Below are 72,089 nucleotides of genomic sequence, written 5' to 3'. Positions count from 1 at the left end.
TTTCCAATCTATGGTTTTGGGAACCAACAGGTTCTTTGAGTGAATTTTGAGTAATTGCCCAAAAACCAATTGGAAGCAACTATTGAGCACAAATTGATAGGGAGCACTCCAAGAGAGTTTGAGTGTTTTGACTTGTTAAAGGACAAGTGAAGAGTGATAGGAGCCCACTAAAACATTATCCAACTACCTTTTGAGTAGCGTTTTTCTCTCTTTGAGAACCTCTCCCCACCACCCATGAGGAGCTACAAGATATTGTTTATTATTATTCTCTAAAATTATATGAGATGTTGCAATGGCATTGAATAAGGGAGGTTATAAAAGGAAGTTAAAAACAAGTTATGTATCATCTTTTTCAAAATAGGCAATGAAAATATGAATACAATTATATAGCTTGTGGAACTCATAGCAAAAAGAAAGTAGGCTTGAAAAACAAGTTATGTATCATCTTTTTTCTGAACTCCACAAAGAAATGTTGGATAATTTATTAATGAAATTCACCATTGCATTATCATAGGATTGTTGGGAGTGGATGCGTAAAAGGTTGAGCTTGATTGACAATTATTTGGATTCATAGTTTGTAATCAGAGTAAATCATCAGATGTAGAAGTCAACAAAGATAGTAAATCATCCAATGATCAACACACATAAAGAACAATCATAACACAAGTAAATGGACCAGCAACAACATCATTATTGTTTGAGTTTCTCCATCTAGATGTGAGCTTGTTGTAGCTAACCATTCAACACTTCTAACTCAAGCGAACTCTACGAGTGATATCCCATCTTGGGAATTGTATATAGAAACATTGGAATTGATATCCAGAATATAGAATATAGAATATGAGATAGGGAACAATTTCATGCACATAGAATCAAAAGACAGTTTTTGTTTTTTTCCACCATATATTTTGAAAGCCTCCAATTTCTTACCGAGCCAGAATAGAAACTCAATTGTGCTATAAGAATTTAATTATTTGTAGTCATATATATTGAAATGCTTGAGTTTGATGTTATAGAACAATTTCATGCACATACAATCAAAAACATATGTTTTTTCACCATATATAATGAAATGCTAACAACAATTTCAAAACAAGGAAGATAAGAGTATCAGTTGGTGTCAACAATTTTTATTTTTGTCCGGTAAATATATATTTTATATTAATTCTGAAAATGTTTGCATTCTAAAATAAAAATCTCCATGGCTAGCCAACTAGACTATCGAAGTTGGTATACATAACGGTCCATACATAACACATTCAAAAACATTTTAAAAAAAAATATAGTCCTTGCTTCAAAAAAGGTTGTATGTTCCATCTTGCTACTCCATGTGAACAATGGCTGTGCCCTCTTCCACATCCATCACTTCCATGTTCCTAACTTGGTTCATTTTTGTCTCCCTGCTGGAGCCTTCACTGAACTGCAGCACACGACCCTTCTTAGTTGTTCCTCTTCCACAAGGTCAACCCCATCATTTTGTGCGTGCAGGAACCATTTGTTGTACAAGTGCTCTATATTCTGACCAAGGTCCCCATTTTTCCATCTCCACATGCGCTTGCTAGACATAGACTGTCTCAAGGTATTGCACAATACAATACATTTCATCATGTGCTACACTTCTTCTCACCTCTTTATCGAATGTGGTGCTCCAGAGAAAGAACGATTGCAAGGGAGGAATGAATTCACTCATGTGAATCCATGCTCCATCCACACTTTCAAAGTCATCCATGTCTCATGCCAAACCTAATAAAGCTTCCATTCCCCCTAGCCATTCCTTCTTGACACACTTGTTCATGATTTCCCTGACTTTCACAACAGGTCGAAGCTCCAGACACCATACCTTAAAGAGAGACACTATGTCTACATTCATTTTGTACTTCCATCCACGGTCTACATACTCAGGTCCAAGGATCAAATTCACCATGGAAAGGAATGTGGTGTCTTCATAGATAAATAGGTTCATCAACCTATCATCACTTATTCGTCCCCAAAATGCAACCTGTGTTTTTCTTGTCTCTAAAGAAAAGTTGGCCTCCATATTTGAAATCGAGATACCTGTCATTCCAAAATGGACATGCAAATCTGTTAGACTAACAACGACATCTATAAATTATTTGAATTTTTATCAACCTATGCGTTAATTTTTTAGTACTTTCTAATAACTAAATTCATCTACCACATGTTCCATGTTATTCTAGAATCTAAGTACTTATATTTTGCATCATAGTCTGTGGACATTTTTGTACACTTACACATATCCATATCATGCTATTCTACGAAGACCTTGGATTCATATGACGCACACAACAAATAGAAAGTTTCATTCTGATATCGACTAACAAGGTGCGTTATGTGCTTTCGTGCATGACCGCTCCAAAATGGTAGTACATAATGACTAACACACCTATTAGTCACATGTTTCATACCATCAATTTTACAATCAACGGGCAGCAATTAACTAACACAACACTAACACGTTGTACAATAAGTGCTCCCGCTCCAAAGCAGACCTTTCGTACAGCATGTTAGCGACAGGTTAGTCAATCACAACCATTAATTGCAAAATCGACGGTGTAAAATGCTCTACTAACATGCATGTTAGTAAATCCGTACTATCATTTTTGAGCCGGAATAGACACCTCTGATGCGGACTCCGCTCCTAGGCCGTGGATATTCTAGTTCCAAAACAGACCTTTCGTACAACATGATAACGACGTGTTAGTCAATCGCAACCATTTATTGCAAAATTGACGGTGTAAAATGTGCGACTAACATGCGTGTTAGTCAATTTGTACCACTCCCAAGAGGGCCAAAGCCTTTAATATGCAGAGTTAATATTGCATGTTAAAGCTGCAAAGAAGTCAATCTTTTTAATGTATTTGATTAAGTATATTAAATTTTGTATTTATTTTATTTTTTAATAAATATATTTATGTAAATATATTTTGATTGAGATAGTGTGTATTAGTTTATAAGTTTTATTTTCTGGCTCCAAAATGGACCTTTCATACAGTGTGTTAGCGACAGGTTAGTGAATCACAGTCATTAATTGCAAAATCGACGGTGTAAAACAAGCGACTAACACACGTGTTAGTCAATCCGTACTGTCGTTTTCGAGCCAGAATAGACACATCCGCATCTCAGGAAGAATAATGAGAAAAGGCACCCTTATGGATGGAAGAAGTTCTTATTTGATTATTAATCTTTTGTAGCCTGAAGAGAAAGTAAAAATTACAAATAATGGAAAGTTACACTATCGGGCTAAGTCACCCCAATAAAAACACTTAGACAACAAATACTAGCTTTTGATCGGTGTATTATATACCGATAAGCATGCATGGAAATCCAAGGTTAGACCTATCAGCATCAGCCTCACCAATTATAGTATGGAGTCAACGATGGCTATATCGGAGAAGCATATACCGATAAGGCTCATCGGTATAGTGAACATAAGTGGCAAAAGCATAAAATTGTCTTGCCGATAACCGATGAGGCTATCGGTAAGACTTATAGTGAAAATGTCCTTCAGTGAAGGTAGTACCGAAAAGAAATTCATCAGGGAAATAATGTTAGTCAATTTCACCGTTTCATGGGACAAAAGGAAATGGCGGCTAGGCAGTCCATGAATCAGCGAAATTGACTAACATGGCATGTTAGTCAATTTTGTTGTTTCACGGGGCAAAAAGAAATGGCAGCTAAGCAATCCACGAATCAACAAAATCGAGTAAGACGTTGTGCTTGTTGATTTCATTGATTCGTGGACTGTGTGGGCACCACTTCCTTTTGTCCTGCGAAACGAAAAAAGTGACTAACACGTCATGCTAGTCGATTTCACTTATTCGCGGACTACTTGGCCGCCATTTCCTTTTGCCCCGCGAAACGGCAAAATTGGCATAAGTAGCAAAAGCAGAAAACTGTCTTGCCGATAATTGATGAGGCTATCGATAAGACCTATAATGAAAAGCACAATAGTGAAAATGTCTATCAGTGAAGGTTGTAGCAAAAAGAAAGTCATCAGGGAAATAATGTTAGTCGCTCGTTTTGCACTGTCAAACCTTTCATACAGCGCGATAACAATGTGTTAGTCAATCGCAACCATTTATTCCAAAATCGACGATAAATCCATTTTGTCGTTTTGGAGCTAGAACAAATGCATCCGTTTTGGAGCCAAAAGTGCATCTGAATAGCGTCGCCCAGACCAAACTGACCAAAAACCTAACACCAATTCTAACCCTAACATGGCTAACCCTAACCCGCCTCCTAACCCTAATGTCGCTAACCCTAACCTGCCTTCTAACCCTAACCCGCTTACTAACCCTACCGTCACTAACCCTAACCTACCTTCTAACCTAACACCACTAACCCTAACCCGCCTTCTAACCCTGATGTTGCTTGTAACCCTAACACGGCTAACCCTAACGCCAAAAACCTAATGCGCATTCTAACCCAATCCCACTCATCCAATCCAAAATCTATAGTCACAAAGATAAAAGGTTGACCCACTACCAGACTACCATGGATTTTTAGTTGGGAGTCGCGATGTAAGGCTTTTTGGAGCTAGCAAACATGCGGTATCTAACCCTTACGCGACGGTTAGACAAGAAAATTTTCTCCCTATTCTGCCTCCAAAACAAGCAAATTTTTGTACTACATATAAACCAAAACAAGAAATGAAAACAAACAATGCAAACACAAAATATACATGTCCATCATTTTTAATAAAATCCAAACATAAACAGGAAAAAGATGACTTGTAGAGGCTGATTTCCACATACCTCACGCCCTTCAAAATGCAGCCTGCTTCAATAATCAGATGCCCTTCAACAACGTAGCCTTCTCTACAACAAGAGCCCTTCAACAATGAGTCGCAACCTGCTTCTTCAAAAATAGCACTTCAACAATGACTCACAACCTGCCCTTATGTTTTAATTGTGCATTAATCTTCTTTTTTCCACGTTAGGCACAAAATGGTGCCACATTTTCTGAACTGAAGTTACATATTTTGGAAGTAGTGCCCTCTTTTTCCCACCGATATGCTTTCTTAATGCGGTTTTTTTATTTTATGGCTTTTTTTAAGCCTGCGCCCTCTTTTTCCTATCAATCTGTCGTCCGAACGTAGTTTATACACTCGTCGCTGGTTGTTTCTTTTTCCTGGCTTTTAATGTGTGTGCTATGCATAATACACCGTCGCTAACCAATAAGCGAGTTGCGATCGTCCTCCGGCCTGTCCACGTAGTTTCGCATGGGCCCCGACGACTGAAACCGATGAGTCCACATCACATACTGTGGGTCCGGCCACTATGCCAAATTGGCATGGTATGCATGTCTCAGACATGTATGTCGATGTATGTCCTTGGTACAACAGGTCACTTTTGGAGCCAGAATAGACGTATCCCTTGTTATGGGCTAACCAAGGAAGGGTGATTTTCTTCACCTCCTCAATAGGGTAATGATGGCCATTGTAGACATATAAAAATGACCACTTTCCTAAGTGAATATTTAATATTCATTTTAACCTTTCTCCCCTATTTAATTAAATTCATTCACATTCATCTATTTAATTAAATAAATTACTCAATTTATTTAATTAAGTTCACCTAAGCCTTCCATAGCCTCTAATTAAATATATCACTTTATTTAATTAATTCTCCTTTCTCCCCTTTTAATTATATTTACTTTTAATTAAATTGTTCATTAAAAATAAATAAATCTAATTTATTTATTCAAATCCCCCACTTGTATTTATGCAAGTTGCTTCTATTTTGTTGAAATAAAGTAATTTATTTTAATTAAAATCACCCTCCATCCACTTGCATTCTCCTGCATATCCCACTTGCCTTTCTAAACCCCCTTCTAAATTCTTCTAATCACTTCTAAATTAGCCTGACCCATCTCCTAAATATTGTCACATCCCTAAGAAAAGGGAAGTCACTTCTCAAACCCTCAAAGTCTTTGAAAACCATTAAAGGCTTTATGCCTCCAACAAGTTAACCTTGAAAGTTTTCCAAACCATTAACGATTAACTCAACCCTCTTGCATGATTGGAGACTTTCTCTCTAACGCAAGCCTCATCTAACCCAAGGGTCTCATCAAGCATTGATGGCCTTTACCCTTGGTTATCTTCTTAACCCTTGCACAAGAGTTTATCCTTTGGGTAAAAGCTTTATCCAATGGATAACCTTAGCCTAACCTTAAACCTTACCTTATAAGGTAACCATGAGGTCTTCTCAAGCATTTAATGCTTCTTACATCTCCTCTCAAGTAGTCTTATGTTGACAATTATCACCATTTCATTGGTGAGAATTGTAAACATGGATTGATAACTTTCAATCCTAACCCTTGATAAGATCATCCAATCTTGACCATTCATTGCCATGTTTTTCCTATAAATAGAGCCCTCATTCCTCCATTATCATATCCAAGTCTTTAGTATCAAAATTATAGACATTTTTCTAAGCATCTAATCTAAATCATTTTAATCAAGCATTTAGCCTCTCTTTGAATAGAAATCATCTAAATAAGCATTTTTAGAAGCATTTCTAATTATCATAGAATTATCATATTAGACTAGTATAGCATGTTAGGATAGTTTTTACTAATCATTTTATCTTATCATCATATCCATGCTAGTTTAAATCATGTTAGATTTAGTATCATGCATAATTAGGAATGCATTCATACTAGATTGATCAATATCCCTTGTTCTCATAGTTGTCATCCCTAAGTCACTTTGCTCAGCGATTTGAGAGAAAAGGCATTGGCTTGAAGGGTCATGTGAGATAGAGAACAATGGAACATCCCTTGGGAAGTTGAGTTATTCAATATAACTCCATAACTTGCACCAAGAGTCCCATTGGTGTGTGGACTTGTCCAAAAACTGAAATATTTGTTTCTTTGCACCACTTTTCTCGCACACATTTTTGGCGCCCACTGTGGGGCAATACCCCATAAATAACATCATTTTTAATGCAAAACTAATATTGTAGGTACGCAGAAAAGCTGAGTTAGCACGTTGGTACCTTCTTTTAGCGCATCTGGGTCATTTGTCAGCTTATCTTGCCTACTGTTTAGCACATCAAACCAAAACCTTAGTGCATCCAGTAGTCAGACTAGTGCAAAACACTTCCTCTAGTAACTAATAAACCTCAGTGCATTGAAACATCAGTTTAGCGCATCCAAGCAACAACTTAGCACATCAAGCCTACTTATTAGCACACAGGTTCTGTAGTGTAGCACATAGTTGTAACATATAGAAAAACATAGTTTGTAACTGAGACAAAACATTAGGCTTGTATAAGCTCACGTTAAGATCTAAATCTTTCACTAACTGATATTTGGCTGCAGGTTACTAATCTCTATTTTTGCAGGTTGGAGGAGTTCAATTTTTTTTAAGCATTTGATTATTTTTGTTTCTAACTTTTTATAAGTTAGTTATTAAAAATATTTCATTCTCTTGTTAGTAAAAAGAACAACCTCATTTTCATTTGGTGTTACTTAAAAAGAACAACAACAGTCATTTTTTTTTGCTTTCTTAGGAAGAACACACTTCAATTTTTGGGCTATAAAAAAGAACAAGGCAAAATTTACTTTCTTGCAAGAATTTAAAATGAACCTCGCCATCCTTTGGTGTTTAAAAGGATCCACTTTACTTTACAAAAGTAAAAGAACCTCATTTTTAAATTTTGGGCAAAGCAAAGAGGGAAAATTTTCCCCTATCAAATTTACATTTTGTTGACCAGGTTTGATTCAAAGAATTTATACACACTTTGCTATGAGGATTTAAAAAGAACACCATGTTTTTTGGAGCAAAATCTCCAAGTAGAAGTTAAAAAATCATTACCTTGAGGGATAAAGAGAATCTTGTTTGCTTTGCCTCGAAAGTGGAAGGTATATGCTCTCCCCTTAGCTGGGTGATCAAAAAACCAAACCACTCTTATGCTTTATTCATTTCAAGTACTTAATTCCTTTAGCAGCCATGCCATCCCAAGTTGCTCTTAGAGTGCCATTTAAATGGTTGGTGAGAGGGGAACGACCTAAGTGGGAAATGACTTTATCGCCAAGTGTTCCAACCCACTATAATCAAAAGTGGAGGTTGACGAAAGTCCCTTTAGTGGTTTTTCTCAGTGATTAGCCTTCCCCAGTATCTTTATGATACATAAAGTCTTTGTTCTAAAGGTTGGGAAGCCCTCCAAGGGAGTTAATCACTGAAGACCGAACAAGATGCCTAATTACGAATCTTAGCAATAGAAACCTTGAACCAAGTCAGTATCCAAACATCTTCAATATCATAGTGCAAGGGTGGGGAAGAATTCGCCCCCAAGATTACTCACCATATATCTCCCAAGATAAATACTCAATTATGAAGCGATTTAGTTTGGGTTAATTTCTAGCAAAAGGCAAAAAAATGGGCACCCCCTAGGGGGTGACATGGTTGTTTGACCTAACAGAGTATCAAGACTAGTGGGCTATGGTATTGTTGATGACCCTTGAATAAAGAGTTTGTCTGATTTGTCTTCTTTGTATCCAAACCTATGAAAACATTGGGGATGTGAACACATCCCCACAGAACATACACTATCTGTTTAGCATAGGCAAAATTGGTTGTCTCTTTCATGTTGTTTTTTCAATTTATATTTTTAGAAAATCATTCATCAAAATCAAACAAATGTTGAAATTTCCAAAAAAAAATTAGAAACAAAGCAATCAAGGTAGTTTAGCGCATATGAAACATTCTCTAGTGTGTATCAACCAAATCTTAGTGCTTTTATCGATTAGGCTAGCACATAACAGTTGTCTTCCTGGTAAACATTTCAGTTAGAGCATTAGCCTAGCGCATTGGGGGCAAAATTTAGCGCTTCTAGTCTAAACCTTAGCGCTTATTCAGGACATATCAACACATAATCATCCCAGTCAAAACAAATTTCAAAACTTTGATTTAGTGCATAACATAGGCAACTTAGCGCATAGGGAACTTTGGGTAGCGCATCTAGATCATACCGTAGCGCATCCGGTCTCTGTTTTAGTGCATCGTTAAAACACAGAAAAATAGAGAGTAAACCAAGCAATTTTGGAAAATTTTATCATCAGTCCTAGATACCCTTTTGGACCTTTTGTCGAACTCACCAATCAAAATTTGAACCAAATCATGAGAGCAAATATTCCAAAAATCAAGCAAGCATCCTTAGAGCAAAATTGTCAAATCAAATACTAGCTAGAGATAAAACTTTATCCAAATAAAATCAGGTAGTACCATCACATTGATCAAAAGGTTTGCCTAAATGGATTCTATCAAACAAACAACATACTGAGTTTAAACCTTAAGTTGTCAAATCGAGTTTCCATATCGGGAGACTCTTATCCATATCATTTGACACACTTCGTTGTGGGGGCGCATCTAAACTTCCACTTGATAAATTAAGCTTAATTTTTTCAAACAAAGTATCTCAATCCAAACATCGAATCGTGTATGATCACTCATATTTTGAGAAGAACAAGTATTCATTACAAAAATGAGTTGAAGAAAAGACAACCTAGTTCTAAAACACTTGCCAAATGGAATAAATTTCTCTATATAAATCGCCAACTTTTTAAATCACATCGTGCATTCTTGTGCCATATGCGATTATATCTTCAAGGGAAATCAAATGAGTTTGACAAAGAGCCCTTGAGAAGCAGAGCTTACATTCAAAAAGTGGTATTCAGTCAACATCTAAATCGAGGAGGAATAATCAACCCTGCTTTCTTCCCACAAGTTTACATCACTTATAATGTAGCTTGACCCAAACCACCAATTCCTGAACAATTAGAAGAATCGTTTGTCCCTTTTTTCATAGAAAACTTCTACTAGATGCCTACTATCACTTTGTCTCAACGCAACAAGCAAAGCGAACCGCAACCAGAATCAAGTATGGGTCGAAGATTATCAAACCCTTTTGATTATACTGATCTGGGAGAAATAGAGATCACTAAGGAACTTCTCCAAGAATGTCAAGAAAACCCCTCATTCCAAAAGCTTATGGAGAGACTAATAGAAGTTGACAAAGAAATATATATGCTCATGTTAACAAGTAAAGGAGTTAGGATTCCTAAAGACTTTGATACTGAAATATTTAGGACAAGGTCTCAAAATTATGCTTATCAAGAACAACAAAGAGAAGAGGAAACACGTGACCCTAAAAACATACCTGAACAAAACATACCTGAATAACATAACATACCTAAAAACAACCATGCTCGAACTAGGGATAATGAAAGGGAAGAACCTTTCCCTTGGCGAACGAATGCACCTATGGTCGCTCTTACACAACAAATCCAAATGTTTCAAAGACAAATGCAATACATGCAACAAGGGACCACTATACGATACTCCTTGGATGAAATTTGTCCTTACCCCTTTGACAGGAGATTAAACATGATACCTTTTCCCTCGAATTGAGATAACCCAAATATGATAAATATGATGGTAAGAGTGATCCCTGTGATCATGTTCGGGAATTTTGTACCATAAGCCTTGATTTTTCTCACGATGATACTTATTTGATGAGGCTATTCCCAAGAAGTTTGGGAGGGAAAACAATGGAGTGGTTGTCCAAACTTATACCTCCCATCAAATCCTTTGATGAGTTGGTAAATAAATTTATCACACAATACTCCTATAATATTCAACACGCGATCACCATGTTGGATGTATGTAATACCAAATAGAAAAACAATGAAATATTCATGGTATTTCTTCAACATTGGAGATGTATGGTCTTGAGATATCCTCAAGATGTGCCTAAAAAGGAAAAGACGAATATCTTTATCGACAATATAAATAGTGAGATGAGTTATCTACTCAAGCTCCAATACATACCATCTTTTGCCAAGTTGATCGAAAATGGAATCTAAGTAGAGGAAGAATGCATCAAAAAAGGGACATTGAAGTTCTTTAAAGAAGGAACTAATTCATCCAACACTCACTTTAACAACCAAAACAACATCAACATTTTAGACAAATCCAGGTTCTGGACCAGAAACAAAAATGTTGTTAATGAGGGAGGAACTGATGCTAATGATATGAAGTCCAAACAACCAGTATTGGCTTTATCAGGTAATCTGCGAGCTAACAAGAATCAAAAGGGTGTTTGTTGGCATATGCACACTCCAATGAGACATTGTATGTGATTGAAGGTTTTGTCATTGATGGCAACCTTGCAATCCTATGGCACCGACAAAGGCATTATACCGGCATCAGCAGATCACACTCTACACCGGCACTCAAGACACCGACACCAACACAAAGAAAAGAAGTATACCGGCACAAAGGCCGATAGGATTTTGTTATATTATATTTTGTTTATTATTTTGTAAGTTGACTTGGCATATTGTAAAATGACTCTTATATATAAAAGAGATCATTGTAGACATTTTGGAATGAGGGAGTAAGCGATAAGGAAAAATGTTAGGCAGACCTATTATGTGAAATATAGGCTAAGGGTTTATATAAGAAGCAGAGCAGCAACCGGTACTGGATTAGGCATTATAGATGCTATTGTAAAGTAGTACAAGATATGGGATTTGTATAATCCTCATTGTAAGTTAGTGAGACTTCCCATTGACTAGTGAGCTCTAGGCAGCTGGCCTTCCTGCATGTGTAGGCCCCTATTGTAAGTAATATTCTCTAATTGGCTAGTGAGTGAATATTGTGGGTCACAAATCCCACCAAGGTTTTTCCCACACTGGGTTTCCTCGTTAAATCCTTATGTTATGGTGTACTTTTCATGTGGATGCTCTTAATTCTATTTATTGCATTATTTCTTACATACCGGTACACTGTTATAATATGTTCTACATGTTTTAATTCAAGAAATTCTATTCACCGGTTAGATACTGATTCACCACCCCCTCTCAGTATCTGTGGGATCCCTAACAATTGGTATCAGAGCTTGGTCCTCTATTTTCAGAAGCCTAATAGCTTGAGGAAGATCTTGACACTGGTAAAGATGGAAAATCTGATGAAGCAACTTGAAGGAGCTCTTTCAGACTATGATGCAGAGAAATTGAAAAATATTGAACTAGAAGATGATTTAAGGGCAGCTCAAGATATCATTCAGGCACTTCAAGAAAATTTTATTGTTGCAAGAAATAAGAGAAGAGAACTTTGTGAAAAATTGCAAAATGAGAATGATTAAAAGGAATCACTTAATGATATGATAAGCAAGTTGAAACAAGAAAACATGACAACAAAGAATGAGATGCAGGATATGACTATGAGATTTTGTAAAGAGATTGAGGATAGGAAGAAGAATGAAGAAGAATTGACCAAAAGACTAAGTGATGCAGCAAATGAGAACACAAGACTTAGCTATGAAAATGACATGTTGAAGATAGATCTGATGCATACTCAGAATGACTCAAATGAATTGATGAGACAAAAAGAAGTCTTAGAAAGAGAACTAGAAACTGCAAATCAACACAAAGAAAAATTCAAGAAAAGCTCAAAGGAACTTGGCACCCTGCTAAAGAATCAAAAACCTAAAGGTGACACTTCTAGAATTGGCTTTGAAGTTGGTGAAAGCTCTGGTACTGCAAATACTTAGGATCATAGCAAACCGGTAAGATAGCCTAATGCTTATAAATTCAATGGAAAATGATTTAACTATAATAAGTATGGTCATAGAGCAAATGAATGTAGATCTAGAAATCATTAGAATATCAACACACCCACTGGTCAATGTTCTAAATGCAACAAAGTTGGTCACAACTCTAAAAACTGCTGAATGAATGTGAGATGTTATGTTTGTGGAAGATTTGGACATTTATCTAATCAATGCAGAACACAAACCGGCATAGGTTATGGGAAAGCTATTTAGAAGAATAATGTAACTTGTTATGCATGTAACAAGATTGGGCATATTGCTAAATTCTGTAGAAGTAAAGGAACACCAGTAGACAATAAAAGTTCTAGCTTGAAAGGTAAAGAAAAAGTTGAAGAGGTTAAGCAAGAATTCTCAAAACAATGGATTAGTAAAGTTGATCTAAATATTGGGAATACTCCTCCACCGGTAGAACCAGTCAATACTCCACCGGCAGGACAGAGTGATGCTTCACCGGCAAGACAGAGCAATGCTCCACCAGCAGGAAGTTCTTCATCTAACTAAAGAAAGTTTCCTTGAGGGTTTGGCAATCTAATGACACATATGCTATTATTCCCTCGGTTAGAGATAAGAAGTTGGGAATTACTTCTTATCGGCAAACAATGTTAAGTGAACACTTAACCGACATGCATTTAATGTGGTAGATGGCGAAAAGACACTATAAAATTGAGGTTTTTGGATCCATTTCATTTCACCAAGATTCCAAACCTGCAAAGAGCATGAAGATTCTGAGCTAAGGCATTTCAAGCAAGAAGCAAGAACACTCCAAGCAATCATCCATCCTAAAGGTAGTAAAAGGTATTTTATCATGGCATCCACCTCTACAATTGAATATATAGCAAACCCTACTATTGTCGAAGTGATAAAAAGACCTAGGCCCATATTTCAGTTAGTTCCTAAGGTAGCTAAGAAAAATGATACCTGAGGTGCTTTTTCTCAAATTCCCAAGGGAGTTGTTTATGCTAAAATCCCCAGAATGTACATCCACTGCAACATTGAGGAACTAGGAGATGAAGAAATTAAGACTATGTTTAAGACTATGATATGTGATAAAACCAGGAATGTAAAAGATGAACACAAGATCATTGAAACCTTAGGATTTATAGAGATCCTTAGCATCCCTGAATTCCCCAAGGATGTGATTAGGATAGTCTTAAGAAGGGTACATGGTGAATTTTTCTGGTTAGATGCGGTCCACAAAATCACAAAGGAAGCTGTGAAAGTTGTCTTAGGGTTACCGACCACCGGTAAAAGGCCAGATAAAACCAAGAAAGTATCCAATGACCTAGTTACAAACCTAACTGGTGCAACATTCGACAAAAGGTCCCTAAGAGTTAATGATGTAATAGACATTAATGTGAGATTTATCAGCATGATATTAGGGTATAAAGCTACTCATGCAAATAGACTCAATTTAGTTTCAAGTTTATGCATTAAGAGTGCTTATGATATGGTCACAGACAATGCAAAGATTGATATATGTGAGTGGTTAAAAGATGAATTAATTGACAACCTTGGAAAGATTGAAAAGGACAAGAAAGGAACTTTCAGGTTTGGAAATCTGTTAGTATGTCTGATGCTACACATAACCAAACAGGTTTCCAATATAGGCTACAAAGAACTTGGATATGATATACCGGTAGGCAAACAGTTAACTGAACTATTCAATAACATGGGAGAAAACAAGGAAAATAATATTCATGACTTCTTTCAAGCATTAAAAGCCAAAATGAAGAAAAGAATCAGGTTATCACAAAAGATTGTCGACAAATACAAAGATGAAATATGCTTTGTAATCAAGAAGGATGAAATCTGGATGGAAGCAGTCATCCCTAGGACAGTTTGGGTAACTGAGATGGGCTATGAAACAGATGATCATATAATTGAAACATATGCTAAAGCACTTCTAGAAGCCCCCAGAGAACCTAAGGAAGAAATATTTGGTAGTGCAGAAACTATTGAAAGCCAAATACAATCAAAGAAAAGAGTGAAAAAGTTTGAGGTAGTTGTAAGGAAAGGTTCCAGACAAGAAAAGGCCATCAAAGAAGATGTGTTAAAGACAACCAGTATAATAGAGGATGAGTTAGCAGCTCCACAACCTGAAACTCACCTATCACTGGTAGGTACTTCTTCGAGGAGTGACATGCCTACAACTTTCAAAAGAGTTGTAAGGAAAAGAGATCCCTCGCCGGCAACCACACCCTCACCTAGGAGGACAAGACAAAAACAACAAGCAGTGAGATCTCTGGTAAGATATACTACTAAATGAAATTACAGAGGAAGATAAATTGAAAAATATAGAGAAAATATATGACACTTTAAGAGCTGATGAAAAAGAACAAGTTGAAAATAGTGTTATATTGCATATGGATATGTATAAGAAGTTTTTGATGGAAGTAGTAAATGAAATTCCAGATGAACTATTTAATAGACTGGAAGCAAGAAGACAAGCAGTAGTAGAACTGGACAAGAAAATAAAGATTGAAAAGCTACTTTCTATATATCCAGTAAACTCACCCAAAGAAATTGATGACCTAATTGCTCAAGCCAATCGGTCAGTATTTTCTACTGCACACCAGTACATTGCTTTAATGGTTGGAAGAGTTAATGAGGTGACTAAGGAGACAGAAAATGGATGGGATATATTCCTAGTTGAAAAAGAAAAACAAGAAGAATACATGAGTCCCAAACCCATAAAAGTTTATCAGAAAGATAGAGACAAGGGTAAAGGTAAAGTTGGTGGACCACCTAGTATCAAGGTTAGAGACAACTTACCCACACCTCCTTTGATTACTCCACTGGTAAAAACAATAACTACAGAAGATCAACCGACAGTTGAGAGTATGGATGTAGAGGATGGTAATCCTAATCCTGAAGTCTTATATACTGTGGATGTTGATACTCAAAAGATCAACATTGTGGTAGACAAAGATACAACTGATAAGACTGACATGGCTAGTGAGCCTCCGGTAGCTGAGCAAACTGAAAACACACAGGAGAAACTGACAGAAGACAAAGAGCAAAAGGTAGAGACTCAGACTAAGTCAATGCAACAAACAGAGCAAAAGGCACCAGAATAGGAACAACAACAACAGGAATAGGAACATAAGGAAACAACGCCACCAACAACTGGAGAAATAGAAAAACCATTGCTTAAAGAAATGCAGACACAAACAGACCTACCAAAGGTCAATACAAGCTTGGTTATTTCCACCGGTACTCAGAATGTTGGTTCATTATCAGGCTACAAATCAACTAATGTGACTGAGGTACTATTAGATTCCATAAAAAAGATAACAGACTGCAACTCACAAGCTTACAAAGCAATTGATGATACCATATCAATTTTGAAGGTAATTTCTCCTAACTATAATATAGACAATAAAGATTCTTTAGGATAACTTGATACACTGTGTAAATATATCACAGAAAACATTGAGAAAATAAAGGAAGAGTCATTGAAGGATAAAGTAGAAATTGAAAAACAGAAATTCTTTGATGAGCAAATAAAGAAGTGTAATAGAGATTTTGACACACTTCTACCGAAATTGTGTAATTTATTGAAAGAGTACAAAACTCTGTACAAAGACACCTGTAAAACAAACTTTTTGACTGTAGATATCGACAAAAATATGAGAAAGGTACAGGATGAGATCAATAAACTTGCAGATAATTTTGTCAACTCACCTGATACACTATCAGTTTTTGAAGAGAAGATAACAAATTTTGAAGAAGAATTGCTTAAATTAGGAAGAGAGAGAGAAAGAATAGTGAATAAGGCAAAACGTTTGAGATTAAAACTAAGTCCAATATTGGACTATCTAGCATCACTACGGAAGGAAGTATTTGAGGCACTAATATAGAGATAGAAAACATCGGCAGAGCATTTGTAGCATCTCACCGGTGCAGTGAAGAGAACAGAGACAGCAATAAAGGATAGCAAGAAGTTTATGGATAGTATAAACTTGATTTTGGGAGATATTTTTCAAATTGTAACCACCCAGTTACAAGGTTGAAACTACAAACTCTACTGACATCTTGATAACCTTTGTCATTGATGCCAAAGGGGGAGTAGTGGGATGAGAAAATTTCATAGGAATCATATGCTTAGCGGGAGCACACACATTTTTGGTAACATTTTTTGACTTCACATTTTTGGATACATTTTTAAAATTTCTCATGAGTGTTGCCATCAATGCCAAAGGGGCACACTCCAATGAGACATTGTATGTGATTGAAGGCTTTGTCATTGATGGCAACCTTGCAATCCTATGGCACCGGCAAAGGCATTATACTGGCATCAGTAGATCACACTCTACACCGGCATAAAAAAAAGAAGTATACCAGCACAGAGGCCGACAGGATTTTGTTATATTATATTTTGTTTATTATTTTGTAAACCGACTTGGCATATTGTAAAATGACTCTTATATATAAAAGAGATCATTGTAGACATTTTGGAATGAGGGAGTAAGCGATAAGGAAAAATGTTAGGCAGACCTATTATGCAAAATATAGGCTAAGGGTTTATATAAAAGCAGAGCAGCAACCGATACTAGATCAGGCATTATAGATGCTATTGTAAAGTAGTACAAGATATTGGATTTGTATAATCCTCATTATAAGTCAGTGAGACTTCCCATTGAGCAGTGAGCTCTAGGCAGTTGGCCTTCCTGCATGTGCAAGCCCCTATTGTAAGTAATATTCTCTTATTGGCCAGTGAGTGAATATTGTGGGTCACAAATCCCACCAAGTTTTTCCCACACCGGGCTTCCTCGTTAAATCCTTGTGTTATGGTGTACTTTTCATGTGGATGCTCTTAATTCTATTTATTGCATTATTTCTTGCATACCGGTACATTGTTATAATATGCTCTGCATGTTTTAATTCAAGAAATTCTATTCATCGGTTAGATATTGATTCACCCCCCCCCCTCTCAGTATCTGTGGGATTCCTAACAGTGTTAACCAAGGCACTAACACTTATCTGTAAAATACCAATTAGGGACCTTCAATTGCAAACACCAACAATAATACCCAAACCAATAACAATACCCAAGGCAACAACACTAATCAAGGAACTAATCCAAGTCAAAGGGGTAACACCAACAATTTCCCAAATAGACCCATCTACACACCATTGGAGCAATTCATAGAATCGGCATTTCGTGAACTCCTGGTAAACAAGATTATCACATTGCCAGCCATAAACAATTTCAAAACCCAGATCAAACCACCTTGGTGGAATGACTCACATTTCTGTGATTTTCATCGAAACAAAGGACATCACACAAATGATTTCATGAGGCTCAAAAACATTGTTCAAGACATGAATGATAGAGGTGGTTTAACAGTTGATGGTCTCAAAAAAAATGGTGATCATGATGCTTTTAAAAATCCTTTTCCAAATTAAAACAAGGAAGGAGCTTCATCATCAAATGATACACGGGGAGCTCGCATAAATCATCTATACAACAACACTATCAATCACATATCAACAAAGGATAATCAGATAAATGTCATAAAGATCAAAGACATACAAGATCATACATCAATCAATGTGACAACCAGAGCTCAAAAATATGTCTTGAAAGGGCATACATCAACATCAAACACTATCCCCAAGACTCAATATGATTTGGTAAGTCAACTGCGGAGAACTCCTACTCAGATATCCATACTTGAGTTACTCAAACTTTTGCCAAAACATAAGGACATCTTGTAACAAGCACTAGTTGAAACAAATGTGCCTCAAGATCTAGATATTGACAAATTTCAAGCCATGGTGGCATATATGACAAGGCCTCATAATCTCACCTTTTCTGAACATGATAATATCTCTTTGAGTCATCCACATTTCCAAATTAAAACAAGGAAGGAGCTTCATCATCAAATGATACATGGGGAGCTCGCATAAATCATCTATACAACAACACTATCAATCACATATCAACAAAGGATAATCAAATAAATATCATAAAGATCAAAGACATACAAGATCATACATCAATAAAAGTGACAACCAGAGCTAAAAAATATGTCTTGAAAGGGCATACATCAACATCAACCACTATCCCCAAGACTCAATATGATTTGGTAAGTCAACTGCAGGGAACTCCTACTCAGATATCCATACTTGAGTTACTCAAACTTTTGCCAAAACATAAGGACATCTTGTAACAAGCACTAATTGAAACAAATGTGCCTCAAGATTTGGATATTGACAAATTTCAAGCCATGGTAGCTCATATGACAAGGCCTCATAATCCCACCTTTTCCAAACATGATAAAATCTCTTTGAGTCATCCACATTTCCAAATTAAAACAAGGAAGGAGCTTCAACATCAAATGATACATGGGGAGCTCACATAAATCATCTATACAACAACACTATCAATCACATATCAACAAAGGATAATCAGATAAATGTCATAAAGATCAAAGACATACAAGATCATACATCAATCAATGTGACAACCAGAGCTCAAAAATATGTCTTGAAAGGGCATACATCAACATCAACCACTATCCCCAAGACTCAATATGATTTGGTAAGTCAACTGTGGAGAACTCCTACTCAGATATCCATACTTGAGTTACTCAAACTTTTGCTGAAACATAAGGACATCTTGTAACAAGCACTAGTTGAAACAAATGTGCCTCAAGATCTGGATATTGACAATTTCAAGCCATGGTGGCTCATATGATAGGGCCTCATAATATCACCTTTTCCGAACATGATAATATCTCTTTGAGTCATCCACATAATACTTCCCTTCATATTGAAGTCTTAGTCTACAAACATCAAGTTAAAAGAGTATTAATAGATGGAGGAGTTGGTCTCAATATCTATACTTTAAAACTTATATATGCATTAGGCTTCTCTAAATAGTCTATTGATCCACACAAAAAGATCACCATCAAGGCATATGATGATGAAGAAATTTCATCCAAGGGAATAGTGCTACTACCTATTTAGGTAGGACCGATACAAGGGGACACTATGTGCCAAGTCTTAGACATAGACTTAACATACAATATTTTATTGGGTCATCCTTGGATACATGAAATGCAAGCAGTACCTTCAACCTACCATCAGTGTATCAAATTCCCTTATAATGGACAAGAGATTTCCATCTCAGCTGACAATAACCCCTTTCAACATTACAATGCTATGGGGGTAGCTCAAGATAGCTTGGTTCCACATAACAGGGAAGCTCAAACTTCCTCAGCATTAGATCATCATCAAGAAAAGCTCAAATCTATATCAATGGATTTCAAACAAAAGATGAAAATTAAAGAGCAAGGCATGGGGGAATACTCTTTCAAACCCATGTGTCTATCTAAATTACCGGCATCACCAAAATATCATGGACAACCTTCTGCATCAACACATCAAGCAACACAGCCCATCACCAAGTTTGATGGCAAGTTTATTCAATTGGGTACACTAGCACATGAATCAAAAGAGAAAGACATCCTTAGTTGGCTATACAAAGATGAGGGAGAAGACAAAGCTACTACTATGGAGGTAGCCATACCATCACAACAGTGTGGAAAAGGATTCCTAATCATGCAACAAATGGGATACAATGGAAAGGGACCTATAGGCAAGTGACAAGAAGGCATTACAAAACCACTAGACCCTCCTTCACAGTTTTCTCGAGACAAAACAGGGCTAGGATATGGACACAACATACCCCCGAGGCAAAAACAAAATAAAAATAAAAAATCTTAGTGGAAATTAAAGAAGAAATAAAACAAGGATTCATGGCAAGAGGCATTACACTAAGCAGTAGAAACAATAAGGAAAGAGCGAGAACACCGAGAAAAAGAGAAACGACAAGAGGAGCTAATCATTCAAAAAGAAGAAACATCTTATGAGGAAGTACACCATGTTCAGGAACCTATTCAAAACAAGGTAGAATCACCTCCTAAAGAAATCACTACTCCCCAAGGAGAAACAATGTATGAACAAATGAAAAGAGTACAAGCAGGCTCTGATTCATAATCTGAAAAAGACTACAAGACTGGTATCAATTATTAGAGATCTCTTTTTACCCTGCAGCATACCTGTCCAAAGCACTGAAAGGCTCTAGAACATTACTTCTGAAAATGATTCTAATAACTATGAATGGGAAATTTGTTCAAATGTTACCGAAGATATCCCTGAAGGTGTTATACATACACCCCTTTCTCAAAAAGGACAAGGCACAGAGTCTAGATTACTTGAATTTGGTCCACAACATATCTACGAAGCTAAGGAAAATGAGCAGTGACACTACGAGCAAGTCTACATGGAAGATGATACCATCGAAGACCTTGACAATATCATTAACTTAACCAATATCCCAAACAACCTTAATGATACCTCTATCATGACACTTACTACAGCCGACCTCGACCCACCGAATGACTCTTTACCACTTGTATTTTCTAATTTGATAGACTGTGATGAACCTGAACACCATGACATACCTATTTTCCTAGATGATGAATCCATTGTCCATTACCTATGTACTGTCAACCACAGACTCTACCAGTGAACAAAATAATGATTTCTACAATCAGGAGGGTGCCAAGTCTCTCAATCGCAAAAATAAAAGAAATAAAGGATCTAATGCTGAAAACCAATCAATGGCAACACTAGATCACAAAAAAGTCAAAATAAAGGACGCATCTAAGGGTGAAAACCTTTTTAAGGTGCCTAAGGATGGGAGACTTGACACTCTTCCTGAACACTATTAGGAGCGATCACCCATATTGATTGAGCCCACTCAATCAATCAATATTGGTACAGAAGAAGCAACTAAAAACATACACCTAGCAGAATCATTGACAGAAGAAGAAAGACCAGAGTTTATCAAAATTCTTCAAAGAAAAGCAAATCAATTTTGCTTGGTCCTATGCTGATATGCCCATAATAGATCCAAACTTAATCTTGCATCATTTATCTATTGCTCTAGGAGCTAAGCCAGTCAAACAAAAGTTAAGAAAGATGAATCCGCATGTAGCATTAATGGTCAAAGTTGAACTAAAGAAGTTATTAGACGTCAGATTCATTCGACCTATAGAATACATTGAATGGATTTCAAATATTGTACCAGTTTCAAAACCAGATGGAAGTATCAGAATATGCACAAATTATAGAGATGTCAATAAAGTCTGTCCAAAGGATGACTTTCCTTTGCCCAGCATCGAAATAATTGTAGACCTCACAACAGGTCATGCAATGCTATCATTAATGGATGGTTTCTCTGGATATAATCAAATCAAGATAGCTCTAGAGGATCAAGATAAAATGATGTTCACCTATCCTTGGGGAACGTATTGTTGGAATGTCATGCCTTTTGGCTTGAAGAATGCTAGAGCAACTTATCAAAGAGCAATGGCGACAAACTTTCATGATATGATGCATACCTTCATGGAGGATTATGTGGATGATTTACTGGCTAAGTCATTCACCCGAGCAGAAAATCTAGGTATATTAGATAAAATATTTCAAAGATTAGAGATTTTCCAAGTCAGGCTAAATCCTAAGAAGTATGTCTTCGGGGTGACATCAGGAAAATTATTAGGCTACATTGTGTCAGCAAAGGGAATTGAAGTAGATCCAGTGAAGGTACAGGCCATCATGGAGATGCCACCTCCCAAGAACATTAGTCAACTTAGATCTCTATAGGGACGGCTACAGTCAATCAAGTGATTCATAATCCAACTAGCAAATAAAAGTCTACCATTCAATCATCTGCTACATAAGAACATACCATTCAGATGGGAAGCCAAGTGTAGAGAATCATTCTATCAAATCAAGCAATATCTAATGAACCCACCAGTTCTAGTACCACCAATAGAAGGGAAGCCACTCATTCTCTACATATCAACAACAAACATATCATTAGGGGCACTATTATCACAAGAAGATCAAGAAGGCAAGGAACGAGCTATATATTATATTAGCAGAACATTAAATGGATATGAGCTAAATTACACATTCATTGAGAAGGCTTGTTTAGCTATAGTCTTCACCTCTCAAAAGTTTCAACATTACATGCTAGCTCACACAATCAAGCTGGTAGCAAAAATTGATCCTCTCAAGTATTTACTCAGCAAAGCAGCTCTCATCGGCCAACTGGCTAAATGGGTCATGATTCTCAATGAGTTTGATATCTAATACACAGAGTGTCGGGCTATCAAAGGACAAGTAATTGTAGATCAATTAGTTGAAGCACCATTACCAGATAAGCAACCAATGCAGGTAGAATTTCCAGACAGGGATGTCCTTACTGTTACACCCAAACAATGGACCCTTTACTTTGACGGTTCCTATACACAACATGGCTCAGGTGTCGAAATCTTGTTCATCACCCCCGAAGGACACACCATTCCAAGATCATATAGACTTATGTTTCCATGCACCAATAACATCGTTGAGTATGAAGCCCTAGTCACAAGAATCAAAATGGTTGTAGAATGGAGAACTACAAAACTGAAAGTCTATGGAGATTCCCAACTAGTTATAAATCAGATCAACAATGAATATCAGACAAAAGATGACAAGCTACTACCATACAAAAGAATGGTGGATGACTTCAAATAGTACTTTGTACATATCACCTTCGAGCAAATACCAAGGTTGGACAACAAAGCATTCGATGCAATGGCTACTATCGCTTCACTGCTACAAATTCCAGAGCAACAGTTTCCTGGTAGAGCAATTATTTTCCCCAGCCTATGACAATTCTACATCCCACGTCATCTATGCCTTAACTGGCTCAGACTCTCCTTTATACGGGACAATCTATGAATATCTTAAAACTAATACCCTACCCATTGACTTATCTTGTAATCAAAAACACAATTTTATCTGGCAAGCTGCCCGTTATACTTTAACCACCGATACCCTTTACCATCGAGGTCTAGATGGTACTCTTCTTCGTTTCCTTGATCGTAATGAATCTGACTCTTCTTTACACGAGCTTCATGAAGGTATCTGTGGCACGCCTTCAAGTGGTCCTACTCTCGCTAAACTTTTTTTTAGAATGGGATATTACTGGCCAACAATGAAAAAAGACTCTTATCAATTTGCAAAGAAATGTCCTAAGTGCCAAATCCATGGCAATCTTATCCATGCACCAACATAGGAGTTGCAACCATTTACAACATCTTGGCCTTTCTGTCAGTGGGGACTTGATTTAGTCGGAAAAATCTATCCTTCCTCTTGAAATGGACACAAGTTCATTATCACTGCAACATAGTATTTCAAGAAATGGATTGAAGTAGTCCCACTGACCACAATAACTAGAAAATAGATTGCATCATTTATTCTCAATTATCTAATTTGCAGATATGGCATTCCCAGTTCCATCATCACAGAAAATAGGCATTCTTTCAAAAATCAGGATGTGTGAGAACTATATCAGTGATTCAAAATCCAACATCGTTTCTCTACACCTTACTACTCACAGGGGAATGGTCAAGCAGAGGCATTAAATAAAACAATATTGAAAATACTAAAGAAGATGATAAATGATGCAGGTAAGGATTGGCATGTACAACTCAATCCGAAACTTTGGGAATACAGGACTAGCATCAGGACACCTACATGAGCCATGCCATATTCATTAGTGTAGCCATTAGCTTTGACTTCAGATGCAAAAAGATATCCCACCATGGCTTGGTAATCACTGTAAATATCCACATCGATCAGTATCTATAGCTAGGGGTAGCGTTCCTCTGACTTCAAACATTCCAACAACAAGAAAACAAGAATCATAGCACACTAAGAAAACCCTGTCAACAATAGCTCATCAGCCATGGAAAACAAAACACTAATCCAATTAACAACTTCAACACACACATGATGGATGATTTTATGAATTATAATTTGTTTACATCTTGCATGAAGTTTTGACTATTTTTCACTTCAAATTGTTGAAATCATTGGATCTCTTGAATTTCTCAACGATGCATCGAGCTAGAGAAAATCGCAGGGGAGTCTAATACTTTTTTGGTTTTCTGTCTATGAGGCGATCACTTGTACTATGCAAATTTTGTCTTGAGAAGTGATTGGAAACATGTCACTAAAGACATTGTTCCACTTTGCACATACAAAGGGTTCAATCTTGTCTATTTTATGCAAGCAACACTCAGGTCATCTTGGTTTAATTATACCTCAATGCTTGTGCCATCTTGCAATATCAAAATACATGTATGTTTTACTCAGGTCATTATGGTTCAATTATACCATTATACTTGTATAAAATCCCAACATATCAAAAGCTCAATGATGAAAAATAAAAACAAAGAAAAGACATGTGACTACACAGGAATGACAATGAGAAAAAGAGGGTGATCAATTAGCTACATATCATTTTACACTTGCAATTAGGTTCCATATCATTTTAATCATGCATTAGCATCATATCATTATCATACATCTCATTTTCAAGATACATCTCACATCATCCATCAACAAAATCAAGATACACAAAGCATCGTCATATTTTCATCTTTATCACTCATACATCATAATCAAAATCAAAAGAATTACCATCTAAGCATTACATCATCACCACAACATCATATCAATGCATATCATCATCCATAATGCATCACATGTAAATCAGAGAAAGCAGTGCCATATATATATATATATATAATGGTCGAAATGTACAAGGGATGTCATGTCTATCAAAATACAACAAAATGATCACAATACAACAGAGACAAGTCTCTCAGGTATGACTCTCTCTTGAGGATGATGGTCTTGCAATAGATGTCCCAGCTCCTGGATCTTGCTCAGGTGGATCACGTCGAGAAGGCCCCATAACAACTCTGCTCTCTGTGCTCATCTGACTCCGACTAGACCAAATCGTTGCATAGTTAGGAGCTCTTTGCTCTCTACAGACTAGATCCTCATATAACCGCTTGTAGTACTTGGCCTCCTTGTTCATATACTATATCTCCCTTAGTGTGTCCTACATTGTACCACCACCTGTCGCTCTCTGCAATCTCTCTGCAAACTCCTCTTCCCGACCTCGACTCTCTCTCTGTATCTCGCTTTGTTATAATCTATGTCATCTAGCACTTTTGTGCTAGCACCCATACCTGTAGCTGCTGCACTATGACCTGTAAGACTCTAATCTGAGAGTCTTGTCGATGGGTAGGTACCCTAATCTGAATGGGTACCTGTGTTGTGCTCCCACCTATGCCTGTCCCTATCTGAGGCATCGGTGGAGGTAGAACATCCAATCTCCTCCTCTGGGTGGGTTGCCTATCATGCTCTGTACCCCCCATAGCCGCTAACACTTCACCTACCCTACCAGTACCACCAACACCAAGGAGTAGTCCTCCTCCTCTCCCTCCGTCACCACCTCATCTTCTATCTCGTCCTCTATCCCTCCCTTTGTCGCCACCTCGTCCTCTCTCTCTCCCCAAACCACCTCCTCCTCCACCTCCTCCATCACCTCCTCCATCATCCCACCTCCCTCTCCAACCTCTTTTCCCTCCTCATCTCTCTATCTCACTCCCCCTCACCTCTCTAGCTACTCATCATCCTCATCATCAAAAGCACATATCATCTCTGTTGGATCTGATATTCATGCCACTACATGTGCCACAAAGTAGGTCAAGAACTCCTTTGTCATCCCTGCATCCATAACCCCAGCTCTGTAATCCCAGATATGGCCTGCTAATGTCATATACTCCTCTACTACAGCTACGCTATCCACTATGGGCCCCCACTTAGGCACATCCTGTCTTCGGCAAGAATATAAGCAAGCTCCCTATGGCATCCCCTATTGTCTCCCATACTTTTGCTACATATGGCTATGCAAGAATCACTCGATATTAAAGGGTGTCCGCATGATCAAATATTTGGACATATAAACATAAGGCATCTCTATCCCATCCTCCGTCCATACCTCGCAGTCCATATACGGTCTCTAGATAACTGTATCAATATCATATAATGCTCTCTGCCAGTGCTCTAGTTTGCCTAGCTTACGCTGGACAACTATCCCTGTATACCCATATGCATAGGCCCGTCCAACTAGCCTATCCCTATCTGCAAGTGGTCTCGCCACGGGAATGTGCTCCCAAGCCCACACTTGTAATAATGTCACTCCTGTTGACAAACTGTTGTATCCCAGATACACCACCTGATGAAGCTCCCTATAAAGGTGGGCTAACATGCAAGACCCCAATGCAAACCTGCGTCCCTGTGTAACCATGTCCTCTAGCACTAAACCCCATCCAACAGCTAGTCCCTTCGACCTGCGATCGAGACACAAGAATCCACCAATGAAACCTACTAGAACAGAGAGTAGAGGCGCATAATCAAGATCTACAAACTCCTACCATGGGATCTCATATCCACAAATCTGATCATCCTTGAAGATGCGATGGAGAGCCTCTATCCCACCCTCCTCAGTCTTCTCATACGGCAACAAGGCCCCCACAATAGAAATCTGCGGAATGTGATAACAATCCTCAAGTGTGACTGTTATCTCGCCAGTAGCCAAATGGAAGGTGTTCATATCATTGTGCCACCTCTCCGCCAAAGTTGTCAATAAACCCCGGTTAATGATATACCAAGGCATGTCTAATAATGAAGTCAAGTCGCATCTCTCAATCACATCTCTATCGGCCTGTGTTAATCACGGAATCAATGACCACAGTCGCGAAAATCGCTCTTGTGACTAAAGTACACCAAGTTGTGCCTGCAAAACAACAAATGTCCATCATTAATTCCCACATTTATCCGATATATCCAATCAACACAAAATCAACTTGAAGCAACGACGCATCAAATGAAGTTCCATATCAAAAATCAAATCCATATCGAGCAATCAAATCAAAGACTCATAACACAAGCACCATATTGAGCAATCAAATCAAAGACTCATAACGCAAGCATCATATCGAGAAATCATATCAAAGATCCATATCGACAATCAAATTCCATATCAAAATAAAAATCCATATCAAGAAATCATATCAAAGACTCATAATGTAAGCATCATAATGAGAAATCATATCAAAGACCCATAATGCAAGCAACTCAAAAATCCATATCGTGAGAATTATATCAGGAACCATATCGGAAATCATGAATCGGAGCTCATATCGAACATCAATTCAATCGCAAGGCAAAAAAATCAAAGATCCACATCAACAGAAAATCAAGATCCTCATTCAAAGCAATCAATCAACTTGACACTTCATACACAACAGAAATTTTGGCAGACTCTCAATCAAGACTCGGACATCATCACAGTAGGCAAAACATTGGCTTGAAACCCATCCCAAAACACTCAGCAGGCACTTATTCACCCCTAAGCCATCTACCTCATCTATTTCCCCCCGCAATTCATTCTCCAAAACTATTTTCTACCAACTTTTTATCCCACACGCTAAAACAGTCCTTCCACGCACTAGGCTGCTAGACATGCGCTAACCTACTCCATCTATGCGCTAAAATATTTCTTCTATGCACTATCTACTTTAATGCACTATCCTCTTTAATGTGCTATCCTACATCGCCATCACGCTAAAATATTTCTTCTAAGCGCTAACCTATTCAATGCGCTATTCTAACTTCCACACGCACGACCCTGTTTCACTTATGTGTTATTTTGCACCTGCTACGCACTACAAAACAAACCTTAGATGCTACCCTAGTTAAGAAACCCTACGCACTACAGTGCTTATCGTATGCACTACAAGAGACACCCTACGTGCTAAACCGACAAAATTGGAAACAAAAAATGAAAAACGTGACTAAAATCGACAAAATAAAAAAACACACAAGGCAAAATTGAGATAACTTATAGGTGGACCATACGCGGCGAGCCTCCAGGTATCGACGAATGTGCTTGAATCGGTGAGAAGCATAAGAATCCAACATTTTTGTCAGAGCTAAGGTGTCACAATCACAAGGAGACAAATGTGCAAATGACAAGAATAAAATCACTTTTTACCTTTTTATAGGGTAAAAGTCAAAAAGGGTTAGTAGGTGGGGCATGTATTTTGCTCATTTTCTCACTTTTAACCTTATCGAACATCATTTTTTGGGAGATGAATCAAATATATTGCATTCAACACAGTCAAAATTTCAAAATGCAATTAATTAATAAATGCTTATCAAATCAACAATTTTTTCAAAATACTTGATTCATCTCTCGAGGGGGCATCATCAATATCATTCAATCTAGGGCATGACATCATCATATCGACATCTCAACACAAAAATTATATCTGACAATTTTTCTTTGAATCAACATGTGCACACACGTCACTTCAAAGAGGGGCAAAATGTAGACGTATAAAAATGACCACTTTCCTAAGTGAATATTTAATATTACTTTATTTAATTAATTCCCCTTTCTCCCATTTTAATTAAATTTACATTTAATTAAATTGGTCATTAAAAAAATAAATCTAATTTATTTATTTAAATCTCCCACTTGTATTTATGCAAGTTGCTTCTATTTTGTTGAAATAAAGTAATTTATTTTAATTAAAATTACCCTCCATCCACTTGCATTCTCCTACATATCCCACTTGCCTTTCTAAACCCCCTTCTAGATTCTTCTAATCACTTCTAAATTAGCCTAACCCATCTCCTTAATATTGTCACATCCCTAAGCAAAGGGAAGTCACTTCTCAAACCCTCAAAGTCTTTGAAAACCATTAAAGGCTTTATGTCTCCAACAAGTTAACCTTGAAAGTCTTGCAAACCATTAATGGTTAACGCAACCCTCTTGCATGATTAGAGATTTTCTCTCTAACTCAAGCCTCATCTAACCCAAGGGTCTCATCAAGCATTGATGGCCTTTACCCTTGGTTATCTTCTTAACCCTTGCACAAGAGTTTATCCTTTGGGTAAAAGTTTTATCGAATGGATAACCTTAGCGTAACCTTAACCCTTACCTTCTAAGGTAACCATGAGGTCTTCTCAAGAATTTAATGCTTCTTACATCTCCTCTCAAGCAGTCTTATGTGACAATTGTCACCATTTCATTGGTGATAATTATAAACATGGATTGATAACTTTCAATCCTGACCCTTGATAAGATCATCCAATCTTGACCATCCATTGCCCTGTTTTCCTATAAATAGAGCCCTCATTCCTCCATTCTCATATCCAAGTCTTTAGTATCAAACTTATAGACATTTTGCTAAGCATCTAGTCTAAATCATTTTAATCAAGCATTTAGCCTCTCTTTGAATAGAAATCATCTAAATAAGCATTTTTAGAAGCATTTCTAATTATCGTAGCATTATCATATTAGACTAGTATGTTGGCATTATGTAAACCGGTATGAGGACATAATGATATTGTATGTTGTCATTGATGACAATATGTGATATGAAGTGAACCAGCATATGTGATATGTGAGAAGAGAGAACCGGCATATGTGTGAATCGGTATATATGGCAAAGTGAAGCGGTATATTTGTTCAAGGTGAACCGACATGTAGTTATGGGAACCGACACATGGAAGCATTGTATGACTACCGGTTGGTAGGTAGTTTCCACCTCAATATTTCCAGTTGGAGTATCTCAAGCCTATGTGACTCAATCGGTGATCTTTATGTGATGAGTTAGCAGTATAACAGTGAACAGATCGTGTTGCCACGTAAGCCCTATGTGCATGAAGGATCTTGCATGAAGAAGACTATCCCTATCTACCTTGGGAATGTGCGAAGTTTGTTAAACGGTGATAATGCGTGATGGGTTATCAGCTGCCATGAAATCGGTGGATACTGGATGATGGAGAATGTCTTGAGATCAATTCAAGATTGTTGCATTTAATGTAGTATGATTCAACGGTCAGGATTGAACCGTTTGAATTGCTTAACCTAACAGGTTTAGGGTTTAGGGTTTTTGCTACCGACCTGTCTATTTCCTATAAGGTCGATGTTGTGTTTCTTTCTAAAGTTGTTGGCAAAAGTTGTATGTGTGTATCTAAGGGAAGTGATACGTGATTCTTGCGAGACCAAAGGAGAGAAGAGATACCTGCAAAGTGAATGTGCAGAAGGTGAAGAGGAGACAAAAAGGATCTGCATTAGCATTGAGTGTTGTTACTAGATCATTGTAATTCCTATTGATCTTTAACCACTTCAACAATTGTAAAATCCCTTAACAGGGTAGCCTTAACCGGCTTGATACAAATCCTTTAACAGGGTAACTCGAAGTTATTGAGTTCTGGGAAGCTATAGAGCTCTGGAGATCCTTTAGCTATTGAGTTCTTGAAATCCTCTAATAAGGTAACCCTAACTGGGTTTAACCCTTAACCGGGTGTTGTAGCCATCCCTTAACCGGGTGATCCCTAACAGGATCAGTTCCTAGCAGAACCTATTGTAATGTCTTTAACCGGACAAGGCTCCTAACAGAGCGGACTTCTAAAGAGTTAAAAAAGAAGTTTGTGGGTATTCATCCCCACCGTGGTTTTTCCCAATTGGGTTTCCACGTGAAAATATGTGTGTCATGTGTGATGCTTTTATCTTGTGATGCTTTGTTATTACCTATTAAGCATATGATGGTTCTGTGTTTTATGTCTGTCAATAAAACATGTTGAACTAGTTGTTGTGAAGATATGATGATAGATTACCTGTTCATACATAAGGGTGAAATGGTAGTGTAGTTTTGAGTTGAGTGGAAAGATCAGTTAGTAACCGGTTTATAATTGTTTTAGTTGTTCTGAGTTTTACCGGTTGCACTCTGTTTCAAACCGTTGTCACTATTTGCCAGTCATTTGGACTGAGTGCTGCTGAACCAGTTTAGGTCTATATTTTGTCTGTACTGATTCACCCCCCCCCTTCTCAGTACCGGTTTGGTACTATTCATTCATCATTGAGTTATCAATTGGTATTAGAGCATCCTCCAAGTCCTCTGTGTTTTAAGCTTAACAGCTTGAGGTAAAGATCCCAGTCAAATGATGAAGAGGGAAGGTCCAAAGTTTAACAGGGAAAATTTTGGTATATGGAAAGATAGGATGAAGATATTCATCAGAAGCATGGGTGCTCAACACTAGAGTTGTGTTGAGAATGTCTATGTTGTCCCTACCAGTACTCTCACTGATGACCAAAAGAGAGAGATACAAGAAAATGGGCAAGTCATGGAAGCCCTTATTAGTAGTCTATCTGACATTGAGTTTATTAATGTTCAAGACAAGGTAAATCCCAAAGAGGTATGGGATGCTCTTGAAAATATCTATGGTGGTGATGAATATGTAAAATAGGCTAAGGAAGAAAGCCTGAGAGGGAAGTTTGAAGATATACAGATGGTTGAAGGTGAGACCATTCAGCAGTATGGAATAAGAATCAAAATAGTTGTTGGAGAAATCAAGAGTGCAGATGGTAAAATAGAAGATTCCACTGTGGTAAGAAAAGTCCTGAGATCCTTGTTGCCGGTCTATGCAATAAGGGTTGCTACTATTCAGGAGCTAAGATCAATAGACAAGACTAAGGTATCCTTGGACTCCATCATAGCCAAGTTGACAGCCTATGAGCTAAATATTTTTTATGGCAGTGTTCAAAAGACTGAATCAGCATTTAAAGCCTCTGCTATACCATCCAGAAAAGGAAAAGAAGCTAGCACTAGTGGTGACTCTAGACAAAGTAGAGAAATGAATGATGAGGAGATTCTGATGGCATTTGAAGCTCTCCTTGCCAGGAAGCTTCCTAAAGGAACCGATAAATACAAAGGTAAGATACCTTTGAAATGCTTTTCTTGTAACCGAATAGGACATATTGCTATAAACTGTCCTAATGGTGATAACAAGGACAAACCAGAAAGGTTCAGGAAATTCAAAGGAGGAAACTGGAGAAACTGTTTTGTGGCAGTTGATGAAGGTGTCACAGATGAAGAATCAGAGGATGAAGAAAATGAAGATATTGTGTTTGTTGTTGTCAAAGAAGATGTGTCAGACAAGAAGGCTCTTGTCTGTCGGTTTGATAATTCCAACAAGTGGATCATTGACAGTGGCTGTTCTCACCATATGACTAGTGACCGGAGCAAGTTTTTATCCTTGAAGGAGTATGATGGAGGTGTGGTTTGCTTTGGCAATGATGCACCATGCATGGTCAAAGGCAAAGGGTCCATCTCTCTGAATGGAAAGAGTAGTGCTAACAATGTGTACTGGGTTGATGGTCTCAGACATAACCTTCTGAGTGTTGCCTAGCTGAATGATAGTGGCCTCACTCTAGAATTCAAGAATGGAGTCTGTAGAATCAAAGGAAAAGATGGTGAATTGGTGGCCACCGGCATGCAGACCAAAGGTAACCTATTTCATCTGAATGCAAATATAAGTACATGTCTTATGGCTAAGTTTGATGATAGCTGGATATGGCATAGGAGACTCTGCCATGTAAAGTTTGATAACATTGTGAAGGCTAGTAAGATCAAGGCAGTTAGAGGGTTGCCGGTGCTAAGCAAACTGGATAATACCTTGTGCAGAGAGTGTCAATTGGGGAAAATGTCTTCCTCAACCTTTAAAGGTAAATCGTTCACTATTGACAACTTGCTTGATCTTGTGCATACTGATTTGTGTGGTCCTATGAAAACTAGAAGTGTGTAAGGTGATAGATACTTCATGATTCTCACTGATGACTGCTCAAGAATGATGTGGGTCACATTCTTGAAAGATAAGTCTGAAGCCTTTGTGAAATTCAAAGATTTCAGAGCATTAGTGGAGAAGGAAAGCAGTAAAAGGATCAAGTGTCTCAGAACTGATCAAGGAGGGGAATTCACTATCAGTGAATTCAACAAGTATTGTGAAGAATTTGGCATCAAGAGGCAACTATCTGCCCCCCGGACTCCACAGCAGAATGGCCTAGCAAAGAGGAATAACCGGACCATGGTTGAAGCAGCTAGAACCATGTTGATTCAAGGAAAGGTAGCTCACACCTTTTGGAGAGAAGTGGTGAGCACTGCAGTCTACACAATGAACCAGGTACTCATCAAGAAAGGTAAGGACAAAACTCCTTATGAGTATTGGACCGGTAAGACACCTATGGTTAGCTACTTTAGGGTATTTGGTAGCAAATGTTACATCAAGAGGAGTGAACATCAGGGCAAATTTGAAGCTAAATGTGATGAGGGAATATTCCTAGGATATTCCACCAAGAGTAAAGCTCTCAAGTGTTACAACAATAGGACTCAGAGAATTATGCAAAGTATCAATGTAAGAGTTGATGAATCCTTTGATAAAACTAAGGAAACTGGCAGTGAGCAAGCTGTAAATGAACCGATTGCAAACTTCTGGGAACCGGTTGTCAGTCAACCAAGTACCAGCAACAGTCTTCCTGAACTGGTGAATGTTGATACTGATGAAGATGAGGATGAAGAGGAAAAGCAAGAAGAACAAGTCAAGACCATTCCTTGGTATGTCAAGCTGAATCATGATCCTAAGTAGATCATAGGAGATGAGGATGCAGGAATCCTTACAAGAAGAAAGATCAAAGAAAACTCATGTATGATCTTTGAATTTGAGCCTAAATCATTCAAAGAGGCTCATAAAGATGAAGACTGGATCAAGGCAATGGAAGAGGAACTTGACCAGATAGAGAAAAATGATACATGGTCCTTGGTACCCAGACCAGAGCATAAAAATGTCATTGGCACCAAATGGGTGTTCAGAAACAAGTTGAATGAGGATGGCACAGTGATTAGGGATAAAGCCAGATTGGTGTGCAAAGGATATGCTCAAGAAGAAGGAGAAGACTATGGAGAAACCTTTGCTCTTGTAGCCAAATTGGAAGGAGTTCGTATGCTTCTTGTATATGTAGCTTTTAAAGGATTCAAGGTATATCAAATGGATGTAAAATCTGCATTCCTAAATGGTGTACTTGAAGAGGAGGTGTATATAGAGCAACCAGATGGGTTTTCCCTATCTGAAGATAGTGATATGGTGTGCAAGCTACATAAAGCCTTATATGGTCTAAAGAAGGCACCTAGAGCATGGTATGAACGTCTACATTCCCATCTTGTGATGATTGGATTTGAGAGAACAAGTGAAGATAGTAATATCTACTTGAAGTCTAAAGGAGATCAGATCCTGATCTGTGAGGTTTTTGTTCATGACATTATCTTTGGTGGAGATGACAAGATGAGTCATGAGTTTGCTGATGAGATGAAGAAAGAGTATGAGATGTCACTCATAGGGGAGATTAAGTTCTTCATTGGACTACAGATCCAGCAGATGAAAGATGGAATCTTTATCACTCAGTCCAAATATGTCAAAGAGGTGTTGAAGACCTTTGGCATGGAAGATAGCAAACCAGTTGGTACACCGATGGTGACCGGTTGCAAATTGTCAAAAGAGGATGATTCCGCACTGGTTGATGAGAAGGAATACCGATCAATGATTGGTAAGTTGCATTATGTAGTGCATAGTAGACCGGATATTGCACATGCAGTTGGCATTACTGCAAGGTTCTTGAAAAGTCCAAGAGAATCCCACTTGGTTGCAGTCAAGCGGATTCTTAGGTATCTGAAGGGAACAGTTGACTATGGATTGTGGTACCCATACAGCAATGATTTCATTCTGAAAGTATTCATAGATGCTGATTGGGCAGGTAATATGGATGACCAGAAAAGCACAACTGGTGGTGCATTCTTTCTTGGTGGTAGACTGGTCTCATGGATGAGTAAAAAGCAGAGTTGTATCTCTCAGTCTACAGTGGAAGCGGAGTATGTTGCAGCTTTCATGAACTGCACTCACATAATTTGGATGAAGCATGTACTGAAAGGCTTCAAAATCCCTATATCTAAACCAGTAAGTATATTCTGTGATAACACAAGTGCTAACAATATTTCAAATAATCTGGTTTTACATTCTAGAACCAAGCACTTTGAGCTTAAGTATCATTTCTTAAGGGAAAAGGTTCAGAACAAAGAGATTGCACTGGAGCATGTGTCCAGTAAGGAGCAGTTAGCAGACATATTCACCAAGCCTCTTCCAAAGACTACATTTACACACTTAAGAGGTGAATTAGGGGTACTGCTCCTTCAAGAGGTGAACTAAAGGTATATTCTCCACATCATTCATGTATTGCATAGTCAAATCTTTCTTCAAGATTGATGTGTTGAAGGATGCTACTCCTCAGGGGGAGTAGCATAATGGAATCGAGAAGCTTGTGCCTCCACTTTGGCATTGTTGTCAAAGGAGGAGAAGAAGTGAAGCACAAAAGATATCTGCAGAAAATGGGGGAGAAGATGTGAAGTGGAGAGATATCTTTGTATATTGCCATCAATGCCAAAGGGGGAGATTATTGGCATTATGTGAACCGGTATGAGGACATAATGATATTGTATGTTGTCATTGATGACAATATGTGATATGAAGTGAACCGGCATATGTGATATGTGAGAAGAGAGAACCGACATATGTGTGAACCAGTATATATGCCAAAGTGAAGTGGTATATTTGTTCAAGGTCAACCGACATGTAGTTATGGGAACCGACACATGGAAGCATTGTATGACTACTGGTTGGTAGGTAGTTTCCACTTCAAGATTTCCAGTTGGAGTATCTCAAGCCTATGTGACTCAATCGGTGATCTTTATGTGATGAGTTAGCAGTATAATGGAGAATAGATCGTGTTGCCACGTAAGCCCTGTGCGTGTGAAGGATCTTGCATGAAGAAGACTATCCCTATCTACCTTGGGAATGTGCGAAGTTTGTTAAACGGTGATAACGCGTGATGGGTTATCAGCCGCCATGAAATCGGTGGATAATGGACGATGGAGAATGTCTTGAGATCAATTCAAGATTGTTGCATTTAATGTAGTATGATTCAATGGTCAGGATTGAACCATTTGAATTGCTTAACCTAATAGGTTTAGGGTTTAGGGTTTTTGCTACCGACCTGTCTGTTTCCTATAAGGTCGATGTTGTGTTTCTTTCTAAAGTTGTTGGCAAAAGTTGTATGTGTGTATCCAAGGGAAGTGATATGTGATTCTTGCTAGACCAAAGGAGAGAAGAGATACCTACAAAGTGAATGTGCAGAAGGTGAAGAGGAGACAAAACGGATTTGCATTAGCATTGAGTGTTGTTACTAGATCATTGTAATCCCTGTTGATCTTTAACCACTTCAATAGTTGTGAAATCCCTTAACAAGGTAGCCTTAACCAGCTTGATACAAATCCTTTAACAGGGTAACTCGAAGTTATTGAGTTCTGGGAAGCTATAGAGCTCTGGAGATCCTTTAGCTATTGAGTTCTTGAAATCCTCTAACAAGGTAACCCTAACCGGGTTTAACCCTTAACCGGGTATTGTAGCCATCCCTTAACCGGGTGATCCCTAACAGGATCGGTTCCTAGCAAAACCTATTGTAATGTCTTTAACTGGACAAGGCTCCTAACAGAGCGGACTTCTAAAGAGTTAAAAAAGAAGTTTGTGGGTATTCATCCCCACCGTGGTTTTTCCCAGTTGGGTTTCCACGTGAAAATATGTGTGTCATGTGTGATGCTTTTATCTTGTGATGCTTTGTTATTACCTGTTAAGCATATGATGGTTCTATGTTTTATGTCTGTCAATAAAACATGTTGAACTAGTTGTTGTGAAGATATGATGATAGATTACCTATTCATACATAAGGGTGAAATGGTAGTGTAGTTCTGAGTTGAGTGGAAAGCTCAGTTAGTAACCGGTTTATAATTGTTTTAGTTGTTCTGAGTTTTACCGGTTGCACTCTGTTTCAAACTGTTGTCACTATTTGCCAGTCATTTGGAGTGAGTGTTGCTGAACCGGTTTAGGTTTGTATTTTGTCTGTACTGATTCACCCCCCCCTTCTCAGCATCGGTTTGGTACTATTTGTTCATCATTGAGTTATCATAGTATAGCATGTTAGGATAGTTTTTACTAATCATTTTATCTTATCATCACATCCATACTAGTTTAAATCATGTTAGATTTAGTATCATGCATAATTAGGAATGCATTCATACTAGATTGATCAATATCCCTCATTCTCATGGTTGTCATTCCTAAGTCACTTTGCTCAGTGATCTGAGAGAAAAGACACTGTCTTGAGGGGTCCTGTGAGATAGAGAACAATAGAACGTCCCTTGGGAAGTTGAGTTATTTAATATAACTCCATAACTGGGACCGAGAGTCCCATTGGTGTGTGGACTTGTCCAGAAACTGAAATATCCGTTTCTTTGCACCACTTTTCCCACACACGGCCATCATATTTATTTATTTTTCTCCCTACCATAACACATGTAGTTAAGTTCAACAGGATGGTTGTTATATCTACATGAATGCATATGGTTCCATTCCCGCCAGTTGGTACCGGCTTGGTAGTGAGCTCCGTTGTGAGGGACGAGAGCTTATGGGCATCCGGGAAGCGTAGGCTTCATTTGGTTGGGCGGATAAAATGCCTAGGTCATATGTTTGTCATCCAGTTTGCAGGTAGAAATTTGTCTAGAGCAATGGAGGCGACACTTCTGGAGATAGAGAATCAGTGAATCTTATTGTAAAAGACCAGAATGGTCACATGTAAAGTTATGTAAAAGACCTACAGGGTCCATGATGTAAATGCGACAGAAAGTCACCATGCAATGTAACTAACAAAAAGAAAGAGAGAAAAAGCTACTAACATACTAACCCACTAACATGCATGATTTACTTTCCTTAGATTAGTTTTCTTTTCCGCATGCATGCATGGTCATATTTAATTTTTAGTTAATTGATTTAATTATGCATTTGCAAATGAATTTAATACGTAATAACTCATGCAAACGATTACTACTACGCATGCATGCACTTAATTCGATATTGTTGATATTCATGATTTATGTATGATACTTATTCGCCTTGTGCACACAAACTTTATTTTTGCTACGTTGTATTTTAGTTGCATGTTAATCATGATCCGCATGTCAAGTTCCACATGTTGATCACATGAATGTTAAAATTCACCTATTATTTGCATGTCAGTTATCGTGATCATCGCATGTGCATTAATGATAATTTAACTCCGAGTTACTATGGTGGTTAAACTAAAGTTAGGACAAGCGGGTCCTTACATTTATTCTATATTAATTTATTATTTAACATAGGTAAATTATACTAAAAATAATTATCTTCATTAAAATAATAAAATAATAATTGATATTTAATGACAAATAAAAAAAACATAAGCTCACACTTAGATAAATGCAAAGTCACAAGAAACTATTTGTTTTGTTTGAGTCCATCCATAAATCCAAGGCAATAAGAACAATCAAATTTAGTTAACAATAACAGATAATTTTAAATATATATAAATGAAAAAAATATTATGCTATGATAAGATAAATGTCCTTAGACATTAAAATTAAATAAAAACAAAAAGATTATTTTATTATCAAATAATTACAAACATGTACATCAATTAAAAATAGAAGATACTAATTAATAGAATATGTGTATTTTATTTTTCAATTAATAGAATCTATTATTTATTCATAAAAAAATAACATTGAATATACTAATTAATAATTTTCTTTATATATATTTTTTTTAAATTATAAAATGAAAATTCATTTTATATCAAATAGTTTTAATCATATCTTAATTAAAAAGATGGATAAATGTTATTAAGTATATTTTTTTAATAATGGATCCAATTTATTGAGCAATTTTTTGTGATGTCTAGTTATTCTTCAAATATTAAAACATATTTTATTTAACACAATATAAAATAAATATAGAAAAAAAAATCTAATTAGAATTTTTGTAATTTATGTAAAATACCCTATTTCATATCATACAATCTTCCAAACATTTTAATGATACTTAAAAAATGAATAAATAAATACAATCATTTGCCCATCAAATTTAGAATCACAATATAATAAACTTCCCATATATAAAAATAAAAATTATATATACACACTATAACACATGTAGTATGTGTGTGAGACAAATAGAATAGTCATAAACTCATACTACAATAAATGCAAAGTCAAAAGGAACTTTTTGCTTTGTTTGAATCCATCCATAAATCCAAGATAAGATTCTTAGATTAGTGGGTCCTTAAATATATTCTAAATTATAATTTGTAAATAAGATTAATTAAAAAATTATCTCAATAAATCTTGGTTTTAGTGATTTTTTTAGTGGCTAATATTTTTCAATTGGCTATTTTTTAAAATTTTAAAATAAAATGATTCAAAATAGAATCTAATGACCATCATTGCATTCCATGAGGTAAATTGTACGTACAAGTTGCAATGCTCATGGGGTCTATAAGATTTTTTTTTAAATGAAATTATTTGGAACAATAATTAATGCGTACTCATATTATTTTCTAAGATTCACCAATATTTTCTACCAAATAATTTTGATACAAAAAAATTCACCAATAAAATTAATATTTTTCTTTTAAAAATGAACGATTTGCCAATAAAAGTTATTATTTTTATGGAAAATAAATAATAATTCGCTAAGATTTTTATATATATTTTTAGGGACAGTTTCTTAAAGTTATCACTGCTTGGTTTGATATAAATGTTTTATAAAAAATCTATAAATAATGATAAAATATAATAATTGTAAAATTTATTAAAATATAATAATTTTTTTTAATTTATTTCATTGAAATTGAAAAGAAATAATATCACATACAATTATTCTATATGATATAATTTTTTTTGTAAATTATGATCATTTCACTTTTAAAGTAAATGGAATTGAATAAAGTTATATTCATATTCATATATAAAAAAATCTATAAATAATGATAAAACATCATAATTGTAATTTTTTTTAAAATGCAATAATTTTTTTTAATTTATTTCATTGAAATTGAAAAGAAATAATATCACAGACAATTATTTTATATGATATATTTTTTTTGTAAATTATGATCATTTCACTTTTAAATTAAATGGAATTGAATAAAGTTACATTTATATTCATATTGCTAATGGAAAATAGTTTATGTATTTGTCATATTGGTACTGTAAAAAATTGTTCCATGATTGAAATTTACACTATCTTTCTTTTCACCCTCTTATATTTTCCCAATTATATTTTCCCAATACCTTATTATGGGCCCCTTACAGTTGTGTTGCTATCATCTAGTTCTCTTTCATTTTACCTCTCACTTTTGTGGGTTTCCTTTCTTGACCACTCTCATTTTCAATTTTAAGTTGCTCTTTATTTTTCCTTTTGGTTTTGACTTTATCAATCATTTATTTACTTCAATTTTTTCTTCTTCTTATTGTTTTTTTTATATCATGAAATAACTCAGCAACTCAATCTAGATCCAACCACACCTTGCCTTGATCATGTATTCTCATCTTAGCTTGGTCAACTCAAGATAAGATGAGAATACATGGATGAATGAGTGAACGAGCTCAATCCTATTGTTTGCAATTAATTTATTAATTACTTTCACTCTACCATCTTTTCCTTATTACTACTTAATTTTTTAAATCTCTCTTTTTCCATCCTTGTACAATTTTTTTCTCCCCTTAGCTTTTTTAATTTTTTTAAAATTTATCTCATTTTATATCATGTGGTGTGTTTTGAGATTTTCTATTTTCACAAATTGTGTTCATTTTTAATTTGTTTTATCTTTTTCATTTGCTTATTCGTCATTTATGTTTTCTTATTATTATTTTATCATTTGTATTCCTCACTTCTAATCTTCTTGTTTGTTGTATTCTCTTCTCTTTCCTTTGCACCTACCTAATATTTATTCAATCTATATGTAATTCATTCATTCATTTGTATTATCATCTTGATATTACTACATATGATTCAAAACATTAGTGCAAACATGCAAATACATAATTAATGCCAAGAATTCTCTCTCAATTTTGTTTACTCGTTATTATTCAATTGCTTTTTCTACCAATTAGAATTATAAATTTTTTCTTTTCATATTTTTTTTCAATTTTTAAAAAGCTAAGATGCATGATTTTTAAGTTTCTAAATTACATAAATTATTTTTCTTCAATCTAATTGGCTAAATTTTTTAACTAGTTCTTTATTCGCAATCCTCTTTGCTATGTACAAACCTATTCATTGGCTTATTGTATTGACGCTATTATGCATTTTGAGGTAGATATTTCTTTATTATGATTTTTCTTCATTAAATTATTGATGATACTACATCTAAAGAACAAAGGTTATAAGAGATTGACAAACTTGATGAAAGGAAGAGTTAATATATTAGAATTTTTTTGGTATATCAAATATAGGTAAAGAAGAGTTATCATTAATCTTGATTCATATTTAATCTTTGTTTAGGAAGCTCCTAAACAATGTCTATAAACACCACCCCACCTTAAACAAAGTACAACAAATTAGGTACGCCTATAATAACCATTAATTCCTTCCAATTCACTTCCATGAGTCTAGGTTTAATTGTGCATGCCAAACTAGTTTTATAGGCACACAATTTCGAGCTAGAGTGAAGAACAATTACTTCGTAGACTTTTATTAGGCATTCATCTAGATAAATTCATTATTTTCAATACATAAATAGATTCAAATTAAATATCTTGTTTTAATTATATGTTTATTACAATATTTATCAAATTATTCATTTATTGTATATTAACTTATTATTTACCATAAATAATTTATACTGAAAATAATTATCTTCATTAAAATATAATAATAATTGATATTTAATGATAAATAAAAAAACATAAACTCACACAAAAAAACTTTTATTTTGTTTGAATCCATCCATAAATCCATGGCAATAGGAACAACAAGATTCACATAACAATAACAAATATTTTTAAATATACATTAATAAAATTAAAAAATATTATACTATAATAAGATAAATGTCCTTACACATTTAAATAAATATAATAAAATTCTCTTTATATCAAATGATTGCAAACATAAATCACTATTAATAGAATATACTAATTAATAAATTATTCTACATATTTGTAAAATAATTATAAAATGAAAAGATGCATTTTATATCAAATAACTTTAATCATATCTTATCCTATTTATTGAATAATTTTGTGAGGTCTAGTTATTCTTAAATCAAGAAGTAAAATATATATTTAATGACAAATACAATAGACATAAACTCATACTACATTGACTACAAATCCACAAGAAATTTGTTGGTTTGTTTGAATTGATCCGTAAATCCAAGAAAATAAAAACAAATGGTAGTTTTCACTCAATAAATAAGATTCTTAGATTAATGGATCCTCATATATATTCTAAATTATAATTTATATGAAATCTTATCTAAAAAATTATGATTAAACGTCACAATTATAATGTTTATTAAAATATAATTAATTATTTTTATTTATTTGAAATTGAAAAAAAATAATATCATATCAAATAATTTGAACTAATCATTTAGATACCTACAACATGAACTTTACCATTAAACCAAAGTATTAATAGAGATGTTAAATATATGTATATCAGATGTTTAACTTTGTTAAAGCAATCTAACCCTAACAAAAATGCACGTTACTGTCCATTTTTAATATTTTCTATCGTTGAAATTTGAGGACGACTTATAAATCCAGTTCACTGCCAGTTTGCTTCCAGATTTTTATATAGAGAGAATCTTTGAAGCTGGGTTGGAATCTGCATGACCATGATATATTTGCAGCTTTACACGCAAAATGGATAAAATGTCTCCTTAAAATATGTAAGATTCAGTCATTATTACACAAATTGTTTTAAGGAATTCATTAATTCCCGCTCAGATTGCTATGCTCCTCAATCCATTTTAGCTGTTCAGGAAATTAGAGATCCCCATTTCTTTTAATGATCGGAATTCCACTTAATTACAGCTATCATCCTTTCCGCAATTTGGTTTACATATTCAAACTGAATCCTGAAATGGGTTTCTTATGAATCTTCTTCTGACAAATATCATAGAGTTGGTTGCTTGACAGGTTTGAGCTTTTCCTTGCATTTCTTTCTATTTTTTATGAAACTTTTTCCTACTTTTTAGCTTTAGTCTCTTTCAATACCGTTCCAGTCATATGGACATTCAATAGGTACTTAGTTTTAACTGTTTTAGATTTTAAACTTTCTTCTGTTCCATTGGTCACTCTCTGCCACCAGTCTACGGTAATATCTGAACTAAATTAGAAAGAAATCACGTAAATCGGTATGTGTCTAATGTTTTTTCTTCTGTTTTTTGAAAATTTCCAGCCCTTTTAATGGGAAACGCTTAGTGGTCCTCATTCCCGCAGAAAGCCTACACTGGGTTGCTCAGAAAACCTAGCTTTTGCATGAAATTAAAAGTGGAGGCTGAAGAATCCTTTGTTTCTCTGCAATCGGACTGTTCAATAATCCTGAGCGAGAGAGAAAATCTGTTATCCGTTCCTTCAGCTAGGTGTTCTGAAGATTTGATATCAATCATGGGTGTGTCTGATGAAGGGAAATCATCTGAAGAGGTTCCTAGTAGAAGGTTTCGCTATAATTCCCCTGTTGTTCAGATTATTCTGATTGGTTTGATCTGCTTCTGCTGTCCTGGCATGTTCAATGCTCTCACAGGTATGGGAGGTGGAGGACAGGTGAACGCAGATGCAGCCAACAATGCCAATACTGCTCTTTACACAACATTTGCAGTGTTTGGCATACTGGGTGGGGGGATTTACAACCTGCTAGGGCCTCATCTGACCCTGTTTGCAGGATGCTCCACCTATGTGCTCTATGCAGGATCATTTCTCTATTACAATCATCACCAGCATCAATTATTTGCTATAATTGCAGGGGGGGTTTTGGGTATTGGAGCAGGACTGCTATGGGCAGGCCAAGGTGCCATCATGACTTCATACCCTAGTGAAGACAAGAAGGGCAAATACATATCCTTGTTTTGGAGTATTTTCAATCTTGGAGGTGTGATTGGAGGTTTCATCCCCTTTCTATCAAATTACCACAAGGAATCAGGGAATGTGAATGATGGAACATACATTGGATTCATGTGCTTCATGCTTGTTGGTACTTTTCTGACATGGGCCCTGCTTCCACCCCACAAAGTAGTCAGGAATGATGGAACTAAGGCGACCCTGATGAAGTATTCCAATCCCAGAACTGAATTCCTGGAGGTTCTCAAGCTGTTTTTGAATTGGAAGATGCTGCTGCTGGTTCCTCCTTCTTGGGCTAGTAATTTCTTTTACACCTACCAATTCAATCATGTTAATGGTAAGCTTTTCACAGTAAGAACAAAGGGATTCAACAATATATTTTACTGGGGTGCTCAAATGTTGGGATCTGTGGGAATAGGGTATATTCTTGACCATGGTTCTCAGAGCAGGAAGAAAAGGGGATATATAGGTGTGTGTACTGTTGCCTTGCTTGGGACTGCCATATGGGGTGGAGGGCTTGCCAATCAGCTGAAATACAATGGGGAAGAACCTAATCTGGATTTCAAGGACTCTGGGGCCTCTTATGCAGGCCCATTTGTCCTCTACTTCTCCTATGGTCTTCTGGATGCTATCTTCCAAACTTTGGTCTATTGGATGATTGGAGCTCTTGCTGATGACTCCCAAACCCTAAGTAGGTACAGTGGATTCTACAAAGGTGTGCAGAGTGCAGGAGCAGCTGTTGCTTGGCAGGCTGATGCACACAATACTTCTCCAACAGCAGAACTAGTAATCAACTGGTGTCTTACCTCCATCAGCTATCCCCTTCTACTTATTCTTGTTGCCTTGGCTGTGCATGACAAAACGACTGATGCAACTGATCTTGAAGGGGGTGGGGATAAAGAAAATGGAACAGCAAAGGACAGCATGCAAGTGTAGTTGCAGAGAAATTCTCCTTACAGAGGAGTGTAGCAATGGATATCACGCATTCAACGCAATTTACTAAATCATGAAAGTAATTGTAATGCAAGCTTTGGTTTAAACTGATTAGGTCTACTCAGTACTTTATTGTGAATCCGTTACCAAGTTCTGATTTTCCTCCTTGTTAAAGTTGTCTATTTCCTGTTATGATTTCTCCGAGGAATGCTGATGAAATGTGCTCATCTTGTTTTCTGTTTGCAAAATTGTGTGAGTGAAACAGATCAGAAGTGATTATTCTGTCAGACTAGACTTTTGTTTTTTACTTGAATGTAAAAGTGTGTGCATTTGTGGAATATTTCTTTGAATGGTTGTTACTTAAATTTATGATAGGCTGTGATAGCATTTGTTGATTAAATGTTCATATTTGTTGATTTAATGTCCAATATTTTTTACTACCATAATTGAATGAAATGTATCCCTGAGCACTAAAATTGTTTGATGGCCATCACTACACAAGTATTGGTCTCACTTTTTATTTGGGTTGTTTTGGACACCTTAGCAAAAAAGCATGCTGATATGGCCCTCAGCTGCTGTAAAAATTGGGAGTGATTCGAAATTTCCATGTAGAATTTTGAGAAGCCCAAAATTATGATGCTTAATTACTAGTTCCTCTTCCGATTCCTCTTCCCTAAGTGTCCTTTTAATGACACAGTCTCAGCTCTTGAGAGTTTCAAGTCATTTAGATATTTTAGGAAAATATTGGTGGTGGTTGCCTTTTATGAATTTGTAAATGTCTTAGTCATTTAGTAGGGGTTTGTCCATTTTTGGTATGGGGTTTTTATATATTTGCAAGCGAAAAAGATCTTTTGGAGGAATGGTTTTTAAGGAATTTTTAAAGAGTTTTTGGGAGATAGGAAAGATCTACAAATAGTACAAATAAATTTGGATTGATGTAAAATGAGATAGAGTAGATAATTTGTAAACTTTTTTTTTTTTTTCCTAATATTAAAATAACATGATTTATACTATGTGGAAGTATTATCTTTAGTTGTACTTTTACATAATGTTGCATTCATTTTTTTGGTTGGAAAATATTTTAATTAGTGTTATAGATCTTTTCATGCCCTTTTTTTTCAAATTATTGAGGGTGTACTTCATATAATTTCTAGAGAAGACTATTGAATGGTAGTAATAGAAGTTTGTATTAATTTTGATATTAAAGTATCTATAGATATCAGGAGTAGAGAGTTGTGGGACAACTAAATAACTATTATTAAGATAAAAAATTATAGATGACTTGGACGAGAGTTGTGGTTGTGGCCATGGATGTATAAAGTAAAGATCAATTATATAGTTGTTTTATTTGTTGATTTCCATTTCAAGTAACCTATAGCAACAAAGCTCGAAAAATTATTTCAAGATGGAAGACATTAATATGGATGTTCTTAGAAAAGTGAAAATTGTAGAATCAAAATTGAAGTTAAATGCAACTCTGTGGTGGGAGAATACTTAGAGTTAAAGAAGAAGACAAGGAAAAGTGAAGTTACACTATAGCTTAAGCTTTTAAAACATCTAAGAGCTTGATTCTTGTCTTTTGAATATTGGAATGAATTATTTTAAAAAATTAGAACTTAAATAAAGAGATAAGTTTCTATAGGCTTATATTGAACAATGCACAAGGCTTCAAATGTGGATAGAGATAGGAAAGTGAAGAGCAAGTTGTAGCTAGATATCTCATTGGCCTTAAGTTTCACCTTCATGATGAGGTCGCTTTGGTGAAAGTGCCTATTGTGGATGAGGTCGAAGACTGTGCCTTAAAGGTGGATGAAAGAAAAATGATGAGTAAAAGAGGTAATATCAACTAGAACAAAGGAAAAGAAGTCTCCTTAGAGTTTTCCATGAGTAAAGAGCTATGATGCAATAATGAGAAAATGAAATGGAGGATTTGGAGGAAGGGGACAAGGATGACAAAATTTTACAGATTGGAACCCCTTGAGATAATCCATTTGTAACAAAGCCCAAAAGGTCATATATTGTCTTTAATACCCCAAAAGGGTGATGGTAACCCACAAAGAAGAAAAACCTTTGATAGTGAAAGTTGAAGCATAGATGAGAGAGAACTTGATGTTGGAAAGAACCTTGATATTTGTGAACAAAGAAGCTCTTGAAGTTGTTTGGAAGATAAAGATTGTCTTGTTAGGAGTTTTTGCAGATCTAAAGCAAATACAAATTACAATTTTATGCATTTTTGAATACACAAAAATGGAGAATCATACACAACACAAATAACATAGAGATTTAACATGGTTTACCCAAGATGGGCTACATCCATAGAACACAACCATCCAACCTTTTCTTATTATCCAATAAAACAATACAACAATGCAATTACAATGCCCTTTACATTCAAGTCGCTTATAACATGCAATTTTTAGGGCAACATACAAAGTCAGCCTTTTTAGGTTTTTTTTCAATGTCAGTTTTTCAACAACAAAAAAATGGCAAATTGTTTTCCTCAAGGCTGTGCCCCCAAACCCCCACTCAAGGCCCAACTTGACCCCAAATCCTAGTGAGGATACATTACGAGTGTACAATACTTGCATGATCAGTCGCTACATACCAACAATCTCCCACTAGGAGACTGATCAGGCTCCACACCAAACATGCCTTCCAAACAAAATGCAAGTGTAATGTTGAAGTTTGTAAGGTGATAGTAGATGGTGGGTCTATTAGCAATTTGGTGAGTGTAAAAATGGTTAACAAATTACAACTTACATTCCAAAATTTAAACTTTAAAAGATTTTCTTGTTGAATAAGGATCATAGTGTACTTGTAGATAATTTTTGTCTTGTTTTCTTACAAAATCAGTCCTTATGTGGGGAAGTGTTATGTGACATGGTGCCAATTGAGGCAAGCCATTTGCTATTGGGAAGACCCTATCAATATGAGTATAAAGTAATCCATCATGGCTAGCAAAACACCTATCAGATACAACATGAAGGAGAAATCTCATAACATTGTTGAAAGAGGAAGAAGATCCAATAATGGTGGCTTCATCCATTCTATTTGAAGAAAGACTTGAGCCTAAAATCTTAGAGTGACAACAACTTGAAGAATGTAGTATAACATAAAATTGATGAAAAAGAAATGGAGTTGTAATGAGATTCAACTAGCAAGGTTAAAGGTGCTGCTCAAGAGATAGATGTTGAGGTTTGAGTTTACTATGACCTTCATTTGAAGGAAACTTGGAATGTTTAATAAAGAAATCTCATTTGAGTTAGAGGAATAATGAATTGTGGGAGTGTGAGAAAGATCTTAAAAATTATTCAAAATGTTATCAAGAGCTATGTCAAAAGTGATAGCCTAACTCAATCTAAGAGCAATGATACTAATCATTATTGGGTCAATGCAAGGAGTTTCAATTTTGTGGGTAGCAATAGTAGAGATTGTTTTGTCAAGTTTGAATAACTAACTAGAGATGGTTTTGCAAGCCTAAATTGGTGATGGGATAAACAATACTCTCCTCCTAACTTGATAGTAAAAGAGTCAAAAGAATAGATTACGTTTTAGATCAAGCTAAGAAATCAAGAGAAAATACTTTCGAGACAAAACTGCTTGAAGGTGTTCGTAGGGACAATTTCAAGATGAAGTTTACCAAATTAGGTTCACCTAAACCTAGAGGTTCATAACTCTTAAGAGATGGGAAGGATGATGTAACCACCTATTTATGGCTACCTCCTCCCATTAGTCTTCTATCTACATTTTTGGGGCTTACCTATTGTAAAGCAGAAAATCGCGATCGAACCCTAGTTGCTCTCCCCTCTTCCAACTCCAAGGAGAGAGAAGGGAGGTTCACTAGGGTTGATGGTTTTCACTTAAGGGAGAGACTTTACATTCAAAAGAGGGGTTGAAACCCACAAGATCCAATCCCACACAATGCAAGATTGGATGCTAAATGTGTTTCAAGGGTTAAGAAAGCAAGGCTACCCTCTTTTGTAAAGAATGTTGATAGAAGAATTAAGCTAGGAATGCATAGAAAGTGACAAAGATTCGCTTATAAACTGAGATAGGGATATAGGATGAAGCTGCGGACCTGGAATTAGTAGTAAAATGTCGATACGGCACTGTCCTGCAAATTTGAGCAAAAGTTGACGGGACGATGGCGCCCGGCGTGCACACGGTCCTCCGAAAAATCCACGAAATGAAGGGGGATCTGTTCGTCTCTGCACAAGGATTCCAGATCTTCAATTTCAGCCGCGTACCTGCAACCTACACACAGAAAAGCGAAGACGATTGGGGGGTTAGGGATTAGGGGTTTGCCTTTAGGTCAAACCCCGATTTTGGAATTAACCAAGAAATGAGAAATTGCTGTAAATGTAATGTAAAACAAGTACTAATACCTTGTTGTAAGGATGTTTGTATCCTTATGTGCGAAGGTATAGATGTTGTTGTTTGTTGTATGTTGTATGTTGTATGTAGCATGTAGTATGTGATCTCCTCTTCAATGGTTGAATCCTTGTCTTGAATGCAACACTTAGCCTTGAATGGAGACTTAGAATGATCAATTGCTTGAAGGAATGCTTGAATGCTTGAATGCTTGAATGCTTGAGTATAGTTTCCACGCTTTTTCCATCATCCGTCCTCCTTCCCTCAATGGGAGAGGCAAATGTAGTTTATATACTTGCCAATTTAGGGTTAATAGACTTATTTTCCCGACCTTAGGCCGACCAGGAAAGTTAGTTTTCCAATTTGCAAACATAAAGACCCGAAGTCCAAAAGAGACCGGGGCCAAAATAGGACCCAGGGACCAGGGCGCTGGGCGCCATGGTCCTGGGGACCAGGGCGCTGGGCGCTCTGGTCCCACCTCCCGGGACAGCAGGGTGCAAAGGAGGTTCAGGCCAGGGTGCAAGAAAATGCAGTTTTTGGTGTCATAATCAGGTTTCGGGGTCTCCATTCAGGTTGCGTGTTGCGTCGCCATCGTGAAGACCGAAATGCAGTCGAAATTGCAAGTGTCGCAATTTTAGGACGCTACACCTATCTTTAGAAGTTGAGTGGTAATTGTTGTGTATTGAGTTCTTTTACTATTTCTTCTTCTTTTTTAATATGCAGAGTTCGAGTGTAGGGGAGTGAGTAAAAAAAAGTAGAATATTTTTTGCATGTTCTTCAAGTGCTAGAATAAAGTTTCATTCTTTGCATGGTATTCAAGTTGTAGAACAAGTTTCTTTTTCAATTTTGAATTTGTTGTTGTAATCCTGTTCAAGTTAATAATAAAAAGGATTTAATGTGGCTATTGTTATCTTAATTATTTTATTATCTAGTTTAATTTGTTATTAATTACTTGTTGTAACTTTGTTCTTTATTTGTTAGAATAGAGTATTTTTCCTTGCAACCACATAGGTGTTTGCATCAAGTATCTTAAAGAAAGGAATAATATTGATTCTTATAATGGGAGCGGATAATATTTTAAAAATTGCAATGAAGAGGAATTCAACCTATCACTAGAGGTAACCCAAGGTGCAATGGTTGTGGAAGAAATCCACATTAAATTTGAAGTAGAAATATTAAAGGAGATATTTAGAAGCCCCATATTTGATGTTGGAGAAGAAAGCCTTGAAAAATAGGATGATTTTATGAAGAATTAATGTGAAGGGTTCGATATTGTGAGTATGCAATAAGCTAATATGATAGAAAAAATAGATGAAGAGGAAAATGGACTCTTAATAGTTTGTGATAAAGTAACAGGCCATGAAATGATGGTAGTTGCAAACAAGAAATTGGAAAGTATGCTTAAATAGCATAATGTAAAGGATGAAGAACCAATGGACATATTCTATTCCTTTTACTTGATTTTTTTTTTGATGATTTATGTGTTTAATAGTTTATATGTAGTCGCTAGACAAAAGATTGGACAAGTGATGAGAAGAGCCACAATGGATTTAGGTGGAGGAGAACTATTGAAGCTCAAGAAAATAGAAAAAAGAATAATCTGGTTGAGGAGGATGATATATGGTCCAACAAAAGGATAGAAGTAGAGGATAAAATTATGTAAGAAAATAAGAAGTTGACATGATGGAAAGTTAGGCCTTATAAATTGATTTTTTGAGTTCTTTGAACTAGGAGTTTCAAGTTATTGAAATTATGGGGAGGATGATAATACCCTTTTAATGATTACATTCCACTTCTCTTTAGTGAAATTCATTTAGATATTTTATGAAGATATTTGTGGTGGCTTACCTTTATCGAGTTCAAAATTGTTGTTGTAGTTTAGTTGGGGACTTGCCAAATTTTTTATATGGGGTTTTTATTTATTTGTGCACTGCATTGCTAATAAAAAGAAGATAGAAATGGTCTAGCATTTTTGGAGGATAGTTTTGGGAGATAGGAAAGATTTGGAAACAATCTCAAGATCTAAGGTAATATGAGATATAGTAGATAATTTGTAAACATTCTTGCTTTGATATAAATGTAATATGATATTTGTAGTGTAGAAGTATTATCATTAGTTGTAGCTTTATATTATGTTGCATTAGTTATTTTAGCTTGGAGAATGATTGTTGTAGATCTTGTTATGCTTTCTTTAATTTATTAGTTTATTGAATATGTTTGATATAGTTAGGAGGAAAATTTGGAATGATAGAAATATAATATTGTTTTAAGAGATTAGCATGCATATTAGAGAAATTCGCATAAATTTCAATCTTACCATAAAATCGCACTTAGATTCCATCTTTCTTTATTGACAAAATTATTGTCTAAGAATATCACAAGTTTGAAGATCCCACAAAATTTAGGCTGCAAAAAAGAAGGTATTAATGAATGCTCAAGCTCATGTAAGCCTCACAATTGATTTAAATATTTTTTGGTCTTATTCTTGAGACAGGGCAATGTGGAGAATTTATATACAAGACTCAAGTAGTGACAAAAACATGAAATTATTGTATGAAAATGTTGTGACCTCTATGGTCAAACATAAAAACAAAATAAAAATTTATATTGTAAATAATAAATGTTCACAAAAAACATACCATGTTTGAGTTTTTTCAATATTGTTTACATTATTCATTGACCTTTATAAAGATTTCACTTCTTAACTTTTACAATCAATTTTCTTGTAAGAACCAATGACTAACAACCCAACATACACCATACATTATTAAATTAACAACAATATGAAGTAACTACAAACTAACACTTTGAATCATAAACATAACAAATAGTTAAGGATTGCGTATTCTCTATCCCATTAGAGATAATATCTTCATCCTCAATTGAAAATTGATCTATCATATATTGACAATAAGCAAAGTAGGGGCAGGGCAAAATGCCATTGCATTAGGATAACATGTCATAAGGCCATGACCCCCATGTTGCTTAGGTTAAATTCTAAAGTTATAATGTTAAAAAGGAGACCAAAGCTCCCCCACCTTTCTTAGAACAATTAAGAATTTCAAGAACTCTCCAAGTGTTTTTCAAATCGGAAATAATGTCACAGAATGAAAAAATAAATACTATTAAGTTATGAATTGAACTTGTTGTTATTGAAACTATTTTAAAAAATAGAAAATGTTATGATTTCCATAAGTCTATGAAAGAATTTAAGATCTTAAAAAATCAACCAAAACTATTTTGTTGTGATTATTTGATCACAAATAATAAAGAAAAACGAGCATATGTTAAATCGTTGAAAGGAAACACTAATGCAAGACAATTTTTTTAAAGTCCTTTTACTACTAGAATTGTCTCAAAGGAAATTCCAAAGATACTTAATGTTCATTACAAGCTAAAAATGCTCAAGATTAGTATAATGAAGAAATTTAGAAGTAGAAGTTACAAACATGCTTCATATTTAAGAAGATAGGAATTTGAAAATTGCATTTATTGTATGGGCTTTATAATTATATATATTAAAAATACGTATTTTACATTTTGTGTGGATATTATAAATGTATAGTTTTATTATTTTATTTTACTTTTTGATGTACTCACTAATCTTAATCCTAAATTTATTATTTTATCTTGTTAAATCTTATACTTTAAATTAGTATTGGCCCAATTTTCCAAGTTTTTTCTTAATAAGCTAGATTATAAATATGCTTCTATTATTAAGACAAACTTACACATAACTTAGTCTTATAATTTTAAAATTCAAATTGCTCACTTTCAATGTTGACAATTCTAGAATATAACCATTATCTATTAGTGTGCACATTGGTGTAGGAACATCCATGATCAATGGCAATCCTTATCAACCAAAAAGAGTATTTTAATTTATTTTTTTTCTAAGTTTGGTAATTTATGTTGTAGGGGAATAGATTGTAACATTTAGGCCAAAAAATTCATTTAATATATTGGTCACCTATTAATGTTATAGCATTTTTGTTGTGGAGAAAGTGTAAGAGGGAAATTTTGATGTTTGAAATTTCAAATTGGCAAGCTTGGGCATGGGATTTTGGGAGTGGTAAGTAGTGCCAAGTCATTTAATGCTCCTAAAAAATAGGAATTCAAAATCTGGGTGCCCAAGTTCAATTGACCATGTTATCTAACTAGATCCCTTATTTGTGAGGAGTGGGATTGTGGGAGTCCAGTTGGCTCACAACTTTGGCAATTTTTGGTGTGGGGGTTTGAAAATGCATTTGAAACATTAGATACATATTCTATTTTGAGTTTGAAACCTTGTCCCATCTTAGGGCGTAGCATCTTGAGGAGGGAAAATCAGATTTATAGCAAGTTAAGGTAGGTTATTCTAATTTGACAATTTTAGCTTGTCACTTTCAACATTTGGGGAATAGGTTCTTGGGCATAGCTCTTTGGTAGGAGATTGAAAAGACATGGTTTTCAGATTGAAGAAGTATTAATAGCAGCAAATGGATTTTAGAATCCATGGTTGAGTTTCGACAAAGTTTTCTATTGACGGTTTCAGGCTTGAAGAGATAGAATCATAGTGAAGAAATATGTTATGAAGAAGATGAAATAGATTCATTTTAGTTTTGAATTCATATTTATCGGTCATAGAGGCTGCAATTGATGTAATCTTAGTCTTGAGTTCGTTATGTAATATTTTCAGTGTGATACCCTTCTTTTGTATCACACACCCAATGTTTTCACTTGTGTATTTAAGATCACGTTTTCTTAATACATCGATCCTTTCCACCAAATTCACCCAAGACACGATCTCAGCCTCATCCCTTATCATGTTGGGTAGTTTTTTCTCCCTTTGATTTGTCAACCTCCATTATTATCTTTGTAGTCTCTTCTAAACAAACTGGAAAACCCTTTTGTGAACGGAACTTCCAAGTCAAATACCAAATGGGTATGGTATAATGACAGAAACGATTGTCTTTTGCCTTGAAGTCGGCTGCTTTTATGTTTTGTTTGACTGTAATGTTGGGCGGTCATTGTTTCTGCTTAAATGTGACTGCCGGCCTTTTTGACTCTTATCAAAGAAAGATTTCTTTGTTTTATGCCCATTCACACAAGATTAGATGTAACGTTACCCAAGCTCAATTTATAGTGAAGAAGACATCATTTCTAGAATAATTTACTCACACAGATCTAACGACTGTAGATGACAATAACATGAACTCCATATAAAATCTAAATAGAGGTAAAAGGAATCGTGTTCAAATATAAACAAGATTGAATGAAGAATTATCCAATTAATATTATATATATATTTATAAAAAAAGTAAGTGGGAATAATCACATTTCGAAGTACATATAGGTTCAAGTTTAGAACAAATACAATAAAGTCAAACCTGCTATGCTGAGAAGTAGAACTATATTATTGTATATTTCGATTCTAAGATCTAGATTAAGTGTAGGAGATACGCACACGTGTCTTGCATCCATGCCCATGTGTCTTGCACCCACGCCTTATGTCTGAAATTTGAAGGTCACCCTTATCTGTTATATGATTTTTTTCGACTGTTTGGTCATTTTAATGCCTTTCATTTGATGTGTTAGGAAAAATATTCGATATATAAAATTAAATACAACCATAAGTTAGTAATATATGTAAAAATCTTAAATTTAGTAACTTGCTAAATTCATACTAAAAATATTCAACAAAATCTTGATTACAATTATATTTTATTTTGAAAAGATTATAAATTAATATCTATTTATAATAAACATTATAGAATCATACATATTATATATTAATATTAAATGATTATCAGTTATTTATTATTAATAATTGTAAGAATTGACTATGATGGTAGCCACCCAAGATCTAGAGGCAATGGAAAGCACAAAAACAAGAGATATATAATATGTGACAAGAACAAACTGTTTTCTCATAAAAAATGCAAATAATTGGATCACCATACAATGTACATGAGCCTTCTTATATAGGCAAGGAAAAAGGGAATGAGAGCACACAATAATGATATGTGGCCTAATGAGATGCAAGTGTGGGAAGGATACAATAATAGATAATTCCACTAAAGGTGGATCACTCACCAAAGGTGGAATTATCCTTCCATTATAAGTGGATATGAAAATGTGATAACAAGATAACACCACCAAAGGTGGAATTTCTCCTACCACCATATTCCCTAGATATGCAATTCCCTCAGTATCTCCTATGCAAATTACTATGATATGCATTATCCAAAATCAACTTAAGTAGAGTGTAATTACATGAGATATAAATTACACCACCCCCTTTAAGTGCAACTTAGGGGAATGTAGACTCAAGCTAACAATGCAAGATGGGTCTCGACTACTAGGCCATGTTAGGTACCCATATACAAATGCGATGCAATCTCTCACAAGTGGAGAAAGGGAGAAAACCTAGTGGGAAAAAACTCTCACCCAAAAGAGAGATGAAAATACAAAATAAATCTCAGAGAAGAATGAGAAGGACAAAACCTTATGCGAGGAAAAAGTTCGCCCCATAAGAGAGAAGATGAAAGAACATGAAGCCCCCCCCCCTCTCAATGTAGAATCTGTTGCGAAGATGGTCGAATGATATTGACCAAAATTCTTCCCCATTAGGAAGAACTAAAGTCAATGTTGCATCAAGAATCTCAAAGTGTGACAAAACCAAGTACCAATGTCAATGAAGAATGACTGATGAATCACTCACTGCAACATGATAAAGATAAAGCATGGAGACAAGTTGTATGAGCATCAACTAAATACTCAAAACTACATACATTCTCAACTAGAGATATGTACCAAGTCTCATAAGATAGTTCCTATTCTATAGAATAAAGAAGGATTACATCAAATATGCCATTAATGACAAAGTACAAAGAGGTGTGGCATTTTATATTAGTGAGAGTACAACATAGTTCATGCAAGAGAATACATCATGACAAAGTGCAAATTTGGAAACATGAAGATGATGCCACAAAAAAGATGCCCTATAAAAGACTGCAGGTGAAGATGCCTCTGTTGGTATCTTGTCAAGAAAAATGTAGGAGCTATTGCCCCCCCCCCAAGCTGCCAATTGGAAGACGGTGCAAATATGTATATAGGTGGAAGAAAAAATGTGTTCCCAATTTTGCTTATTTATGAAAATTGTTTTAAAAAAAACTTAATTAATGGTTTAATAAAAACATTTATTAAAACCCATAAAAAACTTTATTATTTTTTTGTATTAAGTATCATAGAATCACAAAGCTCATTTTTGCTCATTCGAGCATCCACGTTACAAACTTATTACAAATACCAGCTCCTTTCAAGCAAACTTATTACAAATACTAGCTCCTTTCAAGCACCAAACTAGAAACAACAATTGGAAGACCAAGGGTCACAACTTAGAAATCCACTTTAAACAACAATAGAAGACCAAGAGTCACAACTTAGAATTCTACATAAAGGTGTCTCTCATGGGAGTTGAACTTGGGTCTCTACATTGATAACTCAATGCTTTAACCAAGCTCAACCCCTTGGACTAAAAACAAAAAAAAAACAAAAAAAAAAACAAACAAACAAAACAACTTTATTATTGAAAACATAACAAAGAAAAAGACATTTATTTTTATTTTTGAAAAAAACTTTATTTAGAAAAATAAAGAAAAGCACACTCATTTTTTAAATTTTTTATTAAAAAACTATTAAATAATAATACAGATTTTTTTTATTTTATTTTAAAACTTTATTAGAACTATTAATAAAATTTTAATAAAAAATATTATTAAAGAAAATCTTTAAAACATGATTTTATTTAAATATATATATTTTATTTAAAAAAGAATTCATTTTTTTTTAAATTACTCTTTGCAAGGGCCGCTAAGACCACCTATGGTACTCGCGAGGTTTGCGAGCCCCTTTAAAAAAAAAAAAATTAAAAATTAAAATTCGGCCCGCCGCACCCTGTCCCTCCCCTCCAACCCCCCTTCTCACCCCTCGCCCCCCTGCCCCTTGAAAAATAATCTAATTAAAAGAAATTTAATAGAAATTTGAAAGAAATTTTTTATTCTTTTTATTAAAAAACAGTACCTGCAAATAGTCATGTCCATACGATAGGGGCCTTTTTTCTCAGTTTGGGGTGCCCAATTCTAATTTAGACGAGTGAACATGCAATCTTGGAGTTTTTGAGCCTTTTGAGTGTGATGAAAATGTTATCTTTGGCCCAAAATGCTCCAAAATTGTAGATCACTCTTGGGTCAGGTAACTGTTGGCAATTTTTGTGCCAACCCTTGGAGAGATCGGATCTGAAATGTCAATGTGTATAACACATCATGTTATCGCACTCAGTAGAGAGAATTATTTTCTGAATTTTGACAGAAAAATGCATAACATGAAGGTTATGTGCAGGTTAATAACATGAGGGTTATTGACCCGAGCTAGCAGTTACACAAGTATCTCATGCGAATAACACGCATGTTAGTTGTTCTCATTTATCCTCATTGCATGTTATTTGGCTTCAACAGGCTCAAGTTTTGGCAAGCTTGGGTTGTGGTCGTGCGAAATGGCGGGGAAAGGAGTTCAATTTTTCTTTCCCCCGCACAGGCAGAAGGTAGGTCAAACGATGCTTACTGGATAAGGAAATGCAGTGCGGGCATTGTTCCCACCATCCCACAAGGTGAAAGCGAAGTGGCCTTTTTAGCCAAGTTGTTAAAGGGAAATCGAGGTGCTTTTTTATCTTAGCGAAGCCCCCTCTCTTAGCAAAATGCCTCTTTTCGACAAGACTTGTGCCTACTCACAACGAACTCTTTTTTTTGGCAAGAGGCAATGATGTCTTAGTGACTCGGCCTTTTCGGCTAGATTTACCGAGGGTGATGGAGGCAAAAATTATCCCACCGAAGGGCCATGTCTTGGCGAAAAGCCAGGAAGGCTCAGCGGTCAAACTACGAGGTAGATACATGGGCCCGAGGCGCCACATCAGATGCAGGCAACTATAGATTTTCACTTGGATGTCTTGATCAATGGATATGATTTAAACTCTTTTCGAGCCCTTTGGGGAGCCTTTGATGCCATCTCATGCATCCATCTTCATGCGAATGGCAGATCCAACGGTTTAGATTCAAACTCACAAGCAGGTAGAAATTTGAATGCTCTACAGGTGTGAGGGTGCATAGCACGAAGATTAGCAATCATGGCCTAATTTTCGATTAGATTTCACTCCAGTTGCTAGATCTTTTGCCTTTACTCCAGACTTGATGTGTAGACCAATTTTGGATGCCAACCATGCCCAATTAATGCAATTTCCAAGGAGACTTTTTTTTTCTCTATTGTGCCGCCATGATGCATCTATCGCAGAGATATCTTCCTTGTAAGGAATTTTGACTTTTCTTGTTGCAGAGGACACTCTGAAAGATTGATTCACACAACATTAGATCTTTCAATTTGATCTTCCCCTCCTCTAATATTTTGTAACCTAACCCAGTTGGGTTAGGGTTATCTAATTCCAGGATCTCATCTAAGTTATGCCTGATCTTTAAAGGCAAATTTTGCAACTCTTTTTTGGGGGGTCTTCTCTCTTTTCTACTATAGAAACTATGTTCTCTACATTTGTAAAAAATTGCCTTGCCCTTCATTACCAACATTAGTCTTCTTGCATGTATTCTCTTCTTGCAATTTGTGTAAGTGTTTTACCTTATTGCTTGAATGCTTTTCTAATTTGCTTCCCTTAGTTGTAGGTGTCTGTGTTGTTTTTCGACCTTCACTCTGCATCTTGGGTGACTAACTAGGATATAATACTGTGCATACCTGGGGTAGTTTCATTAATATTTTGTGCAATATAGACAGGGAAGGTCACGGTTTTGTTTAAGTAAAAACAGGTTTTTGAAAGGAACCCGAACCTTTTACATATCAAGAAAAAGAGAAAGCATTAGAGCTTAAAAGAACCGTGCCTGATCACTCCATCAAAAAAATTGATCCCACCCGAACCAAAAAGGGATCACAAAACACATAACACAAAGATCTGCATAAAGACAACAAAAAGAAAGCAAAAGGACAACACAAAGACAAAGATAGAGACCGAGACAACTAGATATTTTTCATAATATCTTTTGCATGAACCACCATCTGCTTCATGTTGTTCGCAGAGGTCTTGAAATCATCTAGCTCTCATCCCTTGATGTTGCCCTAGTTCCTGGTGTTGGCTCTAGTCCTCTTCTCATGACCTTTTCTATCCAACTGGTCCTTGTCGCCCTCTTTATCTTTGATGTTATCAAATCTGTTAATCAGAATGTTCATATTGTCCACAGAGGCTTTGAGAATCTGGAAATTTTGTTCGGCTATCTTCTTCACAGTTAGTTCCATCTTGTCGACTCTATTGCCCAAATTATTCATGGTAATTTCTATCCCATTCGCCTCTCTATTTCCTTCCATTTCCTTAACCTTCTTTTCAGTTTCAAGAATTTTACTAACCATGTTTTCAGTGGCTTCAGCATTGTTGATTGCCACCGCCAATTATTTAACGTTTTCAGAAACAGGTTTGTCACCTATCATGGCTTTTTTGATAACATTCATATCATTCTTCAGGCTGCCGATGTGTTTCACCATTCTGTTGACTATATCACAAAATCCCTTAATACTCTCATTATCCCCAAGACAATCACTAGGTTTTCCCCTTTTATCCTCTTGGTCATCTTTCTGCAAACCTTGAGTATTCAAATCCTCATTACTACCCACAACTAGGATTTCATCCCCCTCCTTACCTTGCACATTGTCATTTTTTTCCTCCTCTATCTCCTTATCAAAAGCTATCAAAATTTGATTTATATCTTTCTTAACTCCCCTGCTGATGTTCTTCTTCCTCTGGGTTTGTTTTCTAGTCCCTTTACCTTTCTTTCTTTTGATGAATTTTCCATCGAAGGACTCTTCCTTGGAGTATGATATATCAGAATCAACCACTATCCTCTTTCTCTTCCTCTTATTCCTCCCCTTTTTGCTTATAGCTCCTCCGACTCACCTTCAGTTTCTTAGTCAAAGTTGAAACCACTATCCTCACTTTCTGTTTCCTCATCCCTGGCATTTTTACCTCTAATTGGTTTATCAATGCATTTCCCTTTCAACAATTTATAAAATAAAACCATAAGACCCTGATGAAGAGCATGGTTGCCCTTAGGGTCTTTTTGTATTTCTTTAATTGTGTGATCCATGGAACAAGCAAGATAATAAGGCAAGCTTACCTTTTCACCATGGCGAAAATGGTTGGGCAACACAAAATGGTGCCTGTAAGCTCTCATAAATCTCCCATCCAGCGTAATGTAGGTTATGGTAGCAAACAACACGAACCTCCATGGCCTACAGATGCGTTTTGGGGAGTGATAGGAGTTGTTGACCTTCACCATTTTCTTCTTCTCGCCATCCGTGATAGGAAATTTGTCCGCTGCCTTATCAGAGATGCTACGATCTCTATAAAACTTAATGCCCTTAGTCGCCATCCCCGTGGCTTCTGCAATAATATCCTCATCCACTATCATCATCTGGGTGCCGACCAAAACTTTGCGACTCTTCCAATTCTTTATAAAGTGCTTAGTGACTGTTAGGTCTTTACCACTAAGCCTCTCCATAAACACACTTAAGCCCCCCTCCTGTAGAATCTCCCAAACCTCTCTGTTCTTCTTCCAAACTGAACATGAGGTTGGTTCAAACCTTTTTTTGTTCCCTCCCATTTTTCCTTCACAATCACTGGAATTCCTAATCTCTGCTCTGAGTGTTCTTCTCTAGTTTCTATTATTGCTTTGAAAAACAACCCTGAATCTGTGCCCAGTTAATATGATAAGACACTTAAATAAATGCTCATCACTGCCGTTGTAAGCCTTCATCAAAATAAGAGGGAGAAGCATTTAGGAATTGTGATTGATGATGCCACGTTGCCTCATCTGGATACGGTCCAAATCAAACAAGGATTTTGCTTCACATGCAAGTTCTCTCTCTCCATTAATAGTAATGATTTCCTCAGTTCAGTAGATCGGGTTGGTTGCCCAGTCAGCACATGAGCTAGCTTCCCTGTACACGTGTGTGAAAACACACATATCAAAGGTGTCACTTATTTTCTTCGCTACTTTAATTGCATTTTTTATTGACCAAGAAGGCGAGAACACCTTATTCAAACAGTTTATGATATTCAAAGAGTCACCTTCACACCAAAGTTTGGTACAATTGGCTTCCTTTGCTAGCACCATCCCATGATAAGCCACCATAGCCTCAACAACATGATTAGTTTAATTTCCAATAGGTATACATTTAATGATTTTGTATTTTCCCCATTCATCCCTTAAAACCACTCCACATCCTGCATTACTAGGATTACCCTTTGAAGCAACATCAAAGTTGATTTTCATCCAACCATGGGGAGGACATTCCCATTTTACACCTTCTTTAGGATTAGTCTGAAAGAAGTCTCTTCCCTTTAATCTCTAGTTTTTGAAGATTATATGATCATCCTTATCATGGGGATTAGCAATTCCAACTATGATATTAATATTTTCCACTATATTTTGTTTGATTTTCTCAAAAACAATTTGGGCCTTAGAAACCTTCTCTCTGAACACTATTTTATTTCTCTCTTTCCATATTCCCCAACAGATATGGGGTAAATCCATTTTCCATAACAAAATTATAGACTTATTCCTTGAGGGATGGTGCCAAGAATTAAAAACCTCTTGGACTGATTCCAAGAAAATCCAACTGATATTGAAGTGATCCAGACATCTTCCCTAGCTATCAGTAGAGAAGGAACAATGAAAGAACAAGTGGTTAATGGTCTCCTCATTTTGCATACAAAGAAAACAAACACTAGGCATACAAATACCTCTTTGTCTAAGGTTATCAATAGTTAGAATTTTATCTTGAAGGGCAGTCTAGAAAAATATATTAATTTTAGGAATTAGGCCTTTCACCCAAGCCTTATCCCAGCAAGGACTCTCCATCTTAGAAAAATGTTGATTATAAAGAGAGACCACATAAAATTTACCATTTGTTGTAAGTTTCCAGATTAGTTGATCTTCATCATCCACCATCACCATGGAGTTCATAATTTTGTTCAGATTACCAAGGGAGGGATCAACTTGGGATAATTCCTTCCACTGTCCATCATTCTAGTAGTCATCCACCATAGAGCCATATTTTTCCTTGCACTGATTCTAAAATTTACCTTAGTCAGGACTTTCACTCAATGGGGAGTCAAGCAACCAGGAATCTTCCTAGAGTTTAATGAGGTTTCCTTTCCCCATCTTCCATTTCACACCTTTAGCAATTAGATCTCTTATTCTTGAAACATTTTTCCAGCTATTAGAGCCAATTGGGATATCTTCCGCATTGAGGAAGCTTCGAAGAGTAGGATATTGTCTTTTATACTTGTCCCATATCAATTTCCATTCTCCCTAGGTGTTATAACCTCTCCAAATCTACTTAGCCATAAGAAACTCATTCATGTCTCTTATTCTTCTAAGGCCAAGACCTCCATTTCTTATGCGTTTACAAACCTTATCCCATGCAATTAGATTCATTCTCTTCTTCTCCTCGACCCTTGTACACAGAAAAGTTCTTTGAATTTTTTCAATAGCCTCCGCAAACTTAGCGGGAATTTTGAAAAAGCTAATGGCATAAAGAGGAATACTCTGAAGAGTAGATTTCAAAAGTTGAACTTTACCAACTTGGTTGAGAAGAGATCCTTTCCAACCAACTAACTTCTTATGAAATTTATCCACAAGAGCTCCCTAGAAAGTATCAGGAGGATCTTGACATAAAGGGAGCCCTAGATAGGAAGCAAGAAGATTCCCCAATTGACACCCCAAAATGTTGCTTATTTTTATGTCTTCTTTCCAGAGTGTTGATGAAATAAACAAAGCTTTTAGACCAATTTATCAGTTGACTAGTAGTTGTCCCATAACTATCCAATGCTTTCTTTAAACTCCTAGAATCTTGCACTGAAGCCTTCCCCATAATAATAGAATCATCCACAAACTATTGATGGGAGAAGACTTGATCCACTGAAGAAGGTTTCAACCCACAAAACTCTCCCTTCTCAACAAGCTTTCCAATGCATCTTCCCAGACATTCCACCATGATAATGAAAATAACCGGGGATAGAGGGTCCCCCTGTCTGAAACCCCTTGAGGACTTGAAGAAGGGGGAAGGAGATCCATTGATTAAGACAAAAAAGAAGTAGAAGAAACTAATTGCAGAATAAGACTGATACTTCTAGAGCAGAAACCAAAAGTCGAGAGAACATCCATCATAAATCCCCAGTCCACTCTATAATAGGCTTTAGATAAGTCAAGATTCAAAAGAAAGACTTCTTTTTTAGAACTAGATAGAGAGTGAATATTTTCATGGACCGAAATTATCGAATCCAAGATTTGTCTCCCAGGGACAAAGCCACTTTACTGGGGTGAAATGATAGAGGGGAGCAACCTCAAGATTTTAGAAGTCAGAACCTTAGAGATGATTTTGTACAAAGAGTTGCAAAGGCTTATAGATCTAAAAAGATCCATGGAATCGGCTCCCATCTTTTTGGGAATAAGGGCAATGAAAGTGCCATTCAATTCTTTCAAAATTCTTCTAGCACCAAAAAACTCTTTCACAGCCCTGGAGACATCATCTCCAACAATAAGCCTGTACATTTGAAAAAAGAACATGGGAAAACCATCCGGTCCCAAGGCCTTGTTACCTTCAAAGGAGTTGACAGCTTCCTGAATTTCATCATTGGATGGGATAGCAGTGAGATATGAGTTCTGAACCGCATCCACGATAGAGGGGATACAATCCATAAGGTTCTTTTGAGCTTTCAAGTCCAAATTGTGTTCCTTAGAAAGGAGGTTGGAGAAAAAATCCATGGCTGCCTTCCTCATAGATTCTTCTATTAGTTAGATGAGAGGGGGGGGGGGTGAATCAGATAAACTCACAATCCAATGATCTATCCAGATTCAACCTCGGTAGAACTTACTTGATATGCAACTATGATTGTAAATCATTCAAACTCATAAATTGATAAAATTGAAACAACAAAACACATATAACGCCAGATTTAACGTGGAAACCCAAATAGGGAAAAACCACTATGGGATTTTGGACCCACTAAGAAAATATACTCTTCTAGAGTATGCTTGGTTAAAAGCCAATCCTGTTAAAGATTACATAAACACATTGCTAGATGTGACCCGATTAAGGGATTTCCCTCAGATCTATCAGAATCTTGCACTTTGTTAGAAGTGACCTTGTCAAAGGATTTCAAACACTCATTCAGAATGTTACCTTGCTAGAGGGTTTACAAATAAGACTGTTAGGTCCACTCAGTTAAGAGATTTCCTGTCACTTACAAAATAAATAACAATAATAAAATATATCTACAACTTCACATCTGAAATGTTAAAGAAAACTCTATGTGCTCAAAATAATCTTGTCATAAGACTTATCTTCCTCCTTGCTGGGCTTCTCAATATGTTCTTCAATATTCTGTACTCGGTAATCACTTCAGCAACATCACTGTTCTTCTATTTGCCTGCATACTTTGTTCATCAACTTTTTCTTATTTTTAAGCAATTCCAAACCGCTTAATCTCCTTAATCACATTTCCCATGATTAATCTTAGCCATCAGATCTTCAAACTTGACTAGGTTCATTGAATCCTTCGAATTGAAAAATGTTTTATCTTGCCTTGGAACTTGAATACCTTCCTTGGTACTTGTGCTCGGTTATGACCATTCAATCTGTGCTGTAGATCTAACTCTTGGATTTTCATTGCCATTGATCCTTAAAAACCTTCTTGCATGACATTCCAATCTTCTATAAATCTCCAGCTCATTGGCATCCTTCATTTAATAATGTATTTATTCATCCAATGCATTCTGTTACTACTCGGTTGATACTCGGTAAATACATAACTTTACTCGATACACATTCTTTCTACTTTAACCGACACTGATAACCTTGGTGTTTACCGACTAGCTCCTTGCTCGATAAAATAGAACAGTATCAAACCTTTACTCATTCTATTACATGAAATCTTTTTCTTCTTATTCAGTCTTCGAATACACATATATAGGATATCAAAACAATCAAAATAACATAATCTCATCACTATCTAGCTCGGTAATAGTTGCCCATTGAATAACTTATTACTCCCCTTCATTTTCACATTCTTTTTGTGTCACTAACTGACATCTTTATACTCATCAAAACATACTCTTTAAGATATGGCAACATCATACTGAATCAGAAAATCAATTGCTTGACATCAATGACAAAATAATATTATTAAGATAGTAATCATCCTTTATCAATTATATCAACAATCTCCAACAACCTTCTCAATATCATCAAACTTAATGTAATGCCAACAATCTCCCCCTTTGGCATTGATGGCAATACCAACTTGATTTATTCCAATTGATTCAAACTGCTATTTTTCTTCTCCTATTATCCTTGAGCTATAAACTTCTCCTATAATCTTCTCCCCCTGTCATTAGTATTCTCCCCCTTTGACAACAATGCCAAAAGTAAAACTAATTCATGATTACTTCCCCTTGAAGTAATATCCTTGCTTGTTAAAACATATATAAATGTATCATCTTAGTCTCGGTCAGGGCATCTTGTCTTCATTTACTGTTTCTTGCACAACTTTAGATGACCTTCTAAAGTGTGTAAATCAACATCAACTCACAAATAGTATTATGTAGAGTCATAGAATTGATGCTTTCATCGAACTCTGTCAGTGAGTACTAGATAGGGGTAGGACCCCTAACTTACTTCTGAGATACTCAAAAGTGTCCCTTGGCAGTGGCTTTGTGAAGATGTTTGCTAATTGTTCCTTTGTGCTAACATATTCCAGCACAACTTTCTTTTCTTGAACTTCTTCTCTTAGATAATGATACTTTATAGAGATATGCTTTGTCTTAGATTGCATTACTGGATTCTTTGAAATGTTAATAGCACTTGTATTATCACAAAATATAGTTATTGGCTCGGTAACTGTCTCATTCATACCTTCCAACAATTGTTTGATCCATGCTATATTGGTACAATTCAATGCTGCAACAACATATTCAGCTTCAGTTGTTGACTATGAAATACATCCTTGTTTCTTGCTAAGCTAACTCACTAGTCTTTCTCCCAAAAAGAAAGCTCCACCGCTTGTGCTTTTCCCATCATAAATGTTTCCTGCCCAATCAGCATCACTATAGACTTTTAAGTCAAAATCATTCCTCTTTTTATATAGTAAACCATAATCTTCAGTGCCTCTCAAGTATCTGAAAATTCTCTTGATTGCTGTCATATGGGTTTCTTTGGGATCTGTAGAAAATCTTGCAACTATACCTACTGCATGTGCTATATCAGGTTTGCTATGCACTACATATTGCAACTTTTCAATCATAGATCGGTAAAGTGTCTCATCAACAGATGCAGACTCATCATTCTTTGATAATTTACAATTAGTAGTCATAGGAGTACTTACAAGTTTAGAATCCTCCATTCCAAATTTCTTCAAGATTTCCTTTATATACATGGATTGAGTAATGAAAATCCCATTTTTCATTTGCAGTATCTGTAAACCTATAAAATACTTTATTTCATCGATTAATGACATCTCAAATTCTTTGCACATTTCATTTCCAAAGTTCTTGCATAAAGAATCATTTCCACAAAAAATAATATCATCAACAAATATGGTTGAAATCAGTATTCCATTAATCTCGTCATTCTTCATATACATGTTACTGTTTTCACTAGTCCTCATAAATCCAATCTTGATTAAGTAAGAGTGCAACCTTTCATACCATGCTCTAGGTGCTTGCTTTAGGCCATATAAAGCTTTGTTCAACTTACATACCTGATCTTTATTCTTCTCTTCAATAAATCCTTCAGGTTGTTCAATGTAAACTTCTTCTTCTAGTATACCATTCAAAAATGCAGATTTAACATCCATTTGATATACCTTGAAATTTTTGTAAGTAGCATATGCCAACAATGTTCTCACTCCTTCAAGTCTTGCCACAGGTGCAAAAGTCTCACCATAGTCTATTCCTTCTTCTTGAGCATAACCTTTGCAAACTAGCCTTGCTTTATTCCGAATGACCTCACCTTTTTCATTTAGCTTATTTATGAAAATCCACTTTGTACCGATTACATTTTTCTCTTTTGGTCTTGGGACCAGTGTCCATGTTTCATTTTTCTTGATTTGTTCAATCTCTTCTATCATAGCATTCACCCAATCTTCATTGCTTAATGCCTCTTTTACTATCCTCAGTTCAAACTCGGATATCAAACATGTGTTCTATCTCAGTTTGTTCCTTGTCATCACTGGATCATCCTTATCTCCTATAATCTGACTTGATTCATGACTTCTTCTGACATATTTTGCTAATATAGGCTTGGTAGGCTCTGTATGATCTTCTTCATTACTCGGTAACTGAGTATTTTCTTCATCGACTTTCTCAGTTAGACTTCTCGATTGTACATATACAAGCTCTTCATAATCTTCTGGTTCTTTGGACTTTCCTTCATCATTCCTTTCTGCAAATTCATCAATTTTCACATTTGCACTTTCCACTATTTTGTTAGATGATTTGATCAAACATTTAAATGCTTTACTCCTAGAGGAATAACCAAGAAATGTTCCTTCCTCGCTTTTTTGATTAAATTTTCCATTTCTGTCATCTTTGTGAACATAACATCTACTTCCAAATATTTTAAAATAACTTAGATTTGGTTTCTTGTCATACCAGATTTCATACGGTGTCTTCATAGTTCCTTTCTTCAGTTGTACTTGGTTCAAGGTGTAAACTAGAATGCTTATTGCTTCTCTCCAAAATATTTGAGGTACTCTCTTTTCTATCATCAAGGTTCTGGCACAATCTACAATTGATCTGTTTCTTCTTTCCCATTTTGCTGTGGTGTTCTCGATGCAGACACTTGTCTCTTTATACCATGATCATTGCAGAATAAGTTAAATTCATCTAAAATGAACTCTCCTCCTCTATCAGATCTTAGACATTTCAATTGCCTTCTTGTGAAGCTTGATTTTGTCATCTTACCCATCTGGCATCCTCGGCATATTGCATTCTCAGGTTTTTCCAAGCTTAGCAGACCTCTTACTCATTGCTTCTTACTTATTTTGATCAGGTTATCAAAATTTATATGACAAAACCTTTTATGCCATAACCAAGTATCTTTTATTTTTGCATACAGACAATTGTTTTGAGTTGAGTCAAGATGAAATGTATTACCTCTTGTTTGAGTCTCGGTAGCAGCCAACTTTCCATGTTTGTCATGAACTTTGACAATTCCTTTCTGAAATTCTATTCGGTATCCTGTATTGTTTAGTTGTGCTACACTCAACAAATTGTATTTCAAACCTTCAATCCAATATACATCATCACATTTAGCATTGTCAAGAAGTGTGATAGATCCTTTACCTTTCATAGGACATGGTGCATCATTACCAAATCTTGCATAACCTCCATCATAATCTTCTAATTTAACAAACTTGTGTTTATCACCTATCATGTGATGTGGGCAACCACTATCTATGATCCAAGAATTATTGTTATTTATGTGTGATATTAAGGATTTTTCTTCATACCTTTCTTCATCTGATCTATCTTTGATAGCCACATATACAACTTCCTCTATCTCAGTCCCATCAAATTTATCATCATTGGATTCCTCATCAGCTACTGGGCATGTCTTTCTATCTCTCCTTCTGAAGTCTCGGGGCCCTCTGTATTGGTTTTCTTTCTATCTATCTTCTCGGTATTCTCTCTTTTCACTAGATTCTTTGTCAGGACAGTTTGAAGCCATATGTCCAATTTTATCACAGTTAAAACATTTCAAAGGTAACTTTCCTTTATACTTACCTTTGCCTCTCGGTAACCTTCTGGCCAATAATGCTTCAAACTCTTCTTGTTTTCTGATTTCCTCATATAGTTTATGTACTTCTTCCATGTTTTTGCAAAATCTCTCACTTGCTCCACTATGATTTCCTTCAGCATACTTATACATTCTATCAATGTAATCATTAGATTCACCAAGATGAAAAGAACTAAATGCAAATTCAACTTTGTTTACCGAAGACCCACTGTTATCAAAATTACTTAACTCAAAAGCATGTAGCTTACCGATAGTAGTATCCAAAGAGACTGGCATGTTTGGTACAGACCTTAATTCATTAATTGCAGAGACTCAAATGACATAAGCAAGTAGAAGTGTTCTCAGCAACTTACTTGTTACATCCTTTTCTTCAATAGTTCCTCATGCTCCTTTGATTTGATTGACAATTTCCTTTAACCTTGTACTGTATTGGATTATGTTCTCACCTTCATTCATTCTCATGGATTCAAGTTGTCCTCTTAGATTGTCTACTTTTGCTCTTTGAACATGTTCATCACCACCATACATAGATATAAGCTTATTCCACATAGCTTTGGCATCATTACAACCTTCTAGATCATTAAACTCTGAGTCGGTCAATGTTGATGTTATTTCAATTATTGCTTGAATATGTTCTTGTTTTGCCTTTATCTCTTCCATTGTCATTGAGTAGGTTCTAGGCGCAGTGTAATCATTCTCCAGATAGTATGTTGCATATTCTCCAATTCCTGATAAGTGCAGCTTCATCCTTTTCTGCCATGTGGAGAAACTTGACTTGTTCAACTTTGGTGCATCCCTTTTATACATCTTCAGATCTTGCCTCAAGTTCCTTTAAAATTTTCTTTTGGAGTCCAAGCTCTGATACCAATTGTTAGTTAGATGAGGGGGGGGGCGGGGGCTGAATCAGATAAACTCACAATCCAATGATCTATCCAGATTCAAACTCAGTAGAACTTACTTGATATGCAACTATGACTGTAAATCATTGAAACTCATAAACTGATAAACTTGAAACAACAAAACACATATAACACCAGATTTAACATGGAAACCCAAATAAGGAAAAACCACTATGGGATTTTGGACCCACTAAGAAAATATACTCTTCTAGAGTATGTTTGGTTAAAAGCCAATCCTGTTAAAGATTACATAAACACATTGCTAGATGTGACCCGGTCAAGGGATTTCCCTTAGATCTATCAGAATCTTGCACTTTGTTAGAAGTGACCTTGTTAAAGGATTTCAAACACTCATTCAGAATGTTACCTTGCTAGAGGATTTACAAATAAGACTATTAGGTCCACTCGGTTAAGAGATTTCCTGTCACTTACAAAATAAATAATAGTAATAAAATATATTTGCAACTTCACATCTGAAATGTTAAAGCAGACTCTATGTGCTCAAAATAATCTTCTCATAAGACTTATCTTCCTCATTGTTGGGCTTCTCAATCTGTTCTTCAATCTGATCTTCAATATTCTATACTTGGTAATCACTTCAGCAGCATCACTGTTCTTCTATTTGCCCGCATACTTTGTTCATCAACTTTTCCTTATTTATAAGCAATTCCAAACCGCTTAATCTCCTTAATCATATATCCCATCATTAATCTTAGCCATCAGATCTTCAAACTTGACTAGGTTCATTGAATCCTTCGAACTGAAAAATGTTTTATCTTGCCTTGGAACTTGTATACCTTCCTTGGTACTTGTGCTTAGTTATGACCGTTCAATCTGTGTTGTAGATCTAACTCTTGAATTTTCATTGTTGTTGATCCTTAACAAACTTCTTGCATGACATTCCAATCTTCTATAAATCTCCAGCTCATTGGCATCCTTCATTTAATAATGTATTTATTCATCCAATGCATTATGTTACTGCTCGGTTGATACTCGGTAAATACATAACTTTACTCGGTAGACATTCTTTCTACTTTAACCGACACTGATAACCTTGGTGTTTACCGACTAGCTCCTTGCTCGGTAAAATAGAACAATATCAAACCTTTACTCATTCTATTACATGAAATCTTTTCCTTGTTATTCAGTCTTCGAATACACATATATAGGATATCAAAACAATCAAAATAACATAATCTCATCACTGTCTAACTCGGTAATAGTTGCCCATTGAATAACTTATTACTCCCCTTCATTTTCATATTCTTTCTGTGTCACTTACCGACATCTTTATACTCATCAAAATATACTCTTTAAGATATGGCAACATCATACTGAATCATAAAATTAATTGCTTGACATCAATGACAAAATAATATTATTAAGACAATAATCATCCTTTATCAATTATATCAACAATCTCCAACAACCTTCTCAATATCATCAAACTTAATGTAATGCCAACATCTTCATCTTCAATAGTTCTACCATTAACTTTAAGCTATGATATCATATTGATGGCCTTGTGTTTTAGAGTG

General features: G+C 35.8%; 1 protein-coding gene across 3 annotated transcripts; it reads left to right on the top strand.

The window, feature by feature from the left end:
* The first annotated feature begins 43,108 nt into the window (after positions 1 to 43,108).
* Positions 43,109 to 45,729, top strand: LOC131063150 (UNC93-like protein 1). Of its 3 annotated transcripts, XM_057996920.2 has the most exons (3): positions 43,110 to 43,287; positions 43,433 to 43,537; positions 43,800 to 45,729. In XM_057996920.2, the coding sequence occupies exon 3, from the start codon at positions 43,880 to 43,882 to the stop codon at positions 45,392 to 45,394; it is 1,515 nt and encodes a 504-aa protein (XP_057852903.1). In that variant the 5' UTR covers positions 43,110 to 43,287; positions 43,433 to 43,537; positions 43,800 to 43,879; the 3' UTR covers positions 45,395 to 45,729. The 3 variants fall into 3 exon arrangements, with proteins under 3 accessions (XP_057852902.1, XP_057852903.1, XP_057852904.1); XM_057996919.2 differs by having other exon boundaries at positions 43,109 to 43,537; XM_057996921.2 differs by lacking the exon at positions 43,433 to 43,537.
* Positions 45,730 to 72,089: the final 26,360 nt, after the last annotated feature.

Source organism: Cryptomeria japonica, chromosome 11, assembly GCF_030272615.1.
Source record: "Cryptomeria japonica chromosome 11, Sugi_1.0, whole genome shotgun sequence".
NCBI lineage: Eukaryota > Viridiplantae > Streptophyta > Pinopsida > Cupressales > Cupressaceae > Cryptomeria > Cryptomeria japonica.
Note: the sequence above shows the minus strand (reverse complement) of the source record. Positions and strands in the feature narration are given on the sequence as shown.

Coding starts and splice junctions, on each gene's coding strand:
- LOC131063150 (XM_057996919.2), top strand. CDS start 43,880: ATGAAATTAAAAGTGGAGGCTGAAGAATCCTTTGTTTCTCTGCAATCG.